General features: G+C 37.5%; 3 protein-coding genes and 1 long non-coding RNA gene across 5 annotated transcripts in view; 1 reads left to right on the top strand and 3 right to left on the bottom strand.

Moving 5' to 3' along the window:
* The window catches only part of slc52a2 (solute carrier family 52 member 2), a 12,086-nt gene extending 3,592 nt beyond the window's left edge, over positions 1-8,494 (bottom strand). Inside the window, exons 1-3 of one of the 2 annotated variants that reach the window (XM_052093445.1) lie at positions 8,356-8,494; positions 2,798-2,938; positions 1,589-2,432 (exon numbers count right to left, since the gene is read on the bottom strand). In XM_052093445.1, coding sequence (XP_051949405.1) covers positions 1,589-2,432; positions 2,798-2,930 — 977 coding nt within the window. In that variant the 5' untranslated portion in view covers positions 2,931-2,938; positions 8,356-8,494. The remainder of the gene's footprint in view (positions 1-1,588; positions 2,433-2,797; positions 2,939-8,355) is intronic. The other variant, XM_052093446.1, reaches the window with a different exon arrangement.
* Positions 8,495-16,443: 7,949 nt separating this feature from the next.
* On the bottom strand, positions 16,444-26,058 carry LOC127619515 (uncharacterized). Its single transcript, XR_007967568.1, has 3 exons — positions 25,930-26,058; positions 23,118-23,268; positions 16,444-17,208 (listed from the first exon to the last, which is right to left on the bottom strand). It is a non-coding gene; the product is annotated as an uncharacterized LOC127619515 (long non-coding RNA).
* On the top strand, positions 25,620-36,559 carry fbxl6 (F-box and leucine-rich repeat protein 6). The gene is made up of 9 exons (XM_052092355.1): positions 25,620-26,567; positions 29,329-29,487; positions 29,654-29,717; positions 31,065-31,196; positions 31,338-31,445; positions 31,569-31,682; positions 32,154-32,385; positions 33,340-33,580; positions 33,727-36,559. The coding sequence occupies exons 1-9, from the start codon at positions 26,002-26,004 to the stop codon at positions 33,854-33,856; spliced, it is 1,746 nt and encodes a 581-aa protein (XP_051948315.1). The 5' UTR covers positions 25,620-26,001; the 3' UTR covers positions 33,857-36,559.
* Positions 36,560-40,688: 4,129 nt separating this feature from the next.
* On the bottom strand, positions 40,689-49,209 carry LOC127619621 (epiplakin-like). Its single transcript, XM_052092534.1, is given in 5 exon segments — positions 40,689-41,459; positions 41,461-42,176; positions 42,179-42,485; positions 42,487-44,691; positions 44,932-49,209. Coding segments are annotated over 5 exon segments (8,085 nt in total). The 5' UTR covers positions 49,195-49,209; the 3' UTR covers positions 40,689-40,865.
* Between the last annotated feature and the right edge of the window lie 22,880 nt (positions 49,210-72,089).

Here is a 72,089-nt window from a genome sequence, read left to right as displayed (position 1 = left end):
CTTTTTTTATTTAAAAAGAAATGTTAAAACATAAAAAATAAAAGGTTTTATCATTGATAACACAAATGTCATGTAATCAAGGTGCAAAGGTTATTTTTAAATTATTTAAATTATTAATAATAATTTTGTTTAGCTTTTTTGCAAATTTGCACTATATGCTTTTATTAAATAATAGGTATAAAATAAACACATAAATAACTTTAAATGTCATAAAAGTGGTGTACCAGCTGAAGGGAACAAGGATTATTTTCAGGCATCGGACAATTTAAAATTTATTTTCAAAACAATTGGCAAAACAGAGTCAAGCCATTTCAAATTAAAGGTTAGGTTATAGAATGATACCTTTTTCATTACTTGTTTGTCAACAAATTTTGATATTGACCCAAAAGTTGTCAGATATTAACTATTTTGTGAGACACAAAGCTGTCTTTTCACAAGGGGGCGCAAGACGGCACACAAAACGGAATCCTCCATTGATCTAATTTTTTTACTCTGGAGAGTAATTTTTTATTCAAACTGATATTTGAAAGGATTCATACTTGTTAAATCCATCATAGCAGTATCTATAAAATATATATTTTAAATCCTCCAGTTACAATTTATTGTGATTGACCCATTCTAAACAGCGCTGCCAAAAGTAACAGGTGCCACGTGACAGCGCCGTCTACGCGTGACTTCTTCAGCAGTGGTCTGTTTTTCCGAAGATAAATAAAGGCACTTAATTTTGTTTAAATTATTTAAGTAATGTATTTTATGATTTTCTATAATTCACGAACTTTTTAAGCACCTCTTGTTAAAAAATTTAAAATATTTTCTAAGGTTTTCCAGGACTTAAAAATTAAAAAAAAAAAAAATCTAATTCAGTATTTCAAGTTTTCAAGCACTTCAAGTGTATGAACCCTGTACACATATAATAAATATAATCATTTAAAAGAATAAATGTTAAGTAAATGGTCAAAAGCTTTTAGACAGTTTTAACCACACCCTTCAAGAGCCTGTCATGTACACAAACCTTGCGTCAACTCATTACAATTGCACAGAGGGTTTATCGGCGTTACCGTTGCCATTCTGTCAGCTCAGAAGCAGTCTTGCCATTCTCCATTGACCTCTCTCATCAACAAGGCATTTCCATCTGCAGAACTACTGCTTACGTAATGTTTTTTTTTTTGTTTGTTTTTAGCACCATTCTGAGTAAACTCTAGAAACTGCATGTGAGTGAGTGCGTGAAAATCCCAGGAGATCAGCAGTTACAGAAATACGCAAACCAGCCCATCTGGCACCAACAATGATGCCATGGTCGAAATCACTGAGATCACATTTCCCCATTTTGATGGTTGGTGTGAACATTAACTGAAGATCTTGAACCGTATCTGAATGATATGCATTGCACTGCTGCCACATGATTGGCTGATAAGATAATTGCATGAATAAGTAGGTGTACCTAATAAAGTGGACTGCAAGTGTACATTACATTACGGAATTCAAATGGGTTACAAATACTGATTGACACTGACTTTAGGTAATGGCAACCAAGATGTTAAGCTCATTCAACTTTCACAGAAGATGATGACATCATGAACTTGCTTACCTAAGTAGGACAAACATGGCCACAAAGCAGGCCAGAGGGTTTGCAATGTTCCCCAAGACAACAGAGAGGTGAAAGGTCATGGTGCCGTAAGGAAGACAGGAGAAGCTTTGCACGGATGGCAACACGCCATTGGTCAGAGCATTGGATATTCCGAGCAGCAAAAGCAGGTAGATATTCCGTGATGTCCAGAAAGTCACAACAGAAGCATGTTTTTCAATTTGTACCTGTTCTTCTGAGACAGGTGTACCTCCATTTTGTAATGGGTGTGTCTCTTCCTCTGTTTTCTCTTCTCTGTTTTGAACTTCCTGTGCTCCAGCCTGGGTGACCACTCTATATGCCAGTGTCAGGAAACAGAGGGCAGAAATAGCCAGCATCACACACAAGAACCAGAAGAAGTTCTGTACAGGGAAGTTCTCTTTGAGATATTGGGGCTGTGTTCCATTTGGTGTCTCAACACACTCTAGTTTCCCTACACCCTGCCCCAATGCAACCACGCAGGGAAAGAGTGCACTAAGACCCTGTCCAACAAAGAAAGTCCGGATGTATTCTGGAGGATAGCGAAACATGAAGGGTAAAAAGGTAACATTAGAGGTGCAGCAGACAAATGACAGTACAAATGTCAACAGCAGGAATGGCACAGATCTCAGCTCTCCTAAAACCTCGGCCACCTGTGACCAGAAGAGAGCGAGAAATCCAGATGCAATCACTGCTAGCACTTGTATTGTGTGTATGACCACACGTTCATTCAGCCGTCCTGGTGCAAAGTGGTGGGTTAAAGTTACAGCCACTGGGCCCAAATTCCCAAAGGCAATCAGCACAGAAAGATAGGCTGGCAAGTTCCACCCTACAAAGAAATTACATTTCTCAAGTTGCCAGGACAATATAAACAACATTAATGTTAAGTTAACAAGGCACAGCATGCATTAATAACAACGTAAGATATTACCCTAGCAGAAGAAAAAAAGCTTTTGCTTTTTCTTGTCTTAGATAGTTTCGCTGGTCTCCCAGCTTAGCCAAGTTGGTGCTCAGCTGGTTAAGCTGGTCAGCCGACAAGTACCCTCTAAACCTAACAAACAAACCAACCTGACAAGGCTAGGAGACCAGCTAAGACCTGAAAAGGCTTCAGCTTTTTTTCAGCAGGGAAAATTAGCTAATAATTCCATAAACTAAAATTAAAAATATTTGTATATTTGTAATAAAACTATTTACCTTCAGGTAGAACACCTACAACAACTGGCAGCTCAACCCATAAAGAGTTCACAGAGATCCATGAGCCCATTCCAAACAGGGCCACCAGAATGTGTGTAACAATGGCATGATCCCACCATATAGTATCTGCCATTTAAACTTCTGGGGAAAGTGCACAGATCAGTTAGACCTTCTCTTGTTTACCATTTAAAGTGATATTTTTTACAGCAACAGTGACTAAAAAAAGTATTTGGACACTTTAAAAATAGCATATGTAAATTTTCAAGAAAACATTTAATAAAAATGTTTGTTAGGTTTCAAAAGGCAAAGCAACAGATATACTTTCCAAAATAAAGCCAGAAAGTGTTTGGGTGCTTTCTTGTAGACAAACTTAGTTGAACATAGTTAATGTGATGAACTAAGGTTACATTGCTACCTGCGTGAACTTGAGCAGAACTGACTTTAATAAAAATTACAAGCCCAACATTTTTGCTAAATTAGTTTAGACTAAAAATTTAATTTTGAGAAAAGTTCTGGCATCATTGGTTGGCAGATGCCACTTGATATTTAGTTATCTAATCCAATACAAATCTAAATTTATTAAGTGTGGCTTTAACCTTGCAACGTTTGCAAGTACTTTTTGGGAATACTGCCCATGGCTGTGAGTGAAAGGTCATTTCACAAGTTAGTTCTACTAAAATATAATTGAAGCTGATAAAGTGAAGACACTAGACACTTTGGTGGTACATTTCTCTTCTAATGTAAACAATCTGTTATTTGGAAATTATTTTAAGCCAATTAAAGCTAGTGTCTACCATACATTAGTTGGACTTCTCAAGTGATGCTCATCAATAAAAGTGCTTGTTCATTATTAAAAAGTTATCGTGTCAGTTGTCAGATATTATCAAAGTTCACATTGAGAGGTTGTGGAGAGTAAAAACATTCAAATGATCCTACCATTTTTAGTAAAATATTTCATATAATTCGTGAATGGGATCAAAGTAAACCTATTTGGCTTGCTGTCTATGATGAAGGACTCGAGCATGAGATGCAAGACCCCAACTTCATTTGTGATAACTGTTATTATTATTATTATGTAATAGATGTGAATAGAAATAGAGGTGGAGTTGGGATAATATCAAATGCATTTCTTTATTGTTTTAAAAAAGTCAAGACAAGGAGATTGCTAAAAAAACGTTTTATTTTGTAATGCAACTTTATGTTCTGCAAAACAAATAGGAGAAAATAACTATTTTGATAGTAATAAAAGTAAATCAAATCAATGGACTTCTACAAAGACATTATATTATGCAGGAAAACAAAACACAAAAAAAAAATCCCCAAATGCAAGTAGAATTTTCTCAACACCTTTTTAATTCAAAAGTTCCGAAATTCAAAGTTCTACCTGTAACTGGGAAACAAACAGTCTTTTAATCTTCATATCAATACTTTTGTTGATAAAAAATTTTTTTTGTTGTTGTTTTGTTTGCTGACCAGCGACAGTGTTTTGTATAGGAGTGCTGAATGACTAGAGGTATCATGACTCAATGCGCTTGTCTGATCAACCACATTTTGAGACGGTGTAGTCATTTGAGTGCTCTAATTCCATGTCTGACAAAGAAAAACCTATAGAACATAACTTTTTCTAACTTGTTGTCTCTGGAACCCATGATGCACTTCTGATAGTTCAGCTCACAGTGAATGGCCTCCCATTTCTGTGCATGGCTTGCACTTTCTAATTTTGCAAGCAATCGGTCAATGTCTTGCTTACTTTTACATGGGCAACCTTTTTTTGAAACCGCTCCAATAATTATTTTTCTATAAATGTGATCCTGAGCTTCTTGCTTTTGTCGAATCACCTTTTCTACATCATGGAGATTTGCCACTTCAAAGATATGGTGATGCTGCCATACTTGTTGTTACTGTTCAATGGTTTCAGCAGAAGGTGGTGTACATCTATCTAAGGCCTTTTGAAAAGCAGGTGCTCTTTCTGATTCTTCTGAAACGCTACTCTCGGTCTGTTTTATCAGGCCTGTTCTTCTCATAAGGGTATGAATGACCGAAGGCATATTCGCCCATCAACTGTGAAAATGTACAGTTTGCCATTTGAGCAGTTATGTCAACAGACAATTCTTTGCAGAGCTTCCCTCCTGGTAAGAAATCTTTAAGATTGTCCTCCAGTACAGCTGCAAGGGCTTTCATCATCTTCTGTAAACAAGCTCTCACAAAAGTACCATTCTGTCTCTCTGCATTAAGACGGCAATACGTGAACACTCCCTTAAAATTTCTCTCTTGCATTGGAAGCTGTAAGAACACATTTACATGAGCTTCTGCTTGCAAAAGGCAACTTGCATCTTGCGACCATTCCAAGAGCTTTTCATAGAGGCAAAGAATGTACCAACTGAAAAGATGATATTCTCTATCACTCTTGAGTAGCTGCCAAAAGGGTCCCAGGACTTTAAGGTAGACAATGGCAAGCACACAGACCAGTGCCTGCATAGCCTCATCACTTGCATCAGCATTGACACTCTCCAAGACGATATCGGAGACGTCATTCAGAAGCAGCAGTTCGGATACAAATAGAACAATATCTTCGAAATGGTGAACAAGTCCTGCAGCTGCTTCAAAGTAGTTAATGAGACGATTCGACCTAGTGATAAGTAGTTTAGAAGGGTTATTTCTCTCAATGCAAAAAGCAAGCCAGTGTCTGCGGTAGTTAGGGGTAGTCTCTTCAATTGGACATAAAAGTTTAGAAGCCATATGAATGTAACGTGTCACAGCACTCTCGTCAAAGTTCAGAAAACTCTTAAATCTGGGGTGCTTGTCGCGTCCAAGTTTCAGTCCTGTGGTGTTCATAAAATCTTTTTCAAATGACATAATTTGCTGCTCAATAACATCAATGAGATCGTAAAGGAATTGGCAGACATAATGCAGAAAATTAAAAGGTGGCACTAGCAGAGGGGTGCCTCCCTTGGATGAGGCACAGGCTTTTACTTTGTCATTGAGGGACCTCAAGTCAGCATCTTTCTTTAGCATTGTGGAGAAGTGATTTTGAAGTAGATCCATTGAAACCGCCTTAGCAGTGTCATTCTTACCACCATACATGTCAGCAAGCTTTTGCAAAGACAGCACAGTGATATCAAGAAGCGTGACACAGTCCCCTGTATCAGTTCTTGGGTCTTCTTCTACTTCATCTTGTGACTGTGTCTGATGGCTTTGTGATCCATGTTCTGTTTCTGCACTGACTCCATGAGGGGTTTGGTTGTGATCAGGTTCAGAATGAGACCGCTGACCCACGGTCTCATCAACGCAATATGTTTGGGAAATATCAACAGGATTATCATCCTCCTTGATCATAGCGGTTGTGTCCATTTGTTTATGCATAGCAATGCAGCATTTCTTTGCATGTGCCTTGATCATTTTTACCCTCCTGTTTCCAATATCATCATCAACAACAACATCAGGAGAAAGATCAAATGGACTCTGAAGGAATCCACGGCTCCTCTTTCGACTTCTCTGATTCTTGCGGAACTGTATCTTGAAATTCTTGAGATTTGTCCGTAGGAGTCTGTAGGCTCTTCGGATTTTGCCATCCTTACAGAATAAAGGCTCAAAGTTACGAATCCAGGACACTAAGACAACTGGATCTAATTTCTCTCGTGCTATAAAGTTAACCAATTCTAGAACAAGGCCATTTGTGAGGCCAGCTAATTTTGCATGATCTGAGAAATCAGATTTTTTAAGTAAATCTTTTCTTCCGATTCCGATACTATCACATAGAGGTCCGACAAATTCAAAGTTGACATTCGAATCAAGAAAGTTCTCTCTGGCATCCCCATTTAAGCTCAAAGCTGTTGTGGTGTTCCTCTCAATCAGGCCACGGAAATCAGCAGACTGATACTTTGGAATAATCTTTTGGAGCCATTGTATTAAATTAACCCATGAAATATGAAGCTCCTGTCTCATCAGCCCAATCTGAACCAACATGCGGTTTTTCCACTGCTTTTCATTTAGCTTCAACAGGCTTCCGTTATGATCACCAACGAAGTCAACAATGACCTTGGAGTAGAAATCATCCACTGCAAAACATGAAGCAACATAATTGTATAACACATACATGTAATAACAAATGTGAACATACAGAACATATCTACAGAATGTATGAGTTTTAAAATGTTAGACTGATGTTGCAGAGAAATCAGATATAATAAGGTTAAGGTTATTTGTTGACAATAAATCAATGAAAAAAGGAACTGAAAGCAGTACTCACTTAGCTCAGCAGAAATGGTCTTCGCACTTGCACAAGAGGAAGCAAATTCTTGCAGGTCCTCCATTGTTGCACATCAAATCTTGTTTTATAAAACCATCTGGTGGAGATTGCTTCCAAATAAAGTCCAGATAAACGTTTTCGTAATAAGGACCAGAGCATGGTTGTCCAAAGTTTCTTCAACTTAACAGAGCAACAAAGACGATCCTTTTAAGTTATTTCTTTAACCTTACAACAAGTATAAGTCTATCCAATTGGTGTTGCAGTTTTATAATAGTTTTTTTTACAATTCACATTAATGTAGATGTGGAAAAACAAAACCATCTAACCACATAATTTGAAAAGATAAAAAGTCCCTCAAGCTGTTTGAGTTTACTTTATTCATCTAACAATCGCACAGCAAACAATAAACTAGCTATACTAATGGCAATGTTGTCTTTTTGGTATTTAGATTTGTTGGACATATCTGATGAACTGCAAAAATACCACACTCTACTGTTAAAAACTATGGTAACTTGGTATTAGCAACCATTGTCTTCAAAGAAATAAAACAAATGTAAAAAAAAAAAAAAAGATTATAAATGTCTTACACTGCTTGAAGAAGATCCATAATAATTTAGGCCTACTTATTTTAGAGTGCTAATAAAATTGTATACATGGTATTTGGCGGCAACTATTGTTTACAGGTTATGAAAACGACATGTTGCAAAACTGCTCAGAGGAAAAACAAACTGGGCTGAGTGGAATTCATGGGACATAAAGAATAGTGAAAGAACTGTGCGAAAGGTCAGTTGCATCATCGCTAACTTTACTAATAGACCCTCCATAAATATAGGTCACATATTGGTTGTTTAATAGTTATCCTTGTGTAATCACGGTACCCTTGACAATACGCGGCTGCTGGTTGAACACAATATATTTTTCCGATTGCCAACTTCCAAAGTCTTCATATTATTGACAAAATATATGTTCTGGCATGTTTCGTTTTTCTGTTTGAATAAAACTGAACAATTTGGGCTGAAAGCTAGCTTATATATTACACGTGCTTCGTGATTGATTCTCTATAGCGCGAGGATGCGACATACACTGTTTCGCGAAGTTTGAACAAGAGGTCCTCGCTGCAGCCTGTGTTGAATTACTATTATTTTGCAAGTTTTCCGCAAATGGCCCATTAAACAACGTTATTTAGCAAACAGTTCTAAAATACCATATGGGTTGCTCGTATAAGCATTGATAAAGGCCAACCAAAACAAATTGCGTAATGTACAATTCAGTATTACTGGTCTTAAGATGTCTCCCAAAATATACTCACCGATATGATTTAATGCAGTTGTATGTTGCAGCGTGTATTTATCTTTGGTCCCTTGCAGTGTTTGAAAAGAGTCAAGAACCGAATGTGTGACCACCAAAAAGCTGGGTTGTGTCTAAAAGGGATTCTTTTTTACTACTCGCGCATGCGTATTCTGTTCAAATATTTTTTTGCTCGTATCTCAGCATATCATGATGGAAAGCATTAGAAACGCAATAATATCAATAATATATCATTGCTATTATAAGTATCATAGAGTGACTATTTGCACTAGGTGTAAATGTCTGCCACACAGTGCTGCTATTTGCACTGAAATAGTCTGGTGGAAACAAAGAAATTAAAGACAATCTGCTTCTTAAGTGTTCTGTAGTGGCTTAGTGTGATAAAATGTATGACTGTGGTTTTTCCAGGTGGAAGATCTGGGTTCTAATCCTACTTTTGACCCAGTTTTCTACATCCTGTTTCCTGTCTCCACTTATACTAATTATAATAATAAATACAAATAATATAATGGTTGATTTCATCGCAGTGATAGGGTGGTGTAGGGTGTGGGACTCTAAATAAACATACAGCAGTGCAAAAATTATGGGTGCAAAAATTATCTGTCTAACACTATTTGCACTTAGTGCAAAGAAGATATTGCTATTTACACTTAGTGCAAATTGCAGCTCCCTTATTATTGTTATTATTAAGGAATCCTGTTGTCTTCTTGTAATCTCATATAGCATCCCATGTTTCTTGAGTACAGTAATATTTTGACATTAGCACATATTACTTTAAATCTTAGAATTCTGTTATTGTGACTTAATTGATAGTAATAGTAATTCACGATTTAAAAATGTTTATGTTGAAAAAAAATATCTGTTGTTTAAAAACGTTTATCTCTTTAAGAACTGGAAAATGTAAGACAACTATGTTGGAGATTGTGTTTGTGAACCGCAGTTCGCAAACAAATGTGCCCCCACTCAAGATATTGGTGCAGATGCAATCTTTGTTTATTAAATTACAAAGTTGCCTCTTAGCATTGAGAGGGAGGTGTCCAGGCCCAGCAGGTTCAGCTTTCCAATCAGGTGCTGAGGAATTATTGTGTTGAATGCTGAGCTTAAATCTATGAACAGCATTCAAACGTATGAGTCCTTTTTATCTTGGTGGGTGAGGGCCAGATGGAGGTTGGTGGCAATGGCGTCGTCTGTTGAACGGTTTGGACGATACATGAACTGCAGTGGGTCTAGTGAGGGGGCAGCTGTGTCTTAATGTGCCTCATGACGAGCCTCTCGAAGCACTTCATGATGATGGGTGTGAGTGCGACGGGACGGTAGTCGTTGAGGCAGGACACTAAAGACTTTTTTGGCATGGGGACGATGGTGGTGGCCTTGAAGCATGTTGGAACGACGACGCTGCTCAGAGAGATGTTGAAGATGAACATCTGCCAGCTGGTGTGCACATCCTCTGAGCACTCTGCCAGGAATTTCTGGTCCAGCAGCCTTCCGTGGGTTGACTCTATGTAGAGTTTTCCTCACTCTACTCTAAATGTAAGACAAATATGTTGGAGATTGTGTTTGTGTACCGCAGTTCACAACAGATGTGCCCCCACTCAAGATATTGGTGCAGATCCAATCTTTGTTTATTAAATTACAAAGTTGCCTCTGAGTGGATTACAACCTGGAACTATTTATTCAAAGAGCTAAAGTTGTCAAATGTATTATGTGAAATATTTATTTTAGAGCTTGAATTGATCATCAAAGCTGACTGTACATCAAAACAGACAATTTTAAATATTTTTTTTACGAGCCAGTGTTGCCAACTATTTTCAATGGAAAGTAGCTAAATGTCGCCAGATGACATCATGCGTTATTAGCATATTAATGACGTCATCGCGTCGGATTTGCATTCTGCCTAATTTGTCGGTACTGTAGCCTACTTCAGTTTATAATAACGGTTATCTCCCCTAAACCGTGCTCATACTGTTTTTATATAAGTGTATAGCCGAATGTCCAGTAAAACGGTTCTCAATTACATATTTTCTGTTAGACAACGGAACGTAACTTAGCTAACGTTACATGTTTATGAGTTTGAAGAATGTTTACTGTTGTGTTTGGATAAGTAAAATGTATAGAGTCTGTAAATATACGATCTGAAGTCGGAGCTTTCAGAAACCGAACCGGAATGAACTAAAACTCTGATTACTAGTGAATATAAGCGCATGCCAAGAAAAAACGGTCAAATTAAATGTTTTGAATTAAAACAAAGGAGAAGGCAGCTGCTATGTGATCACTGATTGGTTCCTGCTAACACGGCGTGCACATGCGCAGCTCATTCATGTCTATGTCCGCTGGCGTGCAGTCAACGGAATGTGCTGCTCCTCTCAGCCGCTCACTGAACAGAGCAGACACAGTCCTCACGCTTGCAGTACTGGCGATATTTGGAATTTGGAAAGTTGCTAAGGTTTGTCCAAAAAGTCGCTAGATTTGTCGCTAGTCGCTTTTTTGAAAAAATGTCGCTAAAGGGGTCTGAAAAGTCGCTAAAAATAGCGACAAAGTCGCTAAGTTGGCAACAATGTTACGAGCGCTACTCTTTAACTATAACGCCGTGTAACAATCTCGCGAGATTGACGAGCGAGGGATCCCATCTAGACACGAGCCGTGGCGGCATTCACCGAAGTACAAGGGTTTCTTTCTTTTTTCCCCCCACAATGAAAAATCTTTTTCACACTTCATGTACATCAAATGATATTATATTATGCACGTTTCCACAATTATTAACCAAGAAAAGTAAGCTAAATATATGCTTGACAAGCTTGAGTTTTCATACAGTTCACAGAGCGCTTCCTTAGCATTAGCGCTGGGGGGAAAGTTAACTCCGGTTATAATAACAGTGGTGAGTTCCTGTGGTAAATAAAAGGTCTGCATCTAACAGTCAGAAGCTCCACCAGCGATGAGTAGTAACTAGAGACTAGCATAGAGTTATTGCACCATTCCGTGTTGATGTAAACACACAAGCCACCACCGCGAGTCTTACCGCGACACGACTAAAATATATACGATGCCTTGCAAAAGTATTCAGACCCCTGACCAGTTCTCTCATATTACTGAATTACAAATGGTACAATTAAATTTCACTCTTATTTATATTTTATTTTAAAACACTTAAACACAAAATCAATTATTGTGAGGTGACATTAATTATTTTTGGCAAATATTTTTGTGAAAAATAAAAATATTAAATATCTTGCTTGCATATATATATTCATCCCCTACACATTAATATTTATTCGAGCCAACTTTTGCTGCAATAACTGCTTTAAGTATTTGGGGGTGCATATGTACCAGCTTTACACACAGTGACAAATTGATTTTTGCTCATTCTTCTCTGCAGATTTGCTCCAGGTTGGTCAGGCTTATGCAGTGCTCTTGATATGGTTGACTGGTACACCATTACTCCACTCCCAGCCACTGAACTCTGTAGCTCCTTCAAAGTGATTGTTGGCTCTCTGTGGCTTCTCTCACAAGTCTCCTTTTTGTTAGAGCTCTGAGTTTTGGGGCCTTTTCACTGTATACACGATATAGCAAAATCTATATCAATAGATGCATTATATTGTCACCATGACATATATCGTCATATTGCCCAGCCCTAAATCAAGGTAGAAAAAGCTTCTTATAATATAAAAAAATACAAAATGATGCGTGTAGTGCAATTAATGGCAAAAATTACAATTAATATTTTGTATTTACAACAGAAAATGTATAAGTCTTGATCATATTACTAAGTGGGAGATAAAATGTCATAGTGTCACTGAATTCCTTTAATCATGCTACTTTTATTTGTATAGCGGTTTTCACAATAGACATTGTTTCAAAGCATCTTCATGTTTAGTCATATTTCTCTTTTCTAAATCTGTTCAATTGTGTGGTTAGTTTAACCACACCCCCATCCATAGCCCGATTACAGGCATGTAATCCACTAGTTGAGAACCACTGCTGAAAAATGTATAACTATTACCATTATAAAGGTAATGGTGAAGAAGTGCACTCTTTATTTCTGTCTCATGTAAGGGTGTTGCAACATATTTGATGGGGACTACTTAACTGAATATTTTTCAGACAGATACTCATTATGGTATGTTGTTCTTGACAGATATCATCACTTTGCTGTGAGAGACAAAAGTTCTAGAAGTGAAAAACAAGCAGCTATTAAGGGGGATCTGGAGTCAATAAAAGAGAACCCCAGTGCCACTTCTGAAGTAATTTATGTGAAAATACCATCACATGGTGCGTGACAAAATACATGAATATGTTTTACTTGGAATAACCTCTGTCACTTTCCTGAAGAAGGTTCTGAAAACCTTTGTCCAGAAAGAGCTTTCAGGCATGGGAAGTGTTCTACCACATCCACAGGACACATCAAGCCATGTTATTCAAAACCATGTGCATCAGGCCTTACTTGATGGGAAATACTCTGGCTTTGATCAATTGCAACTGGAAAACAAAATTGATGAATGGAAATGAACATATTCAGGTTCCCAGTTTTTCTTTAGAAAGTGCAGAGAGAACTACAGACATCAGACAGAAATAGACGTTGAAGTGAATGTACAAAGAAATGGATTTTCAGACACTGAAGACTGATTTTGAGGATAAACACACACCGGAGATGACCTCATCACAAGAAACATTCTTGTTTCTCCATCAAAACATACAACAGCAGTAGTTACTTAAGTGTTATGGAGATATGGTCCTACTTGATGCCACTTACAGAACCACCTAATATGCACTACCCCTGTTTCTCATTGTTGTTCGGACTAATGTTGGCTACAAACCCGTTGCTGAGTTGATATGTGAAAAGGAGACAACCACAGATATAGCTGAAGCTTTTAACATCTTGAAAAAGTGGAATCTGCATTGGCAGCCGAAGAAGTACTTCATGCTTGATTATTCACACTAGGAATACCAAGCTCTGGACAATACATTTCCAAATGCACAGAAGTATTTATTTTAATTCCATCTTGAGCAAGCTTGGATACGATGGACAAGACAAGGTACAGTCCAGTTGAAGTGAATAATAGTTTTTTCCCATTTTATTTGATACCAGATTATCATCTTACTCTGTTTTTCATTTTAATCCTGGATATGTGTGATAATTTATGTTTTGCGTTGATTTATTTTTTTAGATTTTTACTTTTGATTAGAAGTAAACCAATACAGCCTTAAAATCTACAACGTTCAAAAGTACATTCACTAAACTCTTAGATATTTTTCTCAGTGGTGGGTAGTGTTTTGTTGTTTAATTTATATTTACTTTTCATTTGTACTGTAAATTGGTAATCTGAAACATCTAGATAATCCCTATTCTTATATTGTTTAATATCCCATACATTCTTTCTGGCAGCCAAGAACAAGTTGTCCGACTCTGAGCAAAATTAAATTCTTGGACACCTTCGTGAGATAGCTAGTGCCCCAAGTGAATCATCTTGTGATGGGGAGCTTGACTGACTGACTGAAAGAGAGCAAAGTTTACAAGTCATTTGAAGTCAGGCATTCTGTTGATACAAGGTGATTATGTATTCGGGAGGTGAGGTTCTGCACTGGACATGTTCTGTGTTCCACGTGGCCAATTGTTGTACAGTACATTTAGATTGGTATAAAAGTACAGGCCAGCATTTAGTTCTCTCTGAAATTCTTAAACCCTGTCAACACCAGATGGATACAACAAAAGCAAGTCATTATCGTCACTGATCCAGACTACACTTGATATGTTAGTTGTGCCGAGCCAACAGTAAATTGATGCCCGATCTATTTGCTCTGTCTGCTGGCACTATTCCTACTGGCAAGACAAATGGACTGGTTTAGGATGTTCACTTTTATGCATCCAGTGTAGACGGTGTAATGTTACATTATTTCTGCATCATCTACCTTCATCAAAGTAATTTGTTCTTTCGTTTTACAGCAGTGGTGTAGGGCCTATGTGCCACAAGGATTCTCTGTGGCAGTTACCACCAACAATGGAGTTGAGGCACTCAATAAATCATTGAAGAGCTTCTACCTCAAATTTTCTGGAACAGGAAGTCTTTCATCTCTGCTTGAAACTATTATATGCGAGTTCATCCCAGAAAATTTGCTATCCAACAGTAGACTCCACTTCATCTATAGTAGTGAATGCAAGATGCAAGGATTTCTTTGCTGTTTTTAGTCACTCTGACAAAACATGGGGAGCCCTTAGCCCAGTGTACTGTCGAAGCCCATATATAACTCTGGATTTCAGTGCTGCTCTAACCAATCCACCAATCACTGAAAATGGCACTCAAGAAGACTTCTCTACTGACTTTTGTGTTAGTCCTCTGCCTTGCCCAGGGAAGCAGACACACAACATTGAGCCACAGTCTAGCAGCTGATCAGTGGCGTCTTTGTGAAGAGCTCAGATATTTACATGATGTATCCTAACTGTGCACTGACAAGGAGGCAATTCAGAATGCATCTTGACCTTGTTCATGACCTTTGTAAAACAATGAAATGCAGTTTACCCAAGGTTAATGGCCTGGCTCTTCAGCAGAAAGAAGCTGTCAAGCAAAACCTTCGGGCTTTACCAAGTCATTATAAGAAGGCCAAACAAAAAACTGTAAGAAAACGCAAAATGAGAGTGATGGAAGTTGCAAACGAAGGTTTGTTTTATGTGTTTAATGCAATGGTAAAAAATTTATAAAATTAATGTAGCACTTTTGTTATCTTGTAGCAATACATTGCTATACCATGTTTGCCAAAGTCTTTTGTAAATTATGTACTATTTACTTATCTGTTGTGTTTAGTTGACCTGGCAACATTTTGGATAATACACATGCCTTGTGTTGGCATTTGGCAATGTTTTAATAGTTCATTGTTGAAAATGGCTGTATGTGCTATACAGATGCTGTGTTTTCTCTATGCTTCGTTTCATTTATTCTGTTTCATATGCTTTTCATTTCCTTTTCAGAGGATGGGTATTTCCATAAAAAGTCAAAAAAGACAGAAGACTGTTTGCTTCAGCCAATAAACAGTTACTATACTATTAAGGTATCTGCTGTTATGGCATGAAATCTTTTGTGTGTGTGTGTGTGTGTGTGTGTGTGTTCTCTTTAGCTGAAACAGACATGTGGTATGGAGGTCTCTGTGGAAGAAACAAAGAAAGCATCCACATTGATACATGCTGACAAATGTTCTCTTGTGAACCATAGTGAAAACTTGCCAAATGTGAAATAATGTGATAGTGAAATAAAATAATGTGTTCTGTCAATAAAGTCTCTCCACTGAGCAAATTCATTGAGCTTGTTTATATGTATGTTGGATATATGTTTTAGACATGGCATCAGAGGTGAGACATATTTTGGAACAAGATAATCCAAACATGGTGATAAACACAGCTTTCAAACTATGCATTAGAGCAACACTGCAAGAGGCTTGCTGGCTCAATGACATGGTAAGAGTGAAAGTGAAAATTAGAAGAAAAAAATTACCCTTATTCACATTATTGTTTGAATGATAATTCAGTGCACCATTTTTTCTCAAAAAAGAAAAATGCTTCTGTTCATAATGAATCAAACTGCAACTACTTGCTTGATCTCAGAAGAGGCTTTCTTTTTTTGGATGACTGCACAAATTGCACTTACTTTTTCAACCCCTCCCCTCTTACCAACTACCATCCCAGTTATGTTCATCACTTTTCATGATCTGTTCAATTCATGATGGATAAAATCAGGGCCTGATATAATTATTTTTTTTTTTTTCCTTCAGGAAAGTAACTTTATAGAAGTAAAATCAGTTGTAATTGGGTATTATTCACTTTGACTTAAGTTCGTCCAGCATCATTATTTTTATTAATTTGCCTTGCTTTTGAAGGTGCAATAAATAAAGAGACAAAATTAGGATAAATAATACTGTAGACAATAATCTTTGTTATAAATCTACTCTTTTGCTTGTTTGCATTAAAAGAAAACAGACATCAAAACAACGTACAATAAAAATAACATTGATTTACTGTGAACAGTTGAATTAGACAAAATATTCCCTGATTTAATTAAATATTGGCATTGGTCTGCTTAATCTGATCATTTTAAAAAGCTGGAATGTTGGCTGTCATGGATATAAACATCCTCTCACTTTCAACTGCTTTTATTTTCTGCAAACTTAACGTGTGCATATTTGTACATAAAAAGATTCAACAACTAAAACATAAACTGAAGTTTCACAGACATGTGACTAACAGAAATGGAATAATGTGTCCCTGAACAAAGGTAACAGTCAGTGTCTGGTGTGGCCACCAGCTGCATTAAGTTCTTCAGTCATCTCCTCATGCACTGCAACAAATTTGCCAGGTCTTGCTGTGAGATGTTACCCCATTCTTCCACCAAGGCACTTGCATTTCTGGGGGTAATGGCACTAGCCCACACCCTCTGATACAACAGGTCCCATACGTGCTCAATGGGAATGAGATCCGGGCTCTTCGCTGGCCATAGCAGAATACTGACATTCCAGTCTTGCAGGAAATCACACACAGAATGAGCAGTATGGCTGGTGGCATTGTCATTGAGCCTGCAGGATGGGTACCACATGAGGGAGAAGGATGTCTATCCCTGTAACGCACAGCGTTGAGATTGCCTGCAATGACAACAAGTTCAGTCCGATGATGCGGTTACACACCGCCCCAGACCATGACAGACCCTCCACCTCCAAATCAATCCCAATCCAGAGTACAGGCCTCATTCCGAGTCCGACCATCATGAGACAAAACCACGACTAGTCATTGAAGAGCACTTTTTACCAGTCCTGTCTGGTCCAGCGAATGTAGGCGACTTTGTAGGCGACATTGTTGCCGGTGATGTCTGGTATGGACCTGCCTTCCAACAAGCATACCAGCCCTCAGTCCAGCCTCTCAGCCTATTGCAGACAGTCAGCACAGATGAGGGATTGAATGTTCCTGGTAAAACTTGGGCAGTTGTTATTGCCATCCTGTACAGGTCCTGGGCGTATGGCTCGAAACCCCTGTAAACACAGACAGGTATTTCATGCACATGTCATTCAGAAGGGGACGAGCATTTTGCTGAAAACTCCTGTAAACACAGACAGGTATTTTATGCACATGTCATTCAGAAGGGGACGAGCATATGGCTCGAAATCCCTGTAAATACAGACAGATATTTTATGCACATGTAGTTCAGTGGGGACAGGTATATCACTTAAAACCCCTGTAAACACAGACAGGTATTTCATGTAAATGTAATTCAGTGGGGACAGGTATATCACTTGAAACCCCTGTAAACACAGACAGGTGTTACATGCACATGTAGTTCAGTGGGGACAGATATTTAGCTTGAAACGCCTGTAACCGTGGATCTTTAAATATTCCAAGAATTCAGATGGTTTAAATGGTGCTAGTGTTATATTTTAGCATGTGATTTTGAATTGATCTACTTTGACAAATTTTTATATTTTATATTCAATTTCAACATCTGTTTCTATTAATGGCAAAAAGGAAACCATTCATTTGGGTTATCCTCAAACAATTTTAGTGCGCATGGTCGGTGACCCATGCAAATTATGAATTAGGTGAACGACTACACTACCACGTCACATTTTTACGCTGTACTGAAACCCATGGAAATAAGTGACAGCCCGAGCATGGCGGGGCATCTGCTCCACAGACATATAAATGTATTTATATGTCTATTTTTTTATTTTATTGCATTACCATATACATACCTTGAATAACGACATATTGCTAACATAGGGACAAACTAAATCAATACATAAGATATCACATTTAAAGGATTACATTTTCAATGTGACATCCTTAAGGATGTTATATGTTTTTGAAGCCTTGGCGTTCAGAGGTTTACACATATTAATATTAATATAATAAGGTTTAGACACATAAGTTTAATTTTAATAAAAAGAGGCAAAAAGAGATTTTACATCAGCAGAAAAAAATTCTAAAATTAGGTTTCGATTGTATTACTCTGGCTTTAAGAAGATTAAATTTACCTACAAGACAAAGTAACAATAAAGAACAGTCAAATTTAGCATCATTACAATGAATATCTGAAAGAAAAATCATAGTCTCTGTAATCTGCACCAAATTGTTAAAACAAAAATAATAACAAGGTTATTTTTATCCAAAAAGATTTAGAGAAAGTACATTGATAAAACAAATGTAAAACTGATTCTTCTTCCATTTTACAAAAGGAACACAAGGGGGATACATTCTCAAAAAACCTGTTTAAAAGCTGATTGCAAGGGTAATATTTGAGAGTAAATTTGAAATGAAGTTCTCTCATTTTATTTGGGATAAGTAGTTTGTAAGGAGAAATCCATACATTGCTTAAATTAGAATATAGGTAATAAATACTCCATTTTGAACAGGCATTAGAGAGAATTACTTGATCTGAGACAATAGCATTTCTAATGAAAAAATTAATACATTTCTTGTCTAGAATATGAATACCATTAATTGAAAGTGTAGGAATATTAGATAAGCTAGCATAACTTAAGTGTGCTCTAATGAAAGATTTTAAGCAAAGTGAGATACGTTTAACCACCTAATTGAAGTCTCTTTTAGAAAACGGAGCACCCTTCAGTCTAATAAATTCATTAAATGTATATGTTTATGATCCACACTTCATAACTTCCGCATTGAGCCACATGTTGTTCTGAGGCTTCTCTGATTGGACACACCGTTCCACTCTTTGAAAACAGAAATGCTATGCTTTATTTGCCAATATAAAATATAAAAAAGAATAACTAAAAGAAAATAAAGCACAATAACTAAAGCTACGAATATAAACTAACAACAAAAAAGTATACTTTTTTTTTTTTTTTTAAATATATGACAAATACAAATAAAAAGAAATAAAATAAAAACACAGATATATCAATAAATACTCCCATATAACACACTCAAAAGTTATCTTAAAGTCAATCAATATTTTTAATAAGAGAAAGGTTTAGATTGCCTCTGCAACCTTGCATTTGTGAATATGAAATTGTCCACAAATCTTACTTAGAAGAATTTTCGGATAGGTTGATAAATGGTACTCAGATGTTATATGGCCAATTAATAACTCTGACTAGTATAAAAAACAAATAACTTTCAAAACCTATCTTGTTCTTTGTGTGTGTGTGTGTGTGTGTGTGTGTGTGTGTGTGTGTGTAATTAAATTTAAATACGACAAAAATGTATACGGAAATAAATGTATAATTGTATAAACGATGGACAAATTTGAAAAAGAAAAAAGACACCGTCTTTTTAATGTTATTGATTTTGATTGGTAACAATGAAGATTCCTGAGACATGCAAGCTTGTAGTACCACCTGTTTACTCCAGAGGGCAGTAAGTGAAATTTCAGCTGTATGAGCAATAGTAGTGGGAAGTTCGGATCATTTTACTGACTCGGATCTTTGAGTCTCGTTCAGCAAAATGAACGAATCTTTTTCGAGTCATTTCGTTCATTTCAGCAGAATATAATTAAATGTCATGTTAAATAGCCCAAAACATCAAGTAGTCTACTTACGAAAATGTTGATTCAATTTGAAATAAATAAATAAAAATAAACTATAGGGTAATGCAGCCAAAGCCAATTTATAAGAAACCGAAATGTTAATTTATTAATTGGGTCTTAAGTTTAAGCTATTGCAGTTAGTTCACCTCACCTCCTTTTTCTCCGCCTCTTGTGTCATCGGGTTCGAACTTCAAAACGTTAAAAATACTTAGTTGTCGATGTCGACTCGTCAGTGTCTGTGTTTGGGCCGTGTGGTGTGACACAGCAGCCAATGCACTCACTGACTGCATGCACATGCAGCATACCGGTCCGGATCCGGAAAGATAAATGATTAGTTCAAGTCTCGACTCTCGAGTCTTCGGGTTTGGGTTCGGCCGGGTCCGAGTCTTTCGTTCTTCCTGTCAGTCCCATAGAGACTATGCTGTCAGTACCGGAAGAGAAATGATTAGTTCGTCTCTTCGGTTCGAGTCGTTCGTTCTTCAAGTCAGACTCACAAACCCATAGCACAGCACTACTCTGCATAGTGCTATGGGTTTGTGAGTCTGACTTGAAGAACGAACGACTCGAAACCGAAGAGACGAACTAATCATTTCTCTTCCGGTACTGACAGCATAGTCTCTATGGGACTGACAGGAAGAACGAAAGACTCGGACCCGGCCGAAACCGAACCAGACGAACTAATCATTTCTCTTCCGGTACTGACAGCAGCATAGTCTCTATGGGACTGACAGGAAGAACGAAAGACTCGGACCCGGCCGAACCCGAAGACTCGCGAAAGATGAACTAATCATTTATGACTTCATGTACCTTATGCGATGTTGCGCGCATGCGCGGTCAACACAAAATGAACGAATCACTCTCTGAGACAACTCGGTAGTCCCGAGTCATATTAAAGATTCGTTCAAAATGAACGAATCGTTCATGAACGACACATGAGCAACGTGCAGTTTATACAGTGAAGAAAACACTTCAGTAGGCAGAACAACGCAAACATGCGTTACGTTCAAAACACTCAAAGGAGCACAAATGCGATATTGGGGATCTCAAGAGGTTTTTAATGAAACTTATTTAATTTGACACAGTGACCTAAACATTTTATGTTTATGACGCTAACACACACGTAGGTGTAAATTGACGGGCCCTTAAACAAGCCCTCATAATAAATCTCCACAAATTCACTTGTGTAATCGATTGCTGTGAACTGTATGCCAATTATTGACTTATGATCAATAATATGGTAGTAAACAATACATTGTATGCTAAAGCTGCTTTTTGAATGGTCTTATCAATGATTAACTCTTCTGCTATAGGAATGTTAAGCGTTTTAATTATCTGAATATTTTGTGTTTTATTTATATATATATATATATATATATATGCACAAGACATGTATAACAAGACAATTACATTTTAAAAGTTTGAAGCAAGACAAACATATTTTACAGAACATTTAAAAAATATATATACACATTTTTCACATAAGATTGATCTTATCATGATGATCTCATCAATGATGCTACACGTTGCAAGCTGCAGACAGCGGGGTGAGAGACGAGCGTCTCCGTGTTAGAGTGCGCATCAGCCGGCGGAACTTTATATCTCTCCGGTCTCGACTCCAGCTCAGATTGTGTCTCTTCCGCGACTGGTTGAAGTGGCTCTGACCGCACCGAGAATGACACTTTTGGAGTTTGTGTTTATTTACATGTCACGCTCCCATATTATATGAACTTTAAGGATGAAATAAAGATATATCGCCAAGCTATTATCTGTGTTATTTTTTCTGGCCATCAGTGTCGGTCTGCTCGGTGTCCATCTTCACCTGATTTCCACGCTGCACATCGGAAACTCACATGACATGACCACACTTGCCACTCCCTAAACTGAGACTGACTGGTCTTCTTTTTATTAGCAGTGTAGAAAATGGGCAAACAGCTCTCAGAGAGAATGGCCTGTCACGTCCACCCATGCACTTATTTATTTAATATAAGCATTTTTGCCGTCATATAATCACACAGGCTGACATCGCTATTGCGATATGATTAATCGTGCAGCACTAATATGTATGTATGTATAATTTTTAATATTTAAAGATAACTATGTATAATTGTATATTGATATAAATATGTATAATCATTATATATTGAGTTATTGTTATATGAGGGGCTTTCTCAGCAAATATTTGTATATGAGATTAATCGAGGTTAATTAATCGGGACACCATGTAATTAATTATATAAAATGTTTTTATCGATTGACAGCCTTAAAAAAAAAAAAAAATATATATATATATATATATATATATATATATGATTCAATTTCTCTCTGATAAGTCCATGCATCAGCTGCTTCTAGCATGATGCAGGTATCATGCTTTGATTTATGACCATAGTTGCACTTGTTTGCTCTCTTTTAAAGGGTCGGCAGAGTTTGCCGTCTTTGGAACAGAGCTGGATCTTCTCCAATCCTGTGGCGCAGTGTGTCAATTGGCTACTGCTGGATTGAACCTGGTAAGAGTCAACTGCTTTTATTTTCTGCAAACTTAACGTGTGCATATTTGTACATAAAAAGATTCAACAACTAAAACATAAACTGAAGTTTCACAGACATGTGACTAACAGAAATGGAATAATGTGTCCCTGAACAAAGGTAACAGTCAGTGTCTGGTGTGGCCACCAGCTGCATTAAGTTCTTCAGTCATCTCCTCATGCACTGCAACAAATTTGCCAGGTCTTGCTGTGAGATGTTACCCCATTCTTCCACCAAGGCACTTGCATTTCTGGGGGTAATGGCACTAGCCCACACCCTCTGATACAACAGGTCCCATACGTGCTCAATGGGAATGAGATCCGGGCTCTTCGCTGGCCATAGCAGAATACTGACATTCCAGTCTTGCAGGAAATCACACACAGAATGAGCAGTATGGCTGGTGGCATTGTCATTGAGCCTGCAGGATGGGTACCACATGAGGGAGAAGGATGTCTATCCCTGTAACGCACAGCGTTGAGATTGCCTGCAATGACAACAAGTTCAGTCCGATGATGCGGTTACACACCGCCCCAGACCATGACAGACCCTCCACCTCCAAATCAATCCCAATCCAGAGTACAGGCCTCATTCCGAGTCCGACCATCATGAGACAAAACCACGACTAGTCATTGAAGAGCACTTTTACCAGTCCTGTCTGGTCCAGCTGAATGTAGGCTGACTTTGTAGGCTGACATTGTTGCCGGTGATGTCTGGTATGGACCTGCCTTCCAACAAGCATACCAGCCCTCAGTCCAGCCTCTCTCAGCCTATTGCAGACAGTCAGCACAGATGAGGGATTGAATGTTCCTGGTAAAACTTGGGCAGTTGTTATTGCCATCCTGTACAGGTCCTGGGCGTATGGCTCGAAACCCCTGTAAACACAGACAGGTATTTCATGCACGTGTCATTCAGAAGGGGACGAGCATTTTGCTGAAAACTCCTGTAAACACAGACAGGTATTTTATGCACATGTCATTCAGAAGGGGACGAGCATATGGCTCGAAATCCCTGTAAATACAGACAGATATTTTATGCACATGTAGTTCAGTGGGGACAGGTATATCACTTAAAACCCCTGTAAACACAGACAGGTATTTCATGTAAATGTAATTCAGTGGGGACAGGTATATCACTTGAAACCCCTGTAAACACAGACAGGTGTTACATGCACATGTAGTTCAGTGGGGACAGATATTTAGCTTGAAACGCCTGTAACCGCGGATCTTTAAATATTCCAAGAATTCAGATGGTTTAAATGGTGCTAGTGTTATATTTTAGCATGTGATTTTGAATTGATCTACTTTGACAAATTTTTATATTTTATATTCAATTTCAACATCTGTTTCTATTAATGGCAAAAAAGGAAACCATTCATTTGGGTTATCCTCAAACAATTTTAGTGCGCATGGTCGGTGACCCATGCAAATTATGAATTAGGTGAACGACTACACTACCACGTCACATTTTTACGCTGTACTGAAACCCATGGAAATAAGTGACAGCCCGAGCATGGCGGGGCATCTGCTCCACAGACATATAAATGTATTTATATGTCTATTTTTTTTATTTTATTGCATTACCATATACATACCTTGAATAACGACATATTGCTAACATAGGGACAAACTAAATCAATACATAAGATATCACATTTAAAGGATTACATTTTCAATGTGACATCCTTAAGGATGTTATATGTTTTTGAAGCCTTGGCGTTCAGAGGTTTACACATATTAATATTAATATAATAAGGTTTAGACACATAAGTTTAATTTTAATAAAAAGAGGCAAAAAGAGATTTTACATCAGCAGAAAAAAATTCTAAAATTAGGTTTCGATTGTATTACTCTGGCTTTAAGAAGATTAAATTTACCTACAAGACAAAGTAACAATAAAGAACAGTCAAATTTAGCATCATTACAATGAATATCTGAAAGAAAAATCATAGTCTCTGTAATCTGCACCAAATTGTTAAAACAAAAATAATAACAAGGTTATTTTTATCCAAAAAGATTTAGAGAAAGTACATTGATAAAACAAATGTAAAACTGATTCTTCTTCCATTTTACAAAAGGAACACAAGGGGATACATTCTCAAAAAACCTGTTTAAAAGCTGATTGCAAGGGTAATATTTGAGAGTAAATTTGAAATGAAGTTCTCTCATTTTATTTGGGATAAGTAGTTTGTAAGGAGAAATCCATACATTGCTTAAATTAGAATATAGGTAATAAATACTCCATTTTGAACAGGCATTAGAGAGAATTACTTGATCTGAGACAATAGCATTTCTAATGAAAAAATTAATACATTTCTTGTCTAGAATATGAATACCATTAATTGAAAGTGTAGGAATATTAGATAAGCTAGCATAACTTAAGTGTGCTCTAATGAAAGATTTTAAGCAAAGTGAGATACGTTTAACCACCTAATTGAAGTCTCTTTTAGAAAACGGAGCACCCTTCAGTCTAATAAATTCATTAAATGTATATGTTTATGATCCACACTTCATAACTTCCGCATTGAGCCACATGTTGTTCTGAGGCTTCTCTGATTGGACACACCGTTCCACTCTTTGAAAACAGAAATGCTATGCTTTATTTGCCAATATAAAATATAAAAAAAGAATAACTAAAAGAAAATAAAGCACAATAACTAAAGCTACGAATATAAACTAACAACAAAAAAAGTATACTTTTTTTTTTTTTTTTTTTTTTTTAAATATATGACAAATACAAATAAAAAGAAATAAAATAAAAACACAGATATATCAATAAATACTCCCATATAACACACTCAAAAGTTATCTTAAAGTCAATCAATATTTTTAATAAGAGAAAGGTTTAGATTGCCTCTGCAACCTTGCATTTGTGAATATGAAATTGTCCACAAATCTTACTTAGAAGAATTTTCGGATAGGTTGATAAATGGTACTCAGATGTTATATGGCCAATTAATAACTCTGACTAGTATAAAAAACAAATAACTTTCAAAACCTATCTTGTTCTTTGTGTGTGTGTGTGTGTGTGTGTGTGTGTGTGTGTGTGTGTGTGTGTGTGTGTGTAATTAAATTTAAATACGACAAAAATGTATACGGAAATAAATGTATAATTGTATAAACGATGGACAAATTTGAAAAAGAAAAAAGACACCGTCTTTTTAATGTTATTGATTTTGATTGGTAAGCTAATCGAGTGTGGGGCGGAAGACCGGCAGAGAAAGCGGATGTGACGATATGGATTGACCAGCGGTTTACAAAGCATCATGGGACTCAAACAGTAACAACAAAGGAACAAAACACTTCGATTAGGTTTTTAATATTGGTGCTATATACTCTACATTTTTAAGCGAAGACATGCTTACCGTAGCGATGATAAAGTAAAATAGTTCTCAAAGTCGTTGATGTCTGTCGTCGGAATGTGTATATCTGTAATTTAATCGCTTTCACTTATAAACGTTTATTTGGCAGCTTTATAAAGGAAAGAAGACATGCTTTCTCATTTATTTATATTTTCGAATTTCACCTGATACTTACTTTTTCTTTTGTGTACAGTCTCCTGCAAGATGTTTTGATCAATATTAGAAGGGAATAGGCATTGTATTGGCCATGGAGAGCTCACACGTGGAGGTATCCAGCTCGAGCACGCAGTCAGTCCAGGATCCTGCTGCAGAAATGTCATCCTCACAAGAGAAGGACTCTCAGTCCAGCAAAGCTGGCACATCTCAGAGAAAGACTACACCTGCTAAAGAAAAGGAACATTTAAAAAGAAAAGCAGATTCTCTTAAGGATGAAAACGGCAAGAAGAAAAAGACAAGAAAGGTCCAACGCACTGTCAGACCAAATTACACCGTCCAGGAGGGAGAGGACATGCTTTTAATTATATCAAATATAAGCAGTGGTGACAGTGTATGGAAGCCCAAACGGAAGCGATGTAAGAAAAGGAAGATTGATGCAAAGGGCAAAAGCAAGATTGTGCCTGTCAAAACAAAAAAAGCACCTGTAAAAAACAAAGTTGTTAAAGTCACAGAGGAAGCTCTTGACAAAAGTGTGGATTTGGACAGTGTGCTTGTTGATAGTTATGACCACTGGGGTCAGAGCTTGCCAATAGAGGTGCTGGTGAAAATTTTTCAGTTTGCGGTTCTACAGGATGGAGCTGTACCTTTTCTTTGCAGGTGAGGCACATATTTGTGCTGATATAAAATGTTTTAAATCTGTCAATTTAACATGTTAATTCAGTGAAATTAATTTTACAAAAAACATTTACGCAATTAATCGCATGCCCACGGACCATAACAATGAAGATTCCTGAGACATGCAAGCTTGTAGTACCACCTGTTTACTCCAGAGGGCAGTAAGTGAAATTTCAGCTGTATGAGCAATAGTAGTGGGAAGTTCGGATCATTTTACTGACTCGGATCTTTGAGTCTCGTTCAGCAAAATGAACGAATCTTTTTTCGAGTCATTTCGTTCATTTCAGCAGAATATAATTAAATGTCATGTTAAATAGCCCAAAACATCAAGTAGTCTACTTACGAAAATGTTGATTCAATTTGAAATAAATAAATAAAAATAAACTATAGGGTAATGCAGCCAAAGCCAATTTATAAGAAACCGAAATGTTAATTTATTAATTGGGTCTTAAGTTTAAGCTATTGCAGTTAGTTCACCTCACCTCCTTTTTCTCCGCCTCTTGTGTCATCGGGTTCGAACTTCAAAACGTTAAAAATACTTAGTTGTCGATGTCGACTCGTCAGTGTCTGTGTTTGGGCCGTGTGGTGTGACACAGCAGCCAATGCACTCACTGACTGCATGCACATGCAGCATACCGGTCCGGATCCGGAAAGATAAATGATTAGTTCAAGTCTCGACTCTCGAGTCTTCGGGTTTGGGTTCGGCCGGGTCCGAGTCTTTCGTTCTTCCTGTCAGTCCCATAGAGACTATGCTGTCAGTACCGGAAGAGAAATGATTAGTTCGTCTCTTCGGTTCGAGTCGTTCGTTCTTCAAGTCAGACTCACAAACCCATAGCACAGCACTACTCTGCATAGTGCTATGGGTTTGTGAGTCTGACTTGAAGAACGAACGACTCGAAACCGAAGAGACGAACTAATCATTTCTCTTCCGGTACTGACAGCATAGTCTCTATGGGACTGACAGGAAGAACGAAAGACTCGGACCCGGCCGAAACCGAACCAGACGAACTAATCATTTCTCTTCCGGTACTGACAGCAGCATAGTCTCTATGGGACTGACAGGAAGAACGAAAGACTCGGACCCGGCCGAACCCGAAGACTCGCGAAAGATGAACTAATCATTTATGACTTCATGTACCTTATGCGATGTTGCGCGCATGCGCGGTCAACACAAAATGAACGAATCACTCTCTGAGACAACTCGGTAGTCCCGAGTCATATTAAAGATTCGTTCAAAATGAACGAATCGTTCATGAACGACACATGAGCAACGTGCAGTTTATACAGTGAAGAAAACACTTCAGTAGGCAGAACAACGCAAACATGCGTTACGTTCAAAACACTCAAAGGAGCACAAATGCGATATTGGGGATCTCAAGAGGTGTTTAATGAAACTTATTTAATTTGACACAGTGACCTAAACATTTTATGTTTATGACGCAACACACACGTAGGTGTAAATTGACGGGCCCTTAAACAAGCCCTCATAATAAATCTCCACAAATTCACTTGTGTAATCGATTGCTGTGAACTGTATGCCAATTATTGACTTATGATCAATAATATGGTAGTAAACAATACATTGTATGCTAAAGCTGCTTTTTGAATGGTCTTATCAATGATTAACTCTTCTGCTATAGGAATGTTAAGCGTTTTAATTATCTGAATATTTTGTGTTTTATTTATATATATATATATATATATATAGCACAAGACATGTATAACAAGACAATTACATTTTAAAAGTTTGAAGCAAGACAAACATATTTTACAGAACATTTAAAAAATATATATACACATTTTTCACATAAGATTGATCTTATCATGATGATCTCATCAATGATGCTACACGTTGCAAGCTGCAGACAGCGGGGGTGAGAGACGAGCGTCTCCGTGTTAGAGTGCGCATCAGCCGGCGGAACTTTATATCTCTCCCGGTCTCGACTCCAGCTCAGATTGTGTCTCTTCCGCGACTGGTTGAAGTGGCTCTGACCGCACCGAGAATGACACTTTTGGAGTTTGTGTTTATTTACATGTCACGCTCCCATATTATATGAACTTTAAGGATGAAATAAAGATATATCGCCAAGCTATTATCTGTGTTATTTTTTTCTGGCCATCAGTGTCGGTCTGCTCGGTGTCCATCTTCACCTGATTTCCACGCTGCACACCGGAAACTCACATGACATGACCACACTTGCCACTCCCTAAACTGAGACTGACTGGTCTTCTTTTTATTAGCAGTGTAGAAAATGGGCAAACAGCTCTCAGAGAGAATGGCCTGTCACGTCCACCCATGCACTTATTTATTTAATATAAGCATTTTTGCCGTCATATAATCACACAGGCTGACATCGCTATTGCGATATGATTAATCGTGCAGCACTAATATGTATGTATGTATAATTTTTTAATATTTAAAGATAACTATGTATAATTGTATATTGATATAAATATGTATAATCATTATATATTGAGTTATTGTTATATGAGGGGCTTTCTCAGCAAATATTTGTATATGAGATTAATCGAGGTTAATTAATCGGGACACCATGTAATTAATTATATAAAATGTTTTTATCGATTGACAGCCTTAAAAAAAAAAAAAATATATATATATATATATATATATATATGATTCAATTTCTCTCTGATAAGTCCATGCATCAGCTGCTTCTAGCATGATGCAGGTATCATGCTTTGATTTATGACCATAGTTGCACTTGTTTGCTCTCTTTTAAAGGGTCGGCAGAGTTTGCCGTCTTTGGAACAGAGCTGGATCTTCTCCAATCCTGTGGCGCAGTGTGTCAATTGGCTACTGCTGGATTGAACCTGGTAAGAGTCAGTTACCTGGGACAGAACAGAAGATTAGGAACACTATAGACTGGCTAGCTCAAAACAGGTGGGTTGAAACAGTGATTGAACCAAGCAAAAAGTGTTTTGATTTTTAATTTCAACAAGTTTTTAATTTCATCGTTTTTAAACAGGAGGAACGGACATATTTTTAAATGTAAGATTATGCATAGCAGTAGATGATTTGTGCATAACACTGTCATTTTTTCCTCTAGATTCTCTCAGCTAAAGGACTTCTCCCTTTGCCATTGGAAAAAACATGTTGATTATGTTATTCAGGTAATCAAAATTCCTTTACCATAAAGTGTTGCACCTTGTATTTTCAGTGAGGGAGTATTGTTGTGTAATGTATCTCAATATTAAGGGTGGACGATATGACTAAAATAATACATCACAATTCTGTCATAATTATATATCACGAAAATATATATATTTTTTTTTTATATATAATATAATATAATGATTAAGTAAATATTTTTAAATATCAATAGAAAATATTTAATATATTAAATAACCATATTGTACTGCCTATTTTTGGATATTCCAATCAGTGAATTAAATTCTTTCAAATATTTCATCTTATATTATTTTCGCTTGGAACTTGACAAAAGTCCAAGAAAAAAAAAACACACACACTCAACTTTGTTTTAAATAATTTTACCATAATGCTTTCATATGCCTCATTTCAGTCTGATATGTTGTTGACCAATATTATTATTATTATAAACTTTCCTCATGAAACAAAGATATGCAACTGAGAAAATAATGCAAGTTAAAAAAACAATGAAAATAAACACAGACATAAAATATCTTAAATTATGCAAACACCTTTTGCAGAAAATACATATTAAATGTAAACATTTCTTGCAAAAAATATTATTACAATTAATTTACATAACATTTATTAATTTAGCAGATGCTTTTACCCAAAATGAGGAAACATTCTCAGCAGCCTGTAGAGTGAATCTTTTGGCTTTCATAATATTCTTTGCATTCTTCATTTGAGGAGGTAAAACAAATGTATTGTAGTACGAGTAATTCATGCAACACAGTTTGGAGATTACATTGTTCTGCTCTGTGTTGGCTTTTGTGAACCCACACCACAGATATATCACCCTTTTTAATAAGAAGTTTCTCTTCATTTTCTTGACTTGTTTGGGAGTTGTCCCATTCTGAGGAGGTGTTTTTTCAAAAATGATTGAGTAGCACAAAAGATGCTGCTCTGCGCTTTCCTGTAAATATCGGGAAGCCTGCTGGACTCCTGCACCCTTGCGTGCTCCAGAGATGCATGAAACAGATTCTTGTGTCAGATGAGAAGCATATTAAGTGCTTATGATGCACCAAATGCAAGATGAATGTCATTTATTTTGCTTTGGCGGCCACCCAAAACATTTTTAATGCTACAAAAACACTGTTCATGTTTCTTAAATTCTCTCAGTCTCACGTGAAGCCCTGCCTACTAAAAGATACGTTTTGCACTGCGCACATGGATATTTACATATTGCGATATACAAAATAGCAAAATGTCTAATGATTGACGCTTACGTCGTTGCCACAATATATATTTTCATATCATCCAGCCCTACTCGATATAATCAAGATCTGTGTACTGTTGTATTTTTCTAGAGAGTTGCACAATCCTGCCCCAGTCTTAATTCTCTAAAGTTATCTTACTGCATGGGAGTGACAGAGAAAGTATTCCAAAGCCTTGGCCCTGACTGTCGTTTATTGGAGAATATAAATGTGCAACATTCAGAGGTGTGTGTTGAACTCTAATGTTCTAAGGAATATTTTTCCTTTATTGTAGTATGACAAATACTTTCTAACTCTTTCTCTTTCCTTGACATTTTTTTTAATGCTGTTATTTCGGCAACATTTTTTTTTTCCTCTTTTATATAGTTTCATGTTGATGGCCTGGTGTCCTTCCTTGAGATGCATGGCAGCCAAATAAAGAGCATTTATTTCACACACAGCTCCAAAAGTGACCGACTTCTCAGCGTTTTGTCTGTAAGTTGATATTTTGCCTTTTTAATTCATTGGACTCTTGTAGAATGAATTAAATGAATACTCAGCATTATTTTTTGAGTTCCTCTTTTTGTTTCTGATGAGGGAATGTCTCCTTATCTAAAGAAAGGTTGCTGTCCTGAGCTCAGACTGCTGGAGATCAATACTAAAATAGATGGTGGATACTGCCAGCTTCCCATCTGCATTCAGGCTTTGCAGATTGGATGCCCTAAACTGCAGGTATTAAACTAATAGGAGTTGTGATGCTCATGTATGCAAACAGAATCTTTTTACACGTGGTATTAAAACCTGTTTTGGGTGATCCGTGAAAAGTAGTCAACCGAAAGTATCCGCTGTTTAACACTTGGTTGTAAATGCTTCTCATCTGCGTATCATGTGACCCCTTGTGATGGGATTTTAAGGGGAGGGTCTTTGATTTCGTGACTACATCCATAAAACACTATGTCTGTGTGTTACTGCTTGTTTACTAAATGCAAAAAAGCACAAAGTCAGTACGCTATTAATAAGGTTTGAGTGATTGGATCACAAAATGTTTTGGAACCCGTTTACACCTGTACTTAGCACTGTCCACTTGTGATCAGAACATCTGAAATGCATGTTAATACCAGGTGTATACAGATCCTAATGTTTTCCTAAACTGCATCATTCAATTTTGCCTCTCTTTTAAGTTATGTTATTTTGTCATTTCAGACTTTTAGAATGATGAATGTAACTCCAGTTCCTAAAATGATCCGCAACACGCCCAGTTCAACATCTGGGTTCCCCATGCTAGAGGAGCTATGCATTGCCACTTCCTCTCACTCCTTCATGACTGACAGTGACCTGAACAATGTGCTCCATGGCTCCCCCAACCTGCGAGTGCTGGATCTGCGTGGCGGTTCCCGCATTACAGCCACTGGCCTGTATGCTCTGCCTTGTGAAAGTAAGGTTTTTGGTTTTCATAATAACAAGAGAGCTGACATTCTTGTGTCTTCTGTAGTGAAAATGATACTGTATAAATGTTTTGTTACAGAGAATCAGGGTTCAAAATTTAAGAAATTGCTCATGTTGCTCATGTGTTGGAATTTAATTTAATTGGCCATGCTGCACAGGTTTTTAAATTGGAATGACAGGAGAAGTTATTTACTGGATAGCAATGCAAAGAAATTCATCAGTCACACAAGAGGACTTTCATTAGTCCAACACAATTTTTAACAAATCTAAAAGTTTTGCAACTCATACATTTTGCATATTTATTCCCTGACACATAAAAACATTCTCTAAACTAAGTTCCATACTATTAAAACACACATTTTGTATTTCTATATTTCGTTTAAAATCCAGCATGCTATAAAATATCGACATCAAAATGTGTATATGTTTGCTGAATATATAATAAAATTAGTAAAGTAGAATATTCTGAACAATAAATGTTCTTCCAGCATAGTCCATAAAAATTAAGTTAATTTATTATCTATAATGACATTTTTATAGGTGGCTTTTTTCAGAAATGTATCATTAAAACCATATAATTATCTTGAAATTCGTCATATGTCGTATGATAACATTGAACATTCATACAGACAATACTGCAGTGTTTAAATGATTAAAAACTACACTTTTTGAATAATGTTATTAAAAACAGCAAAAATAGAAGTTCTGTAAATTTCGTACATTTTTATACTGCTTTAAATTCAAATTCTAAACAATTCTGCATCCTATTTGGTACCTACTTTCTTATTCAATTCAAATTGAGGAAGTTAATTTGAATTTAAAAGGCATTCTCAAATTAAATTCTTAATTGAACACATTCCTGCAGAGCATTACTACTGCTACTTTCAGACAGTAGTGAAGGTAGTTTTTACCTTAACTTGCCTTGCTGTGCTGTCTGTTGTAGGACTGGAGTGTCTATATTGGGGCCTGTACTTCAACAGCAACACAATGGTGGCATCCAAGAAAGGTATACATATGCTAGCCCAGAAGTGGAGCAACACAATCAGGGAGCTTGATTTGACCAACCAGCCTTTTTCAGAGGAAGACATTGAGATTGCCATTGGACATCTAACACATGGGGCTGGAGTTGACTCTTTTCGCTCTTTGAATCTCAGTGGGACTAAAATCACTTCATCTGCACTCAGGTACAAGTTCACAATCACTTTTGTTGTTGCATCACATCAGATCTCATCTCTGGATAAAACTTGTTTTGCTTTTCAGTGGAGAAGTAAAGATTTTCTGGTACAGTTGTGTGTAGAAAAGAAGTTACAATTTATTATTTTATTAACAGGTTACTGATAAGCCAGTCACCAGCTCTGAAGTACTTGAATCTGTCATCCTGCCGGTATCTACCTAGAGGATTTAAACGGCTGTATCATGGTCAAGAAGACATACAGATGCTCCTCGATAAATTAAGCTGAACATGTATGTATTAGAGTGAATTTTAAGTAAAGTTTCTTAATATGTGTCTGCCTTTACTGACCTACTCAGCAACTATGCATCTCATACTTTGTGAAAATGTTATGAATTTATAATAATTGTAAACAAGCCACATTTAAGGAAATCCCTATCTTTAGAAAGAGACAAATTACTAACCTAATAAAATGACTGATTGCAGATGTGTGTTTATTTGAAATGTATTGAAAATTTATGAAGCGAGCATGACATAACAATAGCATTTGTTTACGGGGGCACACTAAATTGTTAAATGGCATGTACATCTCCACTTTTACTTATGCTTCTGCATAATATCACTTTAAAGGTGTACAATTAGAAATTTGTTTTCTGAATCTTAGTAGATACTTTTTTACTGATTTGTCATAAGCATAGTTAGAAACAAAGATAACAACGTTTGTGTAAGGGGTGGTTTGTTAAATTTAGTTGAATGCTTGATACATGCATTAATAACGGCACATAATAACAAGAACAGAAATGACAGATTCATGAAAAAAAAAAGATGTACTGCAGTTTAAAATATTTTTGGATCGTTTTGTGTACAAAACATTGAAAAAATATATTTTTAAGGACACTCAGTAGACAAAAAACTTGAGTTTTGTGGAAAATCAGATGGGATATTGGAGCTTTTTATAGATTTGCTCTGTGCATGCCATTGAAGAGATGGTAAGTCTGTCCCTCAAAGCTTAATTTCCATTCAAACATGGTGTTTGCTGTGAATAAGGTCTAGACCAATCCTGTTGTTTGCAAAAATGTCAGCGCATGTGCAGTAAATTGTGGCAGAAAGCCTGCTGACTTAGTGTTCGATTTTACAGATTTGATGATTAAAAGAAAGTATGACACATAACCATCATATATCATACAAACATATTCTTAGCTATTGCATTTCTATAATAAATGAGTTAATAACAAACATGTAACCATGTCCGCTACAAAATTTTGCGTCAAATTTGTGAGTTGTAATGATCTCCTCAGTCCAGTCAGCTCTTTTCATGGCTTGAAGCCAGAGCAGTCAGCTAGAGTCCTCGGAATCACTTTTCAACAACGTAATCTGATAAAAATTTACTTTTTACACACGTTTTTTGCCACAACTTCCCTGTTTGACATAAGTTGCATTGGTCTATTGCGTCAAGTCATGCTAGAAATCAAGTGACTAAGGGTCACAATATAGGCTAAATTCTTTAGGCTACATGCATTCTTAATGATTTCATTTATAGTTTTAATGTTGTATTCACACATAAATTTTTTTTAATTTTTATTTTATAAACATATCTTTATTACGAGGATTAACCCCTTGAGATGAAGCATCTCGTTTTCGAGGGGGTCCTCCAGTACATCAAAGCAAAAAAGAACCAAAACAGCAGAGCAAATATCACGGTCAAAAACCGCACAACAAAACACAACAACACACACACACCAGCTCACAATGCTCAACCCCACCCTACCCAACACGATCCCTATAGATAACATGATAGAGAAACAACCACATGACTAGCATTGCACAAGGTCAAGGACTAAGAGTAATACAAAAAGAAAAAATAAATTGAGGATAAAAATAACAATAATAATAAATAAATGAATAAAAATGAAGACATAAAAATTAGAATTAATAAACACATGACCATTGAAGCCCATGGTCAAACAAACAAAACTAGAAACAAAGACAAATATTCCGAAGATTTTCCTCGAGAGCCCTTCGAAACGCTGTAAGTGAAGTTAAAGAACGGATAAAAAGAGGAAGATTGTTCCAATCATATGGAGCCTTAAAACAAAATGCATACTTGCCTACTTGTTTTTTAACTCTAGGAACAACAAAAAAAATCTGATCATTGTATCGCAGGCTGTATAGCGAATTATAAAGCACCAAGTGTTGCTTGAGATAAACTGGATAATTCAAGTAAAAACTTTTAAAAATAAACTGTAACCAGTGAGACTGTCTCCTGGCCGAAGGGGCCAACCAGGACAACTGTCTGTATAACACACAGTGGTGTGTCCTGAAGGGACAACGGAGAACAAAACGGCAAAGACTGTTGTAGACCACATCAATGGAATGCAAACAAGAAGCAGGAGAGTTCTGATAAATAATGTCGGCATAGTCCAAAATAGGCAGAAGCAGCTGTAAGACTATTCTTTTCCTGACCGGAAAATTAAAACATTTAACAGATTGATAAAGTATTTTAAGACGAGAGTAAAGTTTGTTTGTCAATGCTTGTACATGAGTTTTGAAAGATAAATCAGTTTCCAACCAAACACCAAGATATTTAAAGGTCTCAGTTGACTCTAAAGGAGAGGAATCAAGAAAACAAAGATTAAGGTTGTTTTCACCTATATCCAAGGTTTTTCTATGGAATAATAAAGAGTAGGACTTTGATTTATTAAGGAGAAGTTTATTTGCCAATAGCCACTGCTGTATAGAATTAAAGTCATACTGTAAAGCGAGGTTTATCCCGGAGATAGTGGGTTTACTACAGTAAATGACTGTATCATCGGCATAAAGATGAATATTACAGTCTGTACAACATAAGGGCATGTCATTAACAAAAATAGAAAATAATAATGGTCCCAAAGAAGAACCTTGAGGGATGCCTTTTACTATACCTGTATACTCTGACTGACAACCCCTGTAGGACACCCCCTGACGACGATGATGAAAATAGCTATTAAACCAGAGTAAAGATGATCTCATGAGACCAATAGCATGCAATTTATCTAATAGAATATAGTGATCAACTAAATCAAAGGCTTTGGAGAGATCTAAGAAAATGGCACCGGTACACAGATTGTCATCAAAACTAGAAAATATATCATTAGAGAGTTTTAAGAGAGCAGTGGTAGTGGAAAAGTGTTTTCTGAAACCTGATTGGCATTGAGTAAGTAAATTATTATCAGATAAATAACCAGATAATTGATTAAAAATTATTTTCTCAAAAACTTTAACCACACTATTAATTATTGATATTGGCCTATAATTGTTCAGAATTTGTGAGTCTCCACCTTTGTGCAAAGGAATAACTTTAGTACATTTCCAAGCAAGAGGCACTTCACATGTATCAAATGACATATTAAAAAGCACAGCCAATGGTGGTGCTAGTACATGCAAGGCAAGTTTAATAAACTTACCCTCAAGACCATCAGGGCCAGGACTACTGCTATTGGAAAGCTTATTAATAGCCTGTTGAACTTCCATTGATCTAACCAGTCTAAATTTGAAAGAACTACCGCAGGGTTGGCTGTTAAGACACGGGTCTGCGAGAAAAACAGGAGGTTGGACAAGCGGTATTTGAGAAAAAAGCAAACTAAAGGCACTAAAGGTACTAAAATGCACAATTATATATATACATGTCAAGAGACATTCAAGCAGCCTCAGTGGTTTTGTATTTACCAGCTAATGAATTAATGCAGGGCTTTTTATTGCGAAAGTGTTCTTACATTTAAATTTTATTTGGCCTTAAATCTTACATTTCATCAGTGGCGGCTTGTCAATAGAGGGCGCTGGGGCGCCGCCCTCATCAAAATTCCATAAATATACATGCATACAAAAATGATATAAAAAATAAAATAGTTTACTCATACGATGTGCAGGCTGGTAGTAAGAGCCTCGGCATTTAATAAAAACTGTCTTTAATCGGTTAACTATTTTCTATGTTTTTCCATATGTTTCATGCGGTTTAATGGGCGAGGGACGCCGGACAAAAAGATGTCTATCTGAGAAATGTCTATCTGTTCGGGCAGCATGTGACCTGAAGCTGGTCTCTAATTGGTTTCTTAAAGATTCTCCTCCGGGCGCAGGTCGTTGCGTCCCTGGCGAATCAGAATTGGATACATGTTATTTTATCCAATCTGATTGGTTCTCCTCACCTGTCATTCAACTATACGCTCTTGGCCACTACTGCGAGTGTGCAGGCGACTCCGCCAAAACTTTGCTAGGCTGATCACTTTCGCAGAGATAATGGCAGCAGTTAAACCAAACTCTGTCATTGATTTACAAAAAACCCTTTCACAAGGCGTTCGCTGGAGGAAGAAAAAAAAAAAAGGAAACTCTCTCCATTCCATTGGTGAGCAGAGCAGTGGTTCTCGGCCAATAAAGATGCGCCGGGCGCTCAGTACAGAAGCGCGTGAAAGGATTGCAGCAGAGGTGAGTTTGTTATAGAAACTAGTCAAAATACCATTTTACATTATTGTTGTGCTGCAGAGATGACCTGCCCACATATCATATTCTACAGACTCAAGAAAACATTTTTTGTTTGGTATAAATCCTTACAAAAATCATAATTGTAATATTATACAACAGAGTCCCAAACATAATAAATTGGCAACATAAAAATAAATGATCAAATGAAATAGGAAGCCACCTTATATATATGTATTTAATTATCTCTATAGGTCTGTGATCCTGGGACACAGGGAGCGTTTCTCCTTCACAGACCACCTTGTCTGTGCCACCTTGTTGCAGGGGGACAGGTTTGATGAGTACAAGGATACCTTTCCTGAAGATGCATTGAGCAGCACCATGAAAGAGTACCCGATGCTCAGTGGAAGCAAGCTGAAGACAGAGCTCATTCTCATCTACAGCAAGAAAGAATTCAAAGCCTGCTGTGGTGCTGTGGACCTATTCCAGCTGTTTATGGAGAATAATCTTGAAGAAGTCTTTTCCTAAACTGTGACTCTCCTAAAAGTTCTCATTACCACACCCATGACCACAGCTGAAGCTGAGAGGTGCTCCTCAACCTTGAAAAGAATAAAAACTTTTCTCAGAAACACCATGACCCAGGAGAGGCTGAATGCACTGGCATTGCTCTCCATGGAAAAGAGACTTGTTACTGAGATGACTGACTTTAATCAGAGAGTCATTGAGAAATTTGCTGGCCAGAAAGAAAGGAGAGCAAAATGTATGTTCAAGTAGTCAACATGCTTTTTGGTACTGCTTTGTATTTATTTTCGCTCACAAAAAAAGCACCCCCCCAAAATAATTATCACCAGCTGCCACTTTACTGCAATATTATTGCCTCAGGAGTCAGATATCATTGAACAAACACATGTGAAACACTTTGCAGATGGCACTAAAATAACGGGTAACCATAGATCTCAATAACATCACATTAACAGTCATGAAAAGATCTGTGGATTAATCAGAACATATATCAGGGGAATAATTACTCACAGTCACTCATGGACGCACACTTTAGCACCCACACAAGTTGTTTTAGCACATATCACGGGCATGTTTTTCGTCTGCCTTGCTCGTCTGTATAATGCCGTTGACTGACAGGCGCTCTAAGCTCCGCCTTTCCAACAAGCATAACATAAATATAAATAGGACTAAATAAATACAAATTTCCAACATTCTTTTGAATGTACTAAAATATTGATGCCATGTGTGTTCCTTCATTTACTATGAATTTATTATTTTGAATGGCCAATGGAAAATGAAGCAATGTGATAACAATTTTACCTGGTCACAAAAAGTAGTCCGTTAATTTACCTGGGTAGGGTTGCACCAGCTGTGCGTAAGTTCTCACGTAAGTTAGGGCGTAAAGTTCACACTAAGGGCTTAGTAACTACTAGTTAGTTTGTAACTAAGTCAATACTTGTTGCACCACCTGTTCTTAGGGCAAGACTTAACTAGTAGATCGTAAACTCTCCGTAAAGTAATGCATAATCACATAATATGGCGTTTACCTGTATTTATCCAATAAGCAGCCTTCACATTTCTACACAGAAGTGTTAAAATGCCGTGAACTTCAATTTGATCTCGTTACGGTTGATGTTCAAACCTTGATTCCTCACGTAACTGTCAGCTGTTATTAATTGTATCTCCATTCAAATATGATACGTCATAAAAGTATATTTGATAAATAATATATTTGCCCTTTGTAAATAGTACAATCGAATATATATTTTGGTAACTCCTACGAGAGTGAATCACTTTTATTTTAAAACACAGTTATTTACTTTTACACAAGGTAGAGACATACATGTATTTGATTACTAAGGTAACAAGGTTATTTGTTTCTTTGATAAATGTACCTGTATTTTTGTTCTATTTCTCTTGGAAAAAAAAAAAAATCTTTAAAACTCTGAAAAGTTTTCTCTTCTTTATTTATGATAACATTATTACTCGCTTTTTAAGTAGCCTATACGGTATAGCCTTCTATAAATATGTTATTGTGGCAATAAACACAAAGTTTTGCTCCTGAAGTAAGTATTGTTATTCTTATGTGTTATTAATGTATAACTAAATAAAGCAATTATACAACTAAATTTAACGAACCACCCCTCACATAAACTTTGTTACAGTAGCTCAAAATCCAATGCCCACAAAGATACAAAATAATTATTTGTAAACCCACACATTTACAATGTATAAATAGTTTCAACTTTGGATCTGGATCCTGAAAAAACCAAAAAATACTAAATGAGTTTTAAAGATGTGTAAACAGTAAAAGCATCCTTATGTACATTAACAGAGTACATTTGTGGCTTTTACAGACCTTGGTTACTAATTAGCAACACATTAATTAATAATTTGTAGGATAATTAATAATGTGTGAGATGGTACTAATAATAATTTCTGAAAACTTATGTAAATGTAAAAAAGTGCATGAGCTCATTTATAAGTCATATATGAAAAAGTTTAAATACATCTGTAAGCATTCAAATTTACATACAAAGCCTTTAATCATTATACAACATTTGTAAAAAAATAAAAAAATAAAAAATTAATTGTAGATGTTAAAAAAGTGAAAGCTATACATAAATGAAAGCTAAAAATCACTTGTATTTAATTTCCATTTAATAATTTGATGAACCAATGATTTTTTTAAGCATGATAATGTTTGTTAATAGTATATTATTATAAAGTGTTACAGAAACAAATTACTTGGTGATAATAGCATTCAATTGAGAACAAAGCAAGGTAAAATAACATAATGTTCTGAATTACTCAGCATGATATGTTGCATCCAAATCTAAAAACTACTTTTTTAAAGAAAGTAGATAAAGCCCAGTTTTTGGGTCTCTAACACACCGCTCCAAAAGCTGTAAGTATGTGAGATTTTCTTTTGTGTTTGGATCAAAGAAGCCCTTGGTGTCATCATCTGGATCATTAAGTATTTTGTTCATCTCCTCATCAAAGTAACCTCTTTGGTACGCTACTTCCACAGGAACACGGTGACTGTGGACAGGATCAATGATGCCTCCTGTAGCGATCTGAGCTTCAAGAAGGCGAATGCCATGGTCTTTGACAATAAGATCTTTTTTTAAGGCCTGGAACAAAGAGATTATTTTCCCTGTGTGGGGGTCAGTGTAACCAGTCACTGCCCTCTCGGCAGAGAGCAGTTTGCTTTTCCATTCTGTCCCAACTATCCCTTCGGCCACCGCCTGTTCTACCGACAGCTTTTTGTTCTTAACTGGGTCAAACATAAAGCCAGTGGCAGCCTGAGCCTCCAGCAAAACCAGAGATGTTCCAGGAGTCAGAAGTCCTTTATTTTTGGCTTCACTGATGCTCATGGTCTGATTGGTAGACTGGATAAAAACACCAGCAATGCTATTTGTTCCTTGGAGATATTTTCAGCACAGAGTCCATTTGACTTACATTATTGACTGTGACTTTTCCAGAAGATAGGTCTTGGTAAGTTTTCTCATCAATGATTTTGGATGTCAGCAACTCGTCAGCACTCACATCCTTTCTGATACCTTGGAAATTTGTATTTGGGGTTGTCTCGGTTGTTATTGTAGATATTGTTGTGGAAATGGTTGAGGTACTTGTTCCTGATTTCTGTGATACCAGTGTTAGAACAATTTCCAAGAATTTGTCAATGGTTATTGTGCCTGATTTGAACTGCTGCACCAGATCTCTTCTCCTTTCCTCAGTGATGTAATCAGAGTACAGTAGATCCCAGAGAGACACCAGCTGCCCTTGGAATTTTCCTCCTGCTTTGTTTGTGGTTGTAGACTTGAGGATTTGCTTTGTATGTTCATCGATGAAGAAGTAATACTCACCCTTCTTCACAATGACAAGGAGGCTGAGGCCAGTGATTGGGTCTCTAACACAACGCTCCACGAGCTGTAAGTATGTGAGATTTTCTTTTGTGTTTGGATCAAAGAAGCCCTTGGTGTCATCATCTGGATCATTAAGTATTTTGTTCATCTCCTCATCAAAGTAACCTCTTTGGTACGCTACTTCCACAGGAACACGGTGACTGTGGACAGGATCAATGATGCCTCCTGTAGCGATCTGAGCTTCAAGAAGGCGAATGCCATGGTCTTTGACAATAAGATCTTTTTTAAGGCCTGGAACAAAGAGATTATTTTCCCTGTGTGGGGGTCAGTGTAACCAGTCACTGCCCTCTCGGCAGAGAGCAGTTTGCTTTTCCACTCTGTCCCAACTATCCCTTCGGCCACCGCCTGTTCTACCGACAGCTTTTTGTTCTTAACTGGGTCAAACATAAAGCCAGTGGCAGCCTGAGCCTCCAGCAAAACCAGAGATGTTCCAGGAGTCAGAAGTCCTTTATTTTTGGCTTCACTGATGCTCATGGTCTGATTGGTAGACTGGATAAAAACACCAGCAATGCTATTTGTTCCTTGGAGATATTTTCAGCACAGAGTCCATTTGACTTACATTATTGACTGTGACTTTTCCAGAAGATAGGTCTTGGTAAGTTTTCTCATCAATGATTTTGGATGTCAGCAACTCGTCAGCACTCACATCCTTTCTGATACCTTGGAAATTTGTATTTGGGGTTGTCTCGGTTGTTATTGTAGATATTGTTGTGGAAATGGTTGAGGTACTTGTTCCTGATTTCTGTGATACCAGTGTTAGAACAATTTCCAAGAATTTGTCAATGGTTATTGTGCCTGATTTGAACTGCTGCACCAGATCTCTTCTCCTTTCCTCAGTGATGTAATCAGAGTACAGTAGATCCCAGAGAGACACCAGCTGCCCTTGGAATTTTCCTCCTGCTTTGTTTGTGGTTGTAGACTTGAGGATTTGCTTTGTATGTTCATCGATGAAGAAGTAATACTCACCCTTCTTCACAATGACAAGGAGGCTGAGGCCAGTGATTGGGTCTCTAACACAACGCTCCACGAGCTGTAAGTATGTGAGATTTTCTTTTGTGTTTGGATCAAAGAAGCCCTTGGTGTCATCATCTGGATCATTAAGTATTTTGTTCATCTCCTCATCAAAGTAACCTCTTTGGTACGCTACTTCCACAGGAACACGGTGACTGTGGACAGGATCAATGATGCCTCCTGTAGCGATCTGAGCTTCAAGAAGGCGAATGCCATGGTCTTTGACAATAAGATCTTTTTTTAAGGCCTGGAACAAAGAGATTATTTTCCCTGTGTGGGGGTCAGTGTAACCAGTCACTGCCCTCTCGGCAGAGAGCAGTTTGCTTTTCCACTCTGTCCCAACTATCCCTTCGGCCACCGCCTGTTCTACCGACAGCTTTTTGTTCTTAACTGGGTCAAACATAAAGCCAGTGGCAGCCTGAGCCTCCAGCAAAACCAGAGATGTTCCAGGAGTCAGAAGTCCTTTATTTTTGGCTTCACTGATGCTCATGGTCTGATTGGTAGACTGGATAAAAACACCAGCAATGCTATTTGTTCCTTGGAGATATTTTCGCACAGAGTCCATTTGACTTACATTATTGACTGTGACTTTTCCAGAAGATAGGTCTTGGTAAGTTTTCTCATCAATGATTTTGGATGTCAGCAACTCGTCAGCACTCACATCCTTTCTGATACCTTGGAAATTTGTATTTGGGGTTGTCTCGGTTGTTATTGTAGATATTGTTGTGGAAATGGTTGAGGTACTTGTTCCTGATTTCTGAGATACCAGTGTTAGAACAATTTCACAGAATTTGTCAATGGTTATTGTGCCTGATTTGAACTGCTGCACCAGATCTCTTCTCCTTTCCTCAGTGATGTAATCAGAGTACAGTAGATCCCAGAGAGACACCAGCTGCCCTTGGAATTTTCCTCCTGCTTTGTTTGTGGTTGTAGACTTGAGGATTTGCTTTGTATGTTCATCGATGAAGAAGTAATACTCACCCTTCTTCACAATGACAAGGAGGCTGAGGCCAGTGATTGGGTCTCTAACACAACGCTCCACGAGCTGTAAGTATGTGAGATTTTCTTTTGTGTTTGGATCAAAGAAGCCCTTGGTGTCATCATCTGGATCATTAAGTATTTTGTTCATCTCCTCATCAAAGTAACCTCTTTGGTACGCTACTTCCACAGGAACACGGTGACTGTGGACAGGATCAATGATGCCTCCTGTAGCGATCTGAGCTTCAAGAAGGCGAATGCCATGGTCTTTGACAATAAGATCTTTTTTTAAGGCCTGGAACAAAGAGATTATTTTCCCTGTGTGGGGGTCAGTGTAACCAGTCACTGCCCTCTCGGCAGAGAGCAGTTTGCTTTTCCACTCTGTCCCAACTATCCCTTCGGCCACCGCCTGTTCTACCGACAGCTTTTTGTTTTTAACTGGATCAATCATAAACCCAGTTGCAGCCTGTGCCTCCAGCAAAACCAGAGATGTTCCAGGAGTCAGAAGTCCCCTTTTTTTAGCTTCATAGATGCTCATGTTCTGTTTGGTAGACTGGATATGTACACCAGCAATACAGTTTGTTGCTCCAAGGTATTTTTGAATGGATTCCATTATGTCAATATCTTCATCTTGTACTTCTTCATTGATAAGTTTACTAAACATTTCTTTGGAAATTATTTTTGCTTCAAAAAGATCTCTTGCGGACACTTGTTTTCTCAAACCTTTAAATGAATGCTTTTTTGTTGTTACCTCAATTATAATCGCTGTAACCATTTCTGTTATCTCTTCAATGGACATTTGTTTTTGTTCGTACAGGTCAAGGAACTCTTTCCTTTTCTCTGCAGATATGTTCTCTGAGTGTAGTGCATCCCAAAGTGGTACACGTTTACCTTCAAACTTCCCAGCATTGATGATCACTGATTTCTCTTTGAAGACATTTACTATTTGTTTGTCATTGTAGATCGAGCTTTCAAAACCTTTTTCGTTTACATGGAGAAGTAGTAGTCCTGTGGTTGAATCTCTCACACATTTCTGCTTGAGCTGATTGTAGGTAAGGGGTTCTTTTGTGTTTGGGTCTGAATACCCTTTTTCACTACCACTGAGATTTGCTAGAAGCTCATTTGTCTCCTTATCCATATATCCTTGCATTATTGCCCTCTGAAGAGGTAACCGGTAGCTTAAAATTGGATCGATTATGCCCCCTGTAGCGAGCTGTGCATCTAAAAGATGTAGTCCATGGTTTAGAGGGATGAGACCTTTTTTCATTGCTTCAAATAAGGATATTTGCTCATCTGAGTATGGGTCTGTGAAACCTGTTACGCTATGTTCGGCCAAGAGTAAATGCTCTAATATCTCTGGTCCAATAAGTTGAGCTCTGGCAGCCTCCATGACTGACAGATGTTTGTTTCTGATTGGATCAATGACATATCCAGTTGCTGCCTGAGCCTCAAGCAATATTAGAGCTATATCAGGACTGAGCAAGCTTTCAGTTTTTGCTGTGTATAAACTTGTCACTTTTCCTGATGGATGAAGCTTTACACCTGCAATACTTCCAGTGCCTTTCAAGTACCTTTGTACAGATTCAAGTTTTACCACATTTTCAATGGTTGCCTTACCATCTTGCAGATCCTTGTAGACTTTGGTTTCAATTATTCCAGAATCATGCAGCTGTTGCATAGAAACAGGTTTTCTCAAGCCCATTGTTATTTGAGGAATTGCTTCTTTTTTTTCCAGTTTTTGGATTGTTGTGGTAACCATTGTGGCAACATCCTTCATATTTATCTTGCCCAAACGGTACTGTTCAAAGCACTGCTGTCTCTGTTCTTCATTGAAGTACACAGAGTAAATTACCTCCCAAAGGGACAGTGATTTTCCAGAGAAACTACCAACAGGAATGACAACAGCGTTTTTCAAAAAGTCTTCCTTAATTTCAGCATCTGAGAGAATTTTCTGTGCTATTTCTTGTGTTTTCCCTTTTAAACCCAATGGAAAAAGGAAAAGACCGGTATCATTATCCTTGATGCACCGTGCCATCATCTCCATATAGGTCAGATTTTCTTGAGTGGTGGGATCAAAAAACCCTTTGGTGTCATCACTGGAATCTGCAAGGATCTGGTTTAAGTCAGCATCAAAATAGCCCTTCCTGAAAGCAACTTCAAGTGGCAAATGTAGACATGTTAAGGGATCAATGATGCCACCTGTAGCAATCTGGGCTTCAAGTAGACGTATGCCATGCTGCTTTAGAATGAGATCTTTCTTCATGGATTCAAAAAGTGATATTGTCTTGCCAGTGAATGGGTCTTTGTACCCAGTTACTGCTTTCTCAGCAGCCAGGAGCTTTTCATAAAACTCAGGAGCGATCACTTTCTGTTTCAAGGCCTCCTCAACAGTGAGTTTCTTGTTCTGTATCGGATCAACAATAAACCCAGTGGCAGCCTGTGCTTCGAGAAGACATAGGGCAGTACCAGGGGTAACAAGACCCTCTTTTTTGGCTTGATAGATGCTCATTTTCTGATTAGACTTTGGCAATATTATACCAGCTATACAGCTTGTTCCCCTGAGGAAGGTCCTCACAGTGTCCATCTCAAGAAGATCTTTCATTGTTAGCTTCGCTTCAAGCAAGTCTTTATATGTTTTTTCATCTATGATCCCCAAATTTAGCAGCTCCAAAATGGAGACTTTTCCCCTCAAACCGTTGATGCTGAGATCTGCATTTCTTTGTACTTCTTTGGTTTCAATGATTTCTAAAATGATTGTAATGATTTCTTCAATTGTGATAGATTTTGACTTGTACTGTTTGATCAGCTCCTGCCTTTTGTCCTCAGACAAATAATCCGTGTTAATGAGCTCCCAGAGTGTTACACTCTTGTTGCGGAACCTGCCATATCTCACAGAGACAAATGTGGCTTGAAGTGCCTCTTTGGTGCTGTCTGCTATCATGATACTGTTGACTTTCCCTTTGATTGGCAAAAGGCAAAGGCCTGTGCTTTGGTCAGTCACACATCTGGACATAAGCTGCATATAAGTAAGGTTTTCATGAGTGTTTGGGTCAAAGAATCCTTTTGTGTCATCAGTCAGATTGTCGAGAATCTGTTTCATTTCAGTATCAAAGTATCCCCGTTTGTAAGCTGTATGAACTGGAATGCGATGGCTATTTACCGGATCAATAATGCCCCCTGTGGCAATCTGGGCCTCCAGCAGACGAATGCCATGATCTTTTACAATTAAATCTTTCTGCATTGCCTGAAACAATGAGATTTTATTACCAGTGTAAGGATCGTGGTAACCCATCACTGCCTTCTCTGCTGAGCAAAGCTTTGCATGAAGATCAACCCCTACCACCCGTGCCTTCACAGCATCATCGACGGCAAACTTTTGATTAGCAATTGGATCAATAATGAATCCTGTTGCTGCTTGGGCCTCCAGCAGAATGAGTGATGTTCCTGGCCTTAGAATTCCTTTTTGTCTGGCCTGGTAGATTGACATGAGTTGGGAGTCTGGAAGAAGCACACCAGAAATGCTTGGTTTTCCTTGTAGGTATGTTTGCACTGATTCATTCTCTGTAACATCTTTTACAGTAATTTTTCCTATTTTTAGATCTTCAAGATCATTCTCAGTGATGATATCTGCCTCGAAAAGCTGGGTTGCACTCACCTTTTCCCTTATGCCTTCAAAAATTACATTGGCTGTTTTAACTGATTGTTTAATTACCTCCAGGACTTTGGTGACTATCATATCAATTGTGAGTGTTCTGTTTCTGTATTGACAGATGATATCATGCCTTTGCTCTTCAATGAAATATTCTGACATGAGTAATTCCCAGAGTGAAACAGTCATTCCTATGTACTTCCCACATGTCACTTTTACCCTCACCTCCTTGAAGATGTTTTTGATGTCATAGCCAATGAATGTGTGATTGAGATTGACCGATTGATCCTCAATGGGCAGCAATGTGAGTCCTGTTGAGGGGTCAATGACACAACGACTCAGCAGTTGCAGGTATGTAAGATTTTCCTTTGTGTTTGGGTCAAAGAATCCTTTAGTGTCATCTCCAGGATCCTCAAGAATAGCGTTAATTTCCTCGTCAAAGAAGTCACGCTTGTATGCTACATCCATGGGAACTCTGTGACTGTTTATTGGATCAATAATTCCACCAGTTGCAATTTGTGCCTCGAGCAAACGGATCCCATGCTCCTTCACAATCAGTTCCTTCTTTAGAGCTTGAAAAAGGGAAATGGTTTTACCTGTGTATGGGTCATTGTAACCAGTGACTGCACGTTCTGCTGCAAGCAATTTTGCATGGTACTCTGGTCCTACAAGTTTTTGTTTAATGGCATCATCTACACTGAAAGTCTTATTTAATACTGGATCAATCATGAATCCAGTTGCTGCCTGGGCTTCTAGCAGAATCAAAGCAGAACCAGGCATGATTAATCCTTGTCTCATTGCCTGATAGATGCTCATTTTCTTATTAGAGGAGAGCACAGCTATTCCCCCAATGCTCCCTTTACCTTCTAGATATTCTTTCACTGTCTCTATTAGCATCACATCCTGGGTGGTTTTCTTGCCCTTTTGCAGATTTTCATATGTTTGTTGGTCAATTATTTTTGATGCCAGGAGCTCACTGGAGGTTATACCTCTGCGAAGGCCTTTGAACGTGAAGTAAATTGGGAACAGCAGCAAACCTGTTTCTGGATCTACAGTGCATTTCTCCATCAATAATGGATAGGTGAGTTTTTCCTGAGAGTTTGGGTCATAGAACACTTTTAGAACATCCATTTGGTCTCTGAATATATCTTTATCATAGTGACCCCTCTCACAAGCTTGCTCCTCTGTTATGTAGCATTTTTCAATAGGATCATAGATCCCCTTGGCGGAGATCTGTGCTTTAAGTAATCTAATGCCATATTCTTTTGGGATGACATCCTTCTGCATGGCCTGATACAGTGAGATTTGTTGTTTGGTGTAAGGATCTATGTAACCACTGATGGCCTTCTCTGCAAACTGAAGTTTTTCTTTTATTTCTCGTCCCACAATTCCTTCTCTGACTGCATCTTCGACAGAGAGCTGTCTGTTTTTGATGGGATCAATAATTCCTCCAGTTGCAGCTTGGGCTTCTAACAGTGCCAAACATGTTCCTGAATTCAGCAAACACTTCTTATTGGCTTGGTATATTGTGATGGGTTCATTCAAATGTTCAAGGAACACTCCAGCTACTGTTCCCCGAGAATTACAATTTTCCCGAGCTTGCATATTTTAAGTGGATTTTTCTTGCACCTGGGCCTGTGGATTACATAAGGCAAATGTAAAAGGTATTAGTTGTGCATTTAAATAGTTGTCTAGATGGATACACTTAAGTTAGCTATATGTTTTGTTTACTGTATAAACAGAAGGAAATGGCAACATTATACTCAGCAATCTATATCGCAAAACCATGCTAATTTGAAGTACTTATTATAACTATTCTCTTAAAGCTTGTGCTTAGCTCAACAATGAAAGCTTGTACATATTCACACTTCAGCCATTTTATTTTCCACTTTACATTTTTATTGATTCATAAACATATAACAAATTAAAAAATACAACATATATACATATGACTCAACATTTAACCCCCCAATACCCCTCCCCCTCAGCCATCACCAATCCCACCCTGACCCCCAATGAACACCCCTGTGGTCCCAAATAGAATACACAAAAAAAGAAAAAAACATTGTGGCAGCAGGGGAGTGGTCGAGCATTCATCCAGAGAGAGAGAAAGCGGCTGTGTTGATAACTGAAGAGTGTTGTGCTGAAAAGCCCTTTAAGTTTTTTTATTAAAAACTTACCTTTGAGTTGAAGAACCCAGTTCCTGTGTCCTCCTTTCCCACACTACGTCTAATCCTTTAATAAAATAAAATAAAAAATGGATATAAAAATCATATATAATTACAACTAAACATCTCTCTCCACAGCCCCTCCCCGAGAGTCCCCCAAAAACACTTAGTAATTGCCCCACTTATCAAACAAATTCTGAACCCCCAACCTTCTGCTTGACATTTTCCACTCCGGAAATGAGGGCGCTCCATCTGCCTTCCATCCCCTTAAAATAATTTGCCTGCCAATCATAATGCTCGTCAGAACCCAATTTTTTATATGCTTATCCCCCAAATTCATGTATGCCCCTTCGTCCAAAATACAGAGTCTGGGGCAGAATGAAATTTGAGTGCCCAAACGTCACATATAAATCTTCGAACCTTCAACCAAAATTCTTGGATCTTAACACACCCCCAAACATGGGTTGTGTCTACATCCACTGATTGGCATTGCCGGCAGGTGGGTGTGTCTTTAAGACCAAGCCTATACAATCTATAGGGGGTCCAATAGACTCTATGTAAAATCTTGAATTGCGATAGGTGAACCCTTGCATCTCTAGATGCAGACTTGACATTTTTTAGAATCCTAGCCCACACTCCCTCCTCCAATACCAAATTTAAATCTTTCTCCCATAATCTCTTGAGAGAATTTGAAGCTCCGTCCCCCAGACTCTGAATTAGCAGGGAGTATTACACTGATGCCTCATGACCTTTTCCAAAAGCAGTACTTACCTCTCCTAGAGTATCTGCCAATTTAGGGGTGTGTGTGCTACTCCCAAAATCAATATTGAGTATGTGGCGGAGCTGTAAATACCTATAGAACTGAGATCTGGGAATCCCAAAACATTTAACCAAATTTTCAAAAGACCTTAACACTCCACTCTCATATATGTCACCAAGTTTAGTAACCCCCCTCACAATCCAGTCTGACCAGCAGAAAGGGAGCTTAAAGGGGGCTTGAGGCAATATTTAAATAAAGGTCCGATATAAAAACTGTGGACACTTTTGTCCATACCAAGTGCAAATGCGAGATGACAAGGTGTAACTTAACTTCTCTGATTAGTTTGATAGAAAGGCTTTGCAATGGCAAAATAGGGGCAATAATTTCCTGTTCAACACAAAACCAGGGAGGGGCACTCTCAGGTGGAAGCGACTAATGAGCCACATTTCTGAGACAGAATGCATAATAAAAAATCTAAATCTTGTGTAGGCCTAGCCCATCTTTGTCTAGCAGCTTATGTAACTTATTAAAACCATTCCAAATTAAGGACTTCGCTATGCTATCAAATTGCTTGAAATAAGAGAGGTGACATCTACAGGGAGAGATTGTAGCAGGTAGTTGAATTTTGGAATACAATTCATTTTAATAGCATTAACCTTTCCAATCATAGATAAATGTAATGAAGCCCACCGGCCCACATCGCTCGAAAACCTTTTTATTAAGGGGTCAAAATTAACTCTAACTAAATCAGACAAATTTGCTGGAAATAAAATACCCAAATACTTAATGCCCTCTTTGGGCCATTGGAATGTGCCTGGCTGGTAAGCCATACAGGGCAGTATGCGGTGTGGTGGTGGTAGTGGGCTAAAGCACATAACTGTTAATCAGAAGGTCGCTGGTTCAATCCCCACGGCCACCACCATTGTGTCCTTGAGCAAGGCACTTTACTCCAGGTAGCTCCGGGGGGATTGTCCCTGTAATAAGTGCACTGTAAGTCGCTTTTGATAAAAGCGTCTGCCAAATGCATAAATGTAAATGTAAATGTAAGTATGCTGTCAGATCCAAAGCTTCGGATTTAGACTAATTGACTCTGTATCTCAAGAACTTAGAAAAGGAATGAATAATTCTATGGAAGCAAGGCATTGATCTAGTAGGGTCGGAGACGAATAATAAAATATCATCTGCTTAAAGCAAAAGATTATGTGCCACACCTCCCACTACCACCCCTCATCTTCCTTTCCTGTTGCGGCTGCTAATGGATCCAGTGCAAGACAGAACAATAATGGGGAAAGAGGGCAGCTTTGCCGGGTGCCCCTATCCAGAGTAAAATAATCTGAAATGTATCCATTTGTTTGTACTGCTGCTACCGGGTGTCTATAAAGTAACTTAATCCATCCAGTAAAAGTATTCCTGAACCTCTATATTTCCAAAATCTTAAAAAGATAATCCCATTCTACAATATCAAACACCAAGTGAGATGGCCGCAACCGGAGTCTGATCATTTGCCACTGACCACTTAATATTGATGACATGCCTAATGTTATCAGAAGAGCTGCAGACCTGAATAAACCCCACCTGATCTGTATATGTAAGAGGTGTCATAACTTTACTTAATCTGTTAAACTTTACAAAAATCAGAATTTTTGACAATATTTTTACATCTAGCTGGATCAGGGAAATTGGATGGTAACTCTTACACTCACTTGGATCTTTGTCTTTTTAAGAATCAGACTGAACCGGGCTTGTGTTATGGTTGGCAGAAGCTTTCCATTCTTTAATGATTCCATATAAACTTCTAACAAAAGAGGAGCCAGTTCTGTAGCATAAGAACTAAAAAATTCAGCAGCAAAGCCATCTGGCCCCAGAGCCTTGCACGTAGTCAAGGCCTTAAGTACCTCGCCAAGCTCCTCTAAGTTTTTTCAGAATCAAGATAATGTTTTTGCTCATTCCTCAATTTAGGGAGTTCCAATGGTTCCACAAAGTTTCTAATGTCTTCATTAGTAGATTTCCTTTTCTAAGTTCTCGGGATACAGATGAAGACACAGAACTATAGAGATCAAGATAAAATACCTTAAAAGCATTATTAATATCAATGGCTGTGGTAAATATTTCCCCACCAGCAGATTTCACTGAGGGAATGGTAGAAAAAGACTGTCTCTGCTGTATATATCTAGCCAAAAGCTCCCCTACTTTGTCTCCAGACTCAAAATATGACTGTCTTACCCTGAATAGCTAAAACTTCACCTTCCATGACAAAATACTATTATATCTGTATTTCAATTGGGTCAATTATCTGAGGCCATCAGATGACATTTTGTGCTTCAGCTCTGCTTCTGCACTTTATATATTCCCTTCCAATTTATTGGATTCTTTGATGAATGAGGCATACAGCATGATCTGACCCCTAAGAACCACCTTAAGTGCCTTCCAAGCCATGCCCACAGAGGATACTGAGGTCCAGTTGGTCTCCATATAGACATTGATTTCAGCCTTTAGCATTTGTTGGAACACATGATTTTGCAAAAGGGATATATTAGAGCACCAAATATATGATTTTTTTTTTCTCCGTATTTGGCAACACCTCTAAACTCTAAACTATGTTTCCAATTGAACAATCAACAACAGATGAAATGAGGGACTTATATATGTATAAAAATATATATTCTAGAATAAATCTTATGGACTGATGAAAAAAATGTATAGTCCCTACCAGATGGGTTTAAAAGTCTCCAAATATCTGTAATGCCAAGATATTTACACGTCCTGTTAAGTGTCACTGTTGCTCTAGGGGGCTTACACACTTTTGCTTCACTATGATAAAGGACTGGGTCCATCAAAAGATTAAAGTCTTGTCCCAATATTATATCATGAGGCGTGCCAGCGGCTTGCAACATCCCTTCAACATCTCTCCAAAACAAATATTGATTTCCTAAACTTTAAAGGATTGAGAAATGCAATAGTCAGAGAATTGCGTAAAGCAAAGACAGCTTATTTTATGCAATTGATTGAGGAATCGGAAGGAAATAGTGCATCCCTTTGGAAGCACCTCAATAGCCTTACTAAACTTAAGCCTAGTCAACAAAAAACAATAGCTGAGTTGGAAGTGAATGGAGTTATCAGCACTAACAATTCAGCTATTGCAAATTAATTCAATAAATTCTTTATTCAGTCTGTGGAGGAGCTTGCTGAGACTTTTGAACCAGCAACCCTCTCACAGACTACAAAGTTTGATCAATCAGATCTTTTTCACATTAAAGAGGTTAGTCAGGAAAAAGTACATACAATTATTAATAAATTAAATAAATCTAAGGCAAAGGATGTGTTTGGGTTGGATACTGCTTTTATTACAACTTACTGCTCTGCCTTGATTAAACCTGTAACCCACCTTGTAAATCTTTCCATCAGAGTGGGCAAATTCCCACAAAGTTGGAAACAAGCTATCATTACACCGATTTTCAAGGTTGGTGCAAAGAACCAAGTAAGCAACTATAGGCCAATCTCAATACTGCCGGTTTTATCCAAAATTGTAGAGAAAATTATCATGGAACAGTTAGTAGAACATTTTGAAGGTAATAAACTTATCAACTCCAAGTAGTTTGGATTTAGAGCAGGGTATTCTACAGAAATGGCTAATTGTTATCTTACCGAGAAAATTAAGAGTAAGTTGGACAAGGGTAATGTTGTGGGAGCTGTGTTTATAGACCTAAAAAAGGCCTTTGACACCATGAACCACAACATACTCTTGAATAAACTTACCACCTTCAACTTCTCTGAACATGCCATTGGTTGGTTTGCTTCATATCTGGAGCATAGAGAGCAACGTGTTAAAATAAACACCGAACTCTCAACATCATTACAATCCACAATGGGTATTCCACAGGGCTCCATTTTGGGGCCTCTGCTCTTTAGTCTATATATAAACGACTTACCTACATGCTGTCAGTCAGCCAACTGCCAAATGTATGCTGATGATACAGTAATTTATGCATCAGCTAGGATACCAACTATAGTAGCAGAGACCCTGACCAAGGAAATGGAGGGTATATCCCAATGGCTTAAAGAAAATTATCTGACGCTTAACATCAAAAAGACGGTATCTATGTGCTTCTCAATTAGAGGAAAAGCTAAATGTACTATTAAAATAGATGAAGAAGCAATAGAGGAAGTTGAGGAATTTAGATTTTTAGGTATTATTCTGGATTCCCAACTCAAATTCAATATACACATTAATAAACTCTGTAAGACTGTCCGGACAAACCTAAACTGTTTTAGAATGATTAGGCACCATATACAGGTGAAACTCGAAAAATTAGAATATCGTGCAAAAGTTCATTAATTTCAGTAATTCAACTTAAAATATGAAACTAATATATTATATAGACTCATTACAAGCAAAGTAAGATATTTCAAGCCTTTATTTGATATAATTTTGATGATTATGGCTTACAGCTTATGAAAACCCCAAATTCAGAATCTCAGAAAATTAAAATATTACATGAAATCAATAAAAAAAAAGGATTTTAAATACAGAAATGTCAGCCCTCTGAAAAGTATAATCATGCATATGTACTCAGTACTTGGTTTGGGCCCCTTTTGCATTAATTACTGCCTCAATGCGGCGTGGCATGGATGCTATCAGCCTGTGGCACTGCTGAGGTGTTATGGAAGACCAAGATGCTTCAATAGCGGCCTTCAGCTCTTCTGCATTGTTTGGTCTCATGTCTCTCATCTTTCTTTTGGCAATGCCCCATAGATTCTCTATGGGGTTCAGGTCAGGCGAGTTTGCTGGCCAATCAAGCACAGTAATACCATGGTCATTGAACCAGGTTTTGGTACTTTTGGCAGTGTGGGCAGGTGCCAAGTCCTGCTGGAAAATGAAGTCAGCATCTCCATAAAGCTTGTCTGCTGAAGGAAGCATGAAGTGCTCTAAAATGTCCCGGTAGATGGTTGCGTTGACTCTGGACTTAATAAAGCACAGTGGACCAACACCAGCCGATGACATGGCTCCCCAAACCAACACAGACTGTGGAAACTTCACACTGGACTTCAAGCATCTTGGATTGTGTGCCTCTCTATTCTTCCTCCAGACTCTGGGACCTTGGTTTCCAAATGAGATGCAAAATTTGCTCTCATCAGAAAAGAGGACTTTGGACCACTGAGCAACAGACCAGTTCTTTTTTTCTTTAGCCCAGGTAAGACATTTGACATTTGAAGCCCATGTCCAGGACCCGTCTGTGTGTGGTGGCTCTTGATGCAGTAACTCCAGCCTCAGTCCACTCCTTGTGAAGCTCCCCACACATTTGAATGGCCTTTTCCTGACAATCCTCTCCAGGCTACGGTCATCCCTGCTGCTTGTGCACATTTTTCTTCCACACTTTTCCCTTCCACTTAACTTTCTATTAATGTGCTTTGATACAGCACTTTGAGAACATCCAACTTCTTTTGCAATTACCTTTTGAGGCTTTCCCTCCTTGTGGAGGGTGTCAATGATGGTTTTCTGCACAACTGTCAGGTCAGCAGTCTTCCCCATGATTGTGAATTCAACTGAACCAGACTGAGAGACCATTTAAAGGCTCAGGAATCCTTTGCAGGTGTTTAGCTGATTAGAGTGTGACACTTTGAGCCTACAATACTGAACCTTTTCACAATATTCTAATTTTCTGAGATTCTGAATTTGGGGTTTTCATAAGCTGTAAGCCATAATCATCAAAATTATATCAAATAAAGGCTTGAAATATCTTACTTTGCTTGTTATGAGTCTATATAATATATTAGTTTCACCTTTTAAGTTGAATTACTGAAATTAATGAACTTTTGCACGATATTCTAATTTTTCGAGTTTCACCTGTACCTGTCAAGGCAGCTTTGCTGTTTTTTCATGCTATGATACTCTCTCATTTATCTTATTGTGTTACTATATGGGGCCAAGCCTCCCAGACAACAGTCAAATCCATCATATCATTATACAAACAAGCACTGAAAATTATGGATCAGAAACCAATTATGTGGCATCACTGTTTAATTGTACAGAAATACAAGCTTTTAGATTTTGATAGTTTTATTAAGTTTTCTTTTCTTAAGCTGATTTTTAAATGCACAAATAATCTAGCTCCAGCCGTACTCTGTCCTTTTGTGACAAAAATAAACACAAGGAGAGTTGCCACTAGGAGAGCAGCGGGTGGCAACTGCATAGCAGAGGGGCACAAAACCACTTTTGGCCAGTCAAGTTTTTCAGTGATAGGGACCCATTTTTGGAATGATTTACCAACAGAAATAAAAACAGAAACTGATCTGAAAACATTTAATAGAAAGGTGAAACACTGGCTGAAAGAAAATCAAATATGTGGACATTGAGTCATTTTTGTCTGTGCTGGATGTGATGTGTTGTTTTGTGTAATGTGGTCGGGATTGTGTAAAATGTCAATGTTAGTGTTTATAATGTATTTGATGCATGATTGTGTAATCTACGCCATGTTTAGGTATATGTTTTTTAGAAAGGCCTGACCAGGGACTGGGGTTGCAAATTAGCCTATTGGCTAGAAACCTTTTATGCAACACATTTACACATTTTGTTATGGCTTTGCCTATGATAATTATGTATGTAATAATGTGCGCTGCATTGTCCCTGACAAATAAACTAATAAATAAAATAAAAAGATCTTTAAAGAAGCCCTGATCATCAGCATTAGGTGTGTAAATATTAGCCAAAATCAACCTTTGCCCCTGAATGCCAGAATTTCTGCTAAAACAATAATGACTCTTCCTAATTTATCTTTAATCTGTTTGACACATTTGAATTGTAGATGCTTACTTATCAATGGAATGACTCCCCTGCTCTTACTTGAGCCAGCACTAAAGAAAACATGTCCACCTCATATCTACCCAAATTTTTCAGCTTCCTGTTTGGAAAGATGCATTTCTTGAAGAAACACTATATCATATTTCTTACGATTAAGAAAATAAATAACCTTCCTTCTTTTTATGGGGTGCCCCAACCCATTCACATTCCACGTGGAGAGAGACAATCAACTCATATTAACATTTGACATCTTGACATATTACAAAAAATAGATAAAAACTAAATTATAAATTCCACATTGCAACATTAGAGCAAACAAACCCCAAACATCCCCTAGTACAAAAACAAAACCAGAAAAAATTAAAACGTGCGCATTAACCTAAATCTAAACTCAAACAGTCACTGTATGCTTACAAGAGCCCCCGCAACATCTGAGCCATCAGATTGCTCAAGTCCGGTGCGTTTATAAAAATTTTGTGAGACAGAATTACACAACAGAAAATAATCTATAAAACAAAATCCAGCCAATATGAGGCATAAGCACAAAGAGCATGTAGATTCATCCACATAACTGACCCAAAGGTGTGTTCCTCCACTAAACAAGCTCCAGCCACTAGCAGAACCAGCCTTCCTTTACTCCTCACGTAACACAAGATCTTTATCGGATGATCTCAGAAATTTAGCCAGAATTGATTGGGGCCTGTCTCCCTCGGTGGACCTCCGAGCCGGAACCCTGTGAGCTTGCTCGATTTCCAGCTTATGGCCTGTTATGTCAAGCAGACTCTGGAAGAGCTTGTCTAGGAATTTCACCATATTTTGGCCTTCTTCTCCTTCAGGAAGTGCAACAATTCGGATGTTGTTTCAGCAGTTATGATTCTCAAGGTCTTCCAACTTTTCTGTCTTGATCGCTAGTGGATTAGCAGCTAATTCCCTCTCTGATGACTCCAGATAATCAATCCGTTTCTCGATGTCCCCCACTCTTGTAACCAACTCAGAGAATTTCATCTCCATGGTGTTGAGCAATCGACGTATTACAGCAAGTTCCTCCAAGTCAGCAACGACCTTGGCCAGCATTACCGACATGTTCAACAGTTGACTCTGAATCTTTCACTGCACTGTCCATATTGAGTCCACTCAAATTGAGTCCATGAAGCCTTGTCAGAAGTATCAGGTTGAGCACGTTAGTTTTTTTTTTATGTCTCCAGAGCCCGATGATTTTGAAATCGTTGACATATTGTCTTCATAGAACAGTTATGGACAGGGTGTATCGAATCTCACCAGTAAATCTAGCAAAGTGCGCAGAGCTCGGCATTCACACATCCGACCCTTACATGGCACCACGTGACTCCCCCACTTCAGCCCTTTTATTACCTGTCCTGCCAAGAAAAACTCGTTGAGCATTACATCATTTGGAAAAGTCTGTTTAAGGAGGAACTTTGTAAGCACTGGAAAACTGGAAATACAGGATTCTGTTGTCCTCTTAAAAACATTATCAAAGACAAGATATATAGAATCAGTGTTTCAGACAAAGGCTTTTCACTTGTCAGTTACACAATCATGCACAAAATCTGGTATAGTTAGAGATTCAATGATACAAATAAGACAAATATGAATAATAGAATAAATCTACCATTTAAAGCATGGTAATTATTGGTGGAATGGGAGGCATGTGATTGAAACTTACTATTTAATCAATACTACTGTAGCATATCTAATTGTAATGTCGCTGTGTACAAAATATGCTCTAAATGGTTATATTTTCTTCCAGTCTTTGACTACAATTCATGTAAAATCTTAAAATTAAAACCATAAAACATTGTGTTAACATTGAGTATTTTATGTAACCTTTTCTTTTCTTTGAAGTCTCATCACCACTGCAGTCAGCCATGAATAATCAGAGTTTCTGCACTTGGACTGCCCCTCCAGTCCAAAGATATTTTAAATTCCAAGAATGCACAGTGGCATAAAAAGGACTTATGAAACCTGAAGGCTGTTAGCCTACCATAACAGAGGCATTAACATTGAAGTTAAAATGAGGAGCTGAGGCAAAAATCAAGCTTTTACATAACCCTACAATAGCACTCAGTATAGTACTGTATGTATAGTATAGTATGCGTTCACATAAAAACGCGAGGCACGATTACATACAAAGTCAATGCAAAGATGCGAATACCGGACTGGGAGTTTACATTTTTCAACTCGAGCGAGATATCCGCATGATGTGTTGTCATAAAAGCCTATCAATTTTGAGATTGTCCGGATGTCACTGACGTAGTAGCAGAAGATTTCTTCTGGACATCCGGACAATCTCAATGCTGATAGGCTTTCGCGACAACACGTCAAGCAAATTTCTACGCAATATCTACTTAATACGCGAATGAAGCGATTTCGCATGTTCGAGTCGCTTCATTCGCGCCGTCCGGCGAGTCGCGTCTATTTATCACATCTTTGCATTGACGTCGTATGTAATCATGCCTTGTGTAACGCTTGCTTCACGTTGTATGTGAACGCACCATAAGACTACTACTTCAGTTACACTTTCTATGAAGCCATTCTTACATGCCATATAAGTTTGTTTTATAATACACTTTGTAATACGCAATCATAGTTCTAATACATTAAAACGCCTATGCATGGTGACACTGTTAAATTGTATATTATAACACAAATACACATGAAATATGGGATTGATTGTGTTTACAGCATTATACTAATTAAAACTATAACCATGAATTTTCATGCAACTGATTATGGTGATTAATAACCTAATTAACTGATTAGGTGTTTAATAACTTAAACAATAATGGATTACATATACAATATACACTCACTGAGCACTTTATTAGGACACCTACTTCTTCATGCGATTATCTAATCAGCCAATCATGTGGCAGCATTGCAATGCAGATACGGGTCAGAAGCTTCAGTTAATGTTCACATCAATCATCAGAGTGGGGAAAAATGTGATCTCAGCAATTTCGACAGTTACATGATTGTTGGTGCCAGATGGGCTGGTTTGACTATTTCTGTAACTGCTGATCTCCTGTGATTTTCACACACAACAGTCTCTAGAGTTTACTCAGAATAGTGCCAAAAACAAAAAAACATCCAGTGAGTGGCAGTTCTGCGGACGGAAATGCCTTGTTGATGAGAGAGGACAACAGAGAATAGCCAGACTGGTTTGAGCTGACAGAAAGACTATGGTAACTCCAATAACCACTCTGTACAATTGTAGTAAGCAGAATAGCATCTCAGAATGCACAACACGTTTAAACATAAGGTGGATTGGCTTCAACAGCCGAATACCACGTCAGGCATTTTATTAGGACATAGTGTTCCTAATTAAGTGCTCAGTGAGTGTATGCATGTCTGAATGTTTATGACTTCTTCTGTAATTCTATGTGGACAGCTCATTGATTTTCCCCATAACTATCAAGTGCCAAGCAAACTGAAGTGTCAGTGTAGCTAATACATAGGAAGACTAGGAGTCAGGAGACTTTATGTATTGCAACACTTCTAATGTTACTGCATCATAACAAGTTTCTTGTGTTAAAGAATTACCCTTTCATTGGGGCAGGGCATTTTATGCTCCTAGTCTTCTTTATTGCTAGGTGTGGTGGAACAATTTACAAAAGTTTAACACATTGCATATATTGTGGCAAAGACACTCCATTTACATGAAACAAAAAGGCAGTTTGCAATGCCTTACATGTGGGTAGACTACAAAAAAACAATTTTCTTAATCAGTTTTTTGTCTTCCAGTAAAAAGAACCAAACATCCTAAAACAAGTTGTGTACTTTAGAGGCACAATTCTATGAGACTTGTATTCAGAATATACCTTGAATTATTTCCATACACCCTAGACAAATGACTTTTTCTTGTTAACTAACATTTGTTAGATTTATGTTAAAAACAATTGGATAAGATATCTTTAGCTCATTCAGTTTTTGCAGTGTATCACCTCTATCTTTAAACAAACCGCAATACACACCTTTAGGTTGTTATCAGAAAATGCTAAAGATTCACATTTACTCAAACTTTACTTACCTCTGTGTCTGTGGTCTGGAAGTTCAAGTTGGAATGAGGCTGTGGCCAGTTTCCTGATGATTAAGGGTTGAAGTAAGTCAAGCACAATGCAAACACTCAGTGGAAAAACTGAGCATGCTTCCTTCCTTTTCACTGGTTATTATACTGATCTTACAGGGCCAAACCCCACCCTCAGGAACACTCCCCTCTGTCGATAGAGATACATCAAATGTCCTGCAGCCGAATGAAGGAATGTCTCTCCTTATTGTCATGCATTCACACTAGCCCAATAAGCACATACCAGCCATAAGAACTAAACTCCTAATGTGTTTAACCATATATGTAAAAAAGCAAGTCAGCAGATGGATTTTGGGTAAAACTGTCCATTTGTTGCCATTAGTTAATGCATTAGGTATCATGAACTAACCATGAATAATATAATATGATTTATTTTGTTAATGTTAGTTTAAAAAAAAAAAATACAATTGTTCATTGTTAGTTAATGTTAGTTCATAATGCACTAACTAATAGTAACAAACACAACTTTAAAAATGTATTAGTTTTGTTGAAATTAACATGAAACAAGATTAATACATGTTTATTTTATGTTAGTTCACGTTAACTACTGTAGTTATGTAATGCTAATAAATGGAAGGTTTTTGTAAAGTGTTGCCTAATGTTGTGTCTTTAACTCGAAATGTGGATATTGCGTAAAAAACACTAAAGGCTGGCAATTTTTTTTCCTGTGACATTTCAGACAGCAGTAGAGCAATCTGTAATTATTTTATTTCAGTCAAGCATACTGTAAGAGTTCAAAACAACAATAAATCATGTTCTTAGGTTTTATCAGCCCACATCGCCTTTCACATGCATTCTCTTCTTATGCATATACATGGACAGTGTCTGTTAACCATTTTAAATATCTTTATTATGCAAAGACTGCATTGCCTGTTATGTCTTATCTCTAGAAGAGTCACAGAATGAGAGCCTGCTTTTACTGTGCCTCTTGGTTTTGGGGTAAAAATATCCTTGTGGCAGGTGAAGGTATCATATCAAATTAAGACATTAGTGCAAGATTCTTTTATAATTGAATATATATATATTAATACATTACTGCTACTGCTACTACTGTAAAAATACATGTTTTTAAGCTGGTATCCTATTTGCATACTCATCTATGCTTTTTAATTGCACTACAATACCTTCCTCAAATCATACTGCATTACACATTACGTCATCACTTTAGATGCGCCCCAAATCTCACACTTCTACCTGCACATTTCTGTTTTTATGATACTAATTTGAAAGTGTTCGTATTTAGTCTATACTGGACACTTTATTCAGTGTATGTATTTTAAAGATCTCCAAGAGACATTAGCTGTGTCTCATTTTGAAAGCTGCGTGCTTCAGTGGTCACATTTGTTGGCCACAAGCATCACAGAGCAGGACAGCAAGTAGGACACTTCGAATGCGGCCTTCGAATGTGATCTTTCACAGGAATATAGAGGATGCAGAAGGTGTATCCTTCGTTGGTACCGAAAACCCACAATTCTTTGTGTCAATGTAAATGAACATAATTTATTTACAAAAAATATGCAGATTTACCAAACATTTTTTAAATGCAAGTAATGTTAATTTCCAAGTTGAAGTACCTCAGAAGACAGATGTAAAATATATATGTAATAATAATAATAGTAATATTTTATGTAAAATAAATGATTATAAAGTAAATATAAAAGTACAGCTGCAAAATCCATGTTATTTTCTCTCTACATTGTTGTCAATCTTCTAAAGTTTATCTCAGAGATACACTTCTCACTCTGAGGGTTGAAAGCAATGTGTGCTGTCATAGCAACCATGATATGTTCTGCTTCCGTTTGTCCTATGAATTCCATCCAAGATATTTCTATGTTGAGGATGCTTGGTATACTGCTGCCTACAGAGGTATACCTCGGTCCTACCTAGCAACAGCTTTCAAATTGAGACACATGCAAAGCAATACGCTCTATAACTACCAAAAATCATCTCATTCAACAAATTAAAAAGCGCAATTTCAACGGTTGATGCTGAATCTTTCACTGTCCAAACTGATTTTGGATTTTGAATTCTTTGACATATTGTCTTTAAAGAACAGTTATGGACAGGGTGTATCGAATCTCACAAGTATGAAACAAAAAGTATTAAAACTAGCAAAGTGTGCAGAGCTTGCCATTCACACATCCAACCCTCAAATGGCACCACGTGACTCCCCCACTTCAGCCCTTTTATTACCTGTCCTGTCAAGAAAAACTCTGAGCATTACATCATTAGGAAAAGTCTGTTTATGCATGAAGCTTGTAAGCAGTGGAAAACACTGAAAACAGTTGAAAGCAATGCGTGCTGTCATAGCAGCCTCATAAGTTGAAGATGCTTGGTATACTGCTGCCTACTGAGGTATACCTCGGTCCTACCTAACAACAGCCTTCAAATTGAGACACATGCAAAGCAATATGCTCTATAACTACCAAAAATCATCTTATTCAACAAATTAAAAAGCGCAAGGAAATGTTAACGGCAATTCCAGTGTTATGGATGGGATATTTTCAGAGAAAATTTGAAATTTAACTTCATATATAAAGTACTCATTACCAGTATATCAAAAAATGTATAAATGTTATAAATTGTTTGATATACTGCAGATAGAGTCCAGATATCAGAAAAGTTTAGATCAGGACAAGTTTGTTTTCCAGTTTAGATCGGGAAATGAGCTTGTGCTATGGATGTGACAAAAATGGGCACGAGTCTTTAGGTGACCGCGCACTTTGTAAAAACTCTGTGAATTTAAATGCACAATCCATAAATAATAATAGCCACATCATTTAGAAGGGTTGGCATTCCTAAAAACATGTAATAATATTTTTTTTTATAAATTGTTATTTTATATATTCATTTTCACATAAATGGAGAAAAACAAGCGTTACAGATGTGACATCTTTTCTTTACGGACGTGTCAGTTGTGAACGCTGTACTTCATCAGGGGAAACCATTCATTTGAAATCTGCAGACTTCGACCTCTGAGATATGTATTATTTAAGCAATATCACATGAGCAAGAGTGCGATATGGCCCTATATCAGCACTACATCAGGCACTGCTGTGATTCCGCAGGCCGAGAGCCGTGGGTAAAACTTGTCCCCTCATGCGCTGATATTTTTGTAAACAAAGGATTGGTCTGTGCATGTAGTGCTTTCTCCACAACAACAACAACGTAATTTCCCCACAACGCTTGTGTAAATAACAAATATCGCATCAGAGGAAGACTTATATTTTATTTTGTGCTTTGCTTTATTTCCAGATATTCCAGAGTTGTTGCTGTGTTTGTTTCCTTGACTTGCAGCGGAATCCCACTCTTATGTAGAAATCCGGGATTCCCTCAGTGTACAAAAATGTGTTAAATGCAACTTATGTGTTTGCATGGCCACATAAGCAGCGTTCTTCTGGAGAAACGTATGTGTTTTAAACCGTTTTCTCTTAATGTCTTAAACTGCGTAAAGAAATTATTGTTTACATGATGTTTCAGAACGCCTTACTTCAGAAATCCTGGATTAAACCATTTTCTTAAGTGCATACAAATGTGGTCATTGTATCTGATATGGTTTTTCTTGTTCTGGAAATTCGTTTTTAAATCATTATCCATTTTTCACAGTGTATGTTGAATTATTCCATACCTTTTTTTTGGACCCATGTCTTAAAAGCTTTTAATAATAGAATATATATATTTACTTAGAGACAAGATAATAGGCTTTACATTATTGCCAAAATCATGTCGCAATCGTGTTAAGATCACCAGGTGCATGTTGTAGCTGTTCCAAAATGTTAAATATTTTGGATGCCTCACTTAAAAGTAATGATGGTATGCTGGTTCACCCACACACTTCTACAAACAGGAGGTGTGACTTAAGAACTAAGTAAAGCTGCATTGTATTGTATGCAGTGTCAGTTCTCTGTATTGTCTCTCTCTTGGTGAGGACATTTTTTGTAAAAGGGAGTGACAATGTTGATACAGACATTTAATGAAAACCTGCTCTGTCTGCCCCTGGTTTTGTGTAAACATATGTTACCTTGAGGAGAGCAAAGATTTCATGACTGTTAAAGACACTTGTTGTTGATGTCTTTCCATAAATCAATAATGTCATACATGTAATAATAGTCTACTGCAATGCAATCTAGTCTGAACTAATCCAGACCCAGGCATCTGTTGATTGATAAGGTTAAGACTGTCATTTATATATCATCACATCCACTTGGAGACAGGTGGTAATTTAAAGACGTGGCCGATATTGTGCACCTTAAGCAAAGTCAAGCTTTACATGCAAAACTTTTCAACCATAGTAAAAGGTTAAATAAAAATTACATTTTACATACTGTAAAAAAAAAAAAAAACATCCAGCTGTGCAATATTTTCTGGTTGTGTGATAGCTTTAAAGATCAATTGACAATGACTTAACGTAAATATTTTACATAAGGTTGCTATGATACCTAGAAGAGTATTTCATCAGAGACACCTAGTTAATTATTTCAGTGAGATGTTCCCTGCAAAACTCATAAAAACAGTTCAAAACAGCCAAAACAAACTCCATCTCTTTTGCTCTCACTGCTACCATCAGGCAGACCACCCAACTTTATGACAGCTTCTTTCCCAATCAGCCTTTTTTACTTTTGATCTCTCAGAATCAATACACATCAACACTGCACATTATTAGTCTCACACTGGACTTTATACTTTATACATTCTCTTAATAACACACGGGCTCCTGACTATCAAACCAACAGCCCGAATGCCAATACAACACTATACAACACCTTACTACATATTTATTCCCAACTGATTACATGTGTAAATAATTATTGTAGATTGGTACATATCTCATCACTGTCATGACTGCTATGTGGTTCGGTGGTTCGATCCCCACAGCCACCACCATTGTGTCCTAGAGCAAGGCACTTAACTCCAGGTTGCTCTGGTGGGATTGTCCCTGTAATAAGGGCTCTGTAAGTCGCTTTGGATAAAAGCATATGCCAAATGCATAAATGTAAATGTAAATGTTGCTTGGAACTGCACCCAAGACTTTCACCCACTGTTGCACCTGTTTATATGGTTGAGTGACAATAAAGTGATTTGATTTTATATAATTATTACTGTGCAGTACGCCTTAGGGAAAGGGTGGGGAACGTCAGGCCTCAGGGCTGTATAAGGCCCACGAAACAATTTTACCCGGCCCGCGAGACATTTTGAGAAATAATCTGAAAAGAAAAAAATGGCCTTGATTCAATTAACCTGAAAAAAAAATTCCTTTCAAATAATGTTTAAAAATAATTTTAAATGATAACAACACAAAATATTGTATAATAGACAATATTTTAGTGTTTTTGGTCTGTGCATGTAATGGAATGCGTACATTAATTTCAACCCACAATCAGAAATTGAAAGCAATTGTATGGCCCGTGAATAATTTATATATACTCAAATGGCCCTTAATGGAAAAAAGGTTCCCCACTCCTGCATTAGGGAAAATCAAAGTCTATTCATCCATGATGTCATGACTCCAGCAGCTTAATTAACCTATTACAGACCGGAACAAGTAATTATTTTTAACAAATCTACCTGATTAGATCTCTGCCAAAGTGAACAGTTTGGTGGTTAATATGTACACATGTGCTTTAAGGACAGATTAAGTGTATGCACAAAGCAGAAAGTTGGGGCAGTGCTGTAAACACCCAGAGGCAAAAATACCCAACTTAACCGTTTGCCAGACCAACAGGTACATGTTCAAACAGCTCTAAAATTCTTGATGCATCTATGTCTCAGTTTCCTGTACAATTAGATTAAGTAAAAGTGAACTGACTGACAAACTGTATGAAACTTGCCCAAACAAAACATGGTGGGGCAGTTTTAGAGCCTGAATCCCTGATGTTTCCTTTTCTGGAAGAAGAACCCAGACATCTGTTGATTGATGAAGGTTAAGATTGTCATTTATATGTCTTCATGACCACTCTTAGTCAGGTGAAAATTTTAAGATATATATCTTGCACACCATAAGCAAAGTCAAGCTTAACATGAAGAACTTTTAAATCATAGTAAAAGGTTAAATAAAAATTACATTTTGTGCACAGTTGAAAAAACAAACACCCAGCCATGCAATATTGTTTGGCTGTGTAATATATTTGATGATCAATTGACAATGACTTAACGTAAATATTTCACATAAGGTTGCAATGAGGGGTATCTAGAGGGGTATATCATTAGAGACACCTAGTTAATTATTTCAGTGAGATGTTCCCTACAAAACTCTTAAAAACAGATCAAAACAGCCAAAACAAACTCCATCAATATGCAATAAAAATAAATGTATTTTTTCAATCATGATCAAATTTATGACCAGAAAAAAAAGCCATTATGTGGTGCATTTAGCCTAGTTGTACCATATTTGTATTGAGTTCCAGTAAGTCTATTTGTTTCAAAATGCACGTGTTTCCCAAAAGGAATGAAAGTATTAAAAATAACATTATAAAACAGATAATTATTGTCTTGGATGCTAATTGATCAATACAACATTCCAGCTGTGCAATATAGTAAAGGCTATTGCTCAAATCACATGTTCTCCTTGCCACTGTGATCATGGGAAAAAGGAACACATACGTAATTAACATTTTTTATTGATTCAAAGAAAATAACACAACAGAGGAAAAACACAACATATACACACTGAATCAACATTTACAGGTGAAACTCGAAAAATTAGAATATCGTGCAAAAGTTCATTAATTTCAGTAATTCAACTTAAAAGGTGAAACTAATATATTAAATAGACTCATTACAAGCAAAGTAAGATATTTCAAGCCTTTATTTGATATAATTTTGATGATTATGGCTTACAGCTTATGAAAACCCCAAATTCAGAATCTCAGAAAATTAGAATATTACATGAAATCAATAAAAAAAGGATTTTAAATACAGAAATGTTGGACCTCTGAAAAGTATAATCATGCATATGTACTCAGTACTTGGTTTGGGCCCCTTTTGCATTAATTACTGCCTCAATGCGCGTGGCATGGATGCTATCAGCCTGTGGCACTGCTGAGGTGTTATGGAAGACCAAGATGCTTCAATAGCGGCCTTCAGCTCTTCTGCATTGTTTGGTCTCATGTCTCTCATCTTTCTTTTGGCAATGCCCCATAGATTCTCTATGGGGTTCAGGTCAGGCGAGTTTGCTGGCCAATCAAGCACAGTAATACCATGGTCATTGAACCAGGTTTTGGTACTTTTGGGCAGTGTGGGCAGGTGCCAAATCCTGCTGGAAAATGAAGTCAGCATCTCCATAAAGCTTGTCTGCTGAAGGAAGCATGAAGTGCTCTAAAATGTCCGGTAGGCGGCTGCGTTGACTCTGGACTTAATAAAGCACAGTGGACCAACACCAGCCGATGACATGGCTCCCCAAACCAACACAGACTGTGGAAACTTCACACTGGACTTCAAGCATCTTGGATTGTGTGCCTCTCCATTCTTCCTCCAGACTCTGGGACCTTGGTTTCCAAATGAGATGCAAAATTTGCTCTCATCAGAAAAGAGGACTTTGGACCACTGAGCAACTGACCAGTTCTTTTTTTCTTTAGCCCAGGTAAGACGCTTCTGGCGTTGTTTGTTGTTCAGGAGCGGCTTGACAAGAGGAATCACGACATTTGAAGCCTCAGTCCACTCCTTGTGAAGCTCCCCCACACATTTGAATGGCCTTTTCCTGACAATCCTCTCCAGGCTACGGTCATCCCTGCTGCTTGTGCACATTTTTCTTCCACACTTTTCCCTTCCACTTAACTTTCTATTAATGTGCTTTGATACAGCACTTTGAGAACATCCAACTTCTTTTGCAATTACCTTTTGAGGCTTTCCCTCCTTGTGGAGGGTGTCAATGATGGTCAGCAGTCTTCCCCATGATTGTGAATTCAACTGAACCAGACTGAGAGACCATTTAAAGGCTCAGGAACCCTTTGCAGGTGTTTAGCTGATTAGAGTGTGACACTTTGAGCCTACAATACTGAACCTTTTCACAATATTCTAATTTTCTGAGATTCTGAATTTGGGGTTTTCATAAGCTGTAAGCCATAATCATAAAAAATATATCAAATAAAGGCTTGAAATATCTTACTTTGCTTGTAATGAGTCTATATAATATATTAGTTTCACCTTTTAAGTTGAATTACTGAAATTAATGAACTTTTGCACGATATTCTAATTTTTCGAGTTTCACCTGTAACTTTTAACCCTCATCAATATCTCTCCCCACACACCAACCCCACCCTACCCCAAAGAACAACACTGTGGTCACATAAAATAACACACACACACACACACACACACACACACACACACACACACACACACACACACACACACACACACACACACACACACACACACACACACACATGTTGTGTTTCCATGTTTTATGGGGACTTTCCATAGACATAATGGTTTTTATACTGTACAAACTTTATATTCTATCCCCTAAACCTAACACAACCCCTAAACCTAACCCTCACAGAAAACTTTCTGCATTTTTACATTTTCAAAAAACATAATTTAGTATGATTTATAAGCTGTTTTCCTCATGGGGACTGACACAATGTCCCCACAAAGTCAAAAATTTCGGGTTTTACTATCCTTATGGGGACATTTGGTCCCCACAAAGTGATAAATACACGCTCACACATACACACACACACACACACACACACACACACACACACGTTGGTCTACCTATCTTTGTGAGGACTTACCAAAGACATAATGATTTTTATACTGTACAAACTATAGATTTTATCCCCTAACCCTAACACAACCCCTAAACCTAACCCTCACAAAAAAATTCTGCATTTTTTACATTTTCAATAAAACATTGTTTAATATGTTTTTTAAGCTATTTAAATTATGGGGACACTAGAAATGTCCTCATAAACCACATTTATAGCATAATACCCTTGTAATTACCAGTTTGTAACCTAAAAAAATTGCCCTCGTAAACCACATAAACATGCCCACATACACACACATATACACATGATAAAATAAAAAATATATATTTAAAAAGAATTAACAAATAAAATATTTTATAAACATGCATGATTGAACTAAATGTCTCTCTCCCCTAAACATTCCTTCCCCTAGAGTCCCCCAAAACCGCCAAATACCAACACCACTTCCTGAAAAACAAGTCCTCCAGCCCCAGCATTCCATCTATCATCTTCTCAAAAGCCGCCACTCTCCCCATCTCTGCACACCACTCCGGAAATGGTGGTGCTCCCAATTTTTATATATTTTTCCCCCAAATTTATAACTTCCATCCATCCATCTATCATCAACCGCTTATCCTGAATTTATAACTTCCCCATCACCAAAAATAAAATTTGAGTGCACAGAATCTTACATAAATAATTCTGAACCTTTAACCAAAAATCTTGGATCTTAACACATCCCCAAAAAACATGGGTTGTGTCTCCAAATTCTGATTGGCATTGCCAGCAGGTGGGTGTGTCTTTAAGACCAAACCTACATAATCTAATGAGGGTCCAATAACGTCTTTGTAAAATCATAAATCTCTATATGCAGACTTGACATATTTCAGAATCTTAGTCAACACTCCATCCTCCAATACCAAATTTAAATATTTCTCCCATAATCTCTTTGGAGAATTTGAAGTTCCGTCCCCCAGACTCTGAATTAGCAGGGAGTAATACACTGATGCCTCATAACCTTTTCTAAAAGCAGTAATTACTTCTCCTAGACTATTTGCCACTTTAGGGGTGTATGACTACTACCAAAATCGATAAAGAGCAGGTGGCGCAGCTGTAAATACCTATATAATCTAGATCTGGGAATCCAAAAATTTTGAACCAAATTTTCAAAAGATCTTAACACGCCACTCTCATATAGGTCACCGAATGTAATAACTCCCCTTACAATCCACTCTGACCAACAGAAAGGGGACTTATTAATACATAATTTAGGGTTCAGCCATATGCTTGAGGCAACATATAAATAAAGGTCCGAAATGAAAACTCTGGACACTTTTGTCCATACCAAGCGCAAATGCGAGATGACAGGGTGTAACTTAACTTCTCCGATTAGTTTGATAGAAAGGCTTTGCAATGGCAAAATAGGGGCAGGAACTTTCTGTTCAATACAAAACAAGGGAGGGGCTCTCTCTGGTGGAAATGACTAATGAGCCAAATGTCTGAGACAGAATGCATAATAATAAATCTAAATCTTGGGTAGGCCTAGTCCACCTTTGTCAATCAGCCTATGTAACTTATTACAATGTAATCTAGGATGCTTACCATTCCAAATGAAGGACTTCGCTATGTTATCAAATTGCTTGAAATACGAGAGGGGGACATCTGTAGGGAGTGAATGTAGCAGGTAGTTGAATTTTGGAATACAGTTCATTTTAATAACATTAACCTTCCCATTCATCGATAAATGTAATGAAGCCAATCTGTTCACTTAATGCCCTGTTTGGGCCACTGGAAGACGCCTGGCTGGAAGGCCGATATGGGACAGTATGCTGTCAAAGACAAAGGTTTGGATTTAGACCAATTAACTTTGTAACCTGAGAGCTTGGAAAAGGAATGAATAATTCTGTGGAGGCAAGGCATAGATCTAGTTGGATCAGAGACAAATAATAAAATATAATCTATGTAAAGCAAAAACTTA

This window comes from Xyrauchen texanus, chromosome 26 (assembly GCF_025860055.1).
Source record: "Xyrauchen texanus isolate HMW12.3.18 chromosome 26, RBS_HiC_50CHRs, whole genome shotgun sequence".
Taxonomy (NCBI): Eukaryota; Metazoa; Chordata; class Actinopteri; order Cypriniformes; family Catostomidae; genus Xyrauchen; species Xyrauchen texanus.
Note: the sequence above shows the minus strand (reverse complement) of the source record. Positions and strands in the feature narration are given on the sequence as shown.

What these genes read in the sequence shown, in the direction of transcription:
- fbxl6 (XM_052092355.1), top strand. Translation starts at nt 26,002, where the DNA reads ATGGAGAGCTCACACGTGGAGGTATCCAGCTCGAGCACGCAGTCAGTC. An exon ending in GCTGTACCTTTTCTTTGCAG is followed by an intron (nt 26,568 to 29,328) that starts GTGAGGCACATA and finishes TCTCTTTTAAAG; the next exon opens with GGTCGGCAGAGTTTGCCGTC. An exon ending in GACTTCTCAGCGTTTTGTCT is followed by an intron (nt 31,446 to 31,568) that starts GTAAGTTGATAT and finishes CCTTATCTAAAG; the next exon opens with AAAGGTTGCTGTCCTGAGCT.